Source organism: Malus domestica, chromosome 16, assembly GCF_042453785.1.
Source record: "Malus domestica chromosome 16, GDT2T_hap1".
Lineage (NCBI taxonomy): Eukaryota > Viridiplantae > Streptophyta > Magnoliopsida > Rosales > Rosaceae > Malus > Malus domestica.
In genome coordinates, this window is record NC_091676.1 from 8,489,172 (window position 1) to 8,558,452 (window position 69,281).

Sequence of the window (69,281 nt, forward strand, 5' to 3'; positions counted from 1 at the left end):
GAATGTACATTGGCGAGCCTCATCCCAAAGTGCATGTTTCTCTGCTAGAACGAAAGAGTTTACCAGAGTTAGATCTTCTTTCATGATCAATTTTTCAAATAGCAGGTGATCTGCTGGAAGTCATTTTTGGAAAGCTGCTCTAGCTATCGAGTTGTTGCATTCGACTATCCTTACCTTCTCTGCTTTGAACCTCTTCACATGGTCGCGAAGCGACTCCTTTGGGTTCTTCTTAACATTGAACAAATTGTCGGACTTCTTTTTTATTGAGTGATAGGATGAATATTTTTTGGTGAAAAAAACCACAAAAAGTTCATCGAAACTCCGGATGGATTGTGGTTGCAGGTCGTAGAACTAATCTTGCGCATCGCCTTGTAGAGTAGTGACAAATATCTTTCACATGAGATCATCGTTGTTTCGATAAAAGATTATTTCGCTTTGGTAGTGCTTTAAGTGTCTCTCCGGGTTTTCATCCCCTTTGAAAGATGTGAAATGTGGCATGCTGAACTCGCGTGAAGGCTCTGTTTGCTCGATCTCGTCCGTGAAGGGTGACCTGCTTATGTTGGTCATGTTCCATCGTAGTGCCTCGTCGGTGACCTTGTTGCGTTGGAAATTGCTCAATTGCTTGGTCAAAAGTTTCTATACTTCTTCCTAAATTTACCTTTGTTGAGGTAGCGGAGCTCTCGGCTACCCTCAGCCGTGACTTGCTAGTCTAGGTTGCTCTTCCATGTGTTTGGCTCGTCTATGCCGCTGATGCGGTGCGTGCGGTGTGTTCCTAGCAAGTGAGCGAGTTCTTCGCAGGCTACCTATTGAACTTGAGCCAGATTGAGTAACTGCTTCTCTTCGTCCGTCGTGATGCCTACTCCAATGCGAGGTGGAAAATGCTCCTTACGGGCTTAGCTGCGAATGAACACTTCGCCTGGAAGGTTGCTCATGTTGACTATCGAAATGTGACCCCAACCGTGAATGTATGCTCGTCCATGGGCCTAATTGAGGTTGCACGCTCCTCTGCGCGGTAAGACATGAGTATACGCTATCTCGGGGGCCTAATCGGGAGTGTACATTGTCCGAACGCTTGGTTCATGGCTAGTCGAGTGGCTGCTTGTCGGGACACTGCTGGAGAGGTTCTTAGTCTGCCCTTATCCTACTTCGGGACACCTCGTCTGGGGCACATTGCATCTCGGTGCGCTGCAATAGCTGGTTCACCAAGGTCGTCTGCTGTGTGATGGCGCTCGTCAACTCTATGACTTGTCGAGACAAGTGTTGTTCTCCATTTGGGTTGGAATAGCTTGGAAGAAATACATCTTCTTAAGCAGTGGAAGTGTGGTAGACCACGGGTGTGAGATTTGAGTTGGGAAATGTCAAATCCGCAGAAAAATGTGGTGAAAATGCTTCATGTTCGATCGTCGATCCAAAAATTTGGAGTCGGGACGGTTGAACTAATCTTGAATCAATTCGAGCTACTTGGAAGGCCACGGGAGCAGACTGGGCCACATGAGTATGTTGCTCGGCGGGAGCAGGCTGGGCCACGAGAGTGGGCTGCCCAATGTGTGATGCATGTGAGAGTGAGGCTTGGGTCGTGGCCTTAGTGACGTAAGCTGCCTTGGATCGCACGACTCGGGCAATGGTGAAGGCACCATGGACCTCGCCACGGGTGGTTACCGAGGTAGCCACCGTGGTGGTTCCCGTGGTGGAAGCTCGTGGTAGTGGTGCCATTCCACTTATTGTCGCATTTAGCCTCGTGGATTGCCGTGGTCGCATTCCTTGGATATCGGAATTTTCACTCGTGGAATTTTCTAAATTTCTAGCCATTGTATTCTTCTTTTACGTTTTATCAAAGAATCTTTGCAAATAAAAAATTCTAATAATAAGAACGTACAAAAAAATACAACTAGACTAGAAAATAGAGAAAAACCTTTTTTTTTTATGTGAGAGTCTTCTACGAGTGTGGATTTCTTCTCTCAATGAAAGCACCAATTTGTGGATGCAAATTTATTCCTCCTTGATCTTGGACAAAATTGCACCTACAAACAACTAACACCTTTGGTTAAGGCCAAAAGCCTCACGCGCCCACGATGAATGGGATGGCTTTGACCGAAAAACCTCCGATGTCAAAGTTAGAATTTAGAGAGAAAAGTGTTTAGAGAGCTTTTTTGGAGTTTTGCAAGAGTGTTGGAACTAACTTTTTAGAGAAAATTGAGTCCTATTTATAGAGCATGACCGGCCCTCTTTGGAAGAAAGAGTGGCCGGCCCTAGGGTATTTTTGGGGGTGTAATTATTGATTTAATTGGTGATTAATGGATTAATTAGGAATTAATCCATTAATTAGCCAATTAACCTCCACTTAAATGGAATGTTATGTAGGTTATAAAATGATTACCTAAGATGAGGATGGATGAGAATATCTTTGAATTTGTTACCTATTTTGGACACTTTTAACTTGATTGACGGATGATTGTCCACTGCTCGCGCGTAGGAATCCCAATATACCTCAAGGGTATTTTTGTCATCTTTTACCCAAAAATTCACGTGTCGCCTTGTGATTATTTTTGGCTCTACAAGAATCCTCTCTAGATCCTCTTTGTGAGGATTCTGGGGATCCATAAACCATGTATGTTTATCGTATATCGTGCGGTCAAAAATCATTTTAAATTTTTTATTTAAAATTGAATACAAATAGTATTTGACAAAAACTGATTGCACATTGCATGATGTACGATGAACGAACGTAATTTATGAATTATCAAAATCCTCACAAAAAGGATCCATAAAGGATCCTCGTTCATGTATATGTAACCAAAATCTCCTCCCCTTTCAGCTGAAAGTTGTACAAGGTACTTAATCATCCACTTGGATGCCAAGTTGCCAACCAACATCACATGGCTCTCAGCCTCAACATAATTTAATCAGGACGGTGAGCTACAGATGGAGTGGACGCACTCACATATTTAACCATCACATCATGCATATTATATTCAAAATCTAATTCATCAATCATTCCCCTCAAGTTGAAAACAAAAGGACAATTATTTGTTTTGAAGCATTCAACTTTTATGAAGCGAAGGCTCATGGAAGCCAAATTCATGTTAGATGGTTTGGTTTGGAGATAAAAATAAGTGATTTTTGCATATTTTTTTCGTTACGACACATTTCTGAAGAATTAAGAGACCAAATAAACACTAGAGTACTAAAAAAGAGACGTGTACGGAAATCATTTCTCGAAGATAAACTGTTTGGACCTAAGTCCTGAAACCTCAACACCAGATTAGTTAGTTAACTAAACACATGGATTGGACAGTAAGATTTCTGTTCACTCATTAAATTGCCAAACTCTGGTTCTTGCTTTGTAGTTTGCACAAAAGCCCAAGTTACATCTATGAAAATAAACCAAAAAAAATGAATAAACACAAACCTTGCGGCCACAAGCAATAAATTAAGCAGCAAATACTAAAATTCTAATTAAACTTGAGTAAACTAAATTGTGAAATTCAGTGGAACCCAATACAAATTACACTTAAAGGTAACAAATTTGTCAATTAAGCAGACAAATTTAGTTATAAAAATATATTAATTTGAAGGAAAGTCACCTCATTACAGCCTAATGATGAACTCTCACCTCCTCTCCTTCCCTCAAAATATCATTAACTTACTATAATACAAGATTTAATTTTTTTTTTGGAAAAAAAATTGAGAGGAAAGAGAGAAATTCTATAACTTTCTAATAAGAAGCAGAACTGAACCAGCTAAGACGGAGGGTTGGGACGCTGTACGGAGATCTGAACCGGAAGTGGCCGACCCGTACCCGACCCACCACAGCTGCTACATAACGTACGACCCGACCCGGCACAGCTCCGACACCCGACATCGCCATCGGACCAGCGGGAGCAGAAGCACGAGACCCGACCCGTTCCGTTACACCTGGGACACCGCGGGAACGGGCCGGCCATGGTGTTCCGGTCCATGATCGTTTTGACGAAGACCGCGCCCGCCAAGACGCCGAGACCGGTGGCCAGCTGAGTTAGCACGATCGGACCTCCCATTGTTGCTGATGTGGCAGATAACGAGGAGAGAGAGCAGAGAGAGGGGGAAAATAAGCGAAGGGTGTAGAGAGAACAAATGAAGATTTTTATTATTTAATTTTTGGGGGTTTATTGCCAAAAATTGAAAAATTAAAGTGGTGAAGGGAATGAACACGTAGACGCCGCTGGGTCGGATTTTTAAGCAGGCGGGGGATTTGGAATTTTGCGGACGTGTTTTGTATTTTATTGATTTTTCTTCCTTCTACGCTACAGGTAGGATTGTACCACTTGATTTTCTTTTCTTTTTCTTCTACACCGCTGGAAATTTTTCAGGTGTGATGGGCCTGAAAAACAGATTGTATTTGTCATTTTTGTGGTGTTTTTATATTATCTTAACGAGATGTGTCGTGTTAAACTTATTATCTTAACAAATTTTTAGTAGGCGATTAAATTGATTAATGGGTTGTGTGTTTCATCTCGGACTAATAGATTTTTAATAGGTTATTTTAGCGTCCTTTCGCGTTGTGTTAGTAGGTCGGTTAAAAAATTGTCAAACTTAGGCATTAGTTTTGAAATTTTTATGAGTGTCTGTAAAAAATATTTGAAAGTGGATAATGGGTGTCATTATTGGGAATATTTTGATAATTTCCTATTCCAAAAATTGCTAAACTCGTTAAATTAATTACCGATGAAATATCTCTCGTCTCTCTGGATCCATATGCCGATGAAATACAACGGTTACCCAAAGATGAGTAGGAACTCCTACTCAAAACTCTTTGTGTTCAACTCACAGAGTTTTGTGCTTACGATCAGAACCGTTCATATTATAAATCACATTGTAAAGATCATCTCTATAAAAAATGAATTAAAATTAAGGTCGTTTAGTTAATCTATTCTAGCAAATACATAGACGGTTCATAATGTTTTTACCAATTCCATTCATTTGTTTTTATATAGTTCGATGACTAAACGACCTTAGTTTTAATTGATTTTTTACAGAGGGGATCTTTATAGAGTGATTTATAAGATGAATAATTCTAATTATAAAAACAGAGTTCTATAAATTGACAACGAATCATTTTGAGTAGGAAGCAAGTATTGTTTTGGTATTGTAGTAAAAGCCAGCTACATTCACGGAGGGAGTTACAACTTACAAGTACACCTTGGTCTCCACTAAAGTCTTCAATTGCTTCGACCATATCATAATTGTGTATAATGTCTTCGGTTGTCAATTCATTCCAATCGGGAGACAAAGTCCTAATATAATTCTCAGACTTATCCTTCCCGTGGATGAGAGCACTTATATAGATCATTTTAATCATTATTGTGACATTCAGATCCAATAATACAATGTCACGTATAGAAAAACCTAAATATGACAACATTGTATTGTTGAGTAATTTTCCCGCTTCGTAGTTTCCTACTTGGAAATTCACACATCTTTACGTCCTTTTTTTTTTACATTTTATGGATTAGTTGGCTAAACTCTAAAAGTAAATGGTGAACTGAATCCTTCTGAAATAGGTTCACTATTTGCTTTAGAGTTTAGCCAACCAATCCACGGTGTGAAAGGAAAGGACCCAAAAAATTCACCTTACGAACTATAACATAATACCTAGAGATTCCCATCATTGCCATCATATGCCGCTCACACCTCAAAATTTCCAAACCACCTTTCTGTTCGATCCGGAACAAAAGTAAAAGAAATGAAAATTTATCATAAATCTATTAAATGCCGATGTAAGAAAAATACCGAATATGAAGATAAACAAAGAAAATTAAAAAAAAAATATGAAGTTAAATTGTGAAAAAACCATAAGAAAAGTTTAAGTATCAAAATAAAACATCATTAAAATATTGAATTTAATAACAATACTTCTGAAGAAAAATGAAAATATCAAAAAAGTCTCGGTGATATTCTTAAACATTTAAACCATGTTCATAACTTAGCTTCAAACAAGTATGTGGATTTAGAAAGTGATTAGAATTAAGCTTCAAACAATGAAATTTCAGCTTGAACAATCTTGATCCTTGAACTTAATATTTGGAAGTCATAAATGAATATACAGAATGAGCAATTTTGATCAAATCTAAAATGAGTATTAGTATATTGAAAAATTCAAATCGAGATATGAGTAATTACTTTGTTATACAAGCTATGTTGGTTGAGGAACTTCAAGCACAAAGAGCTATCTTGGGCAGACCTTTGTCTCTAATTTTCATCCCCAAAACTAGATTGTTTCTTAGAAAAATTCTCACAATCATGTCGTCAAATACTGATTTTGACAGTCTTATCGAGGAATGAAGATAAGAACATATCAACAAACATCAACAAAAAAATCTCAAATGGGATACCTTACAAAAAATGGGGATATCGAGTAAATTTCAAACAACCTCACAACTTGAACAATAGCACACCAACATCAAATCTTTCTTAGCCCAACATTTAATTATATAAAATACTGATTTTGACTATTTTAAAAAAAAATTCTCACAACCAAGCAGTTAAATAATGACTTTTACGGTCTTATCGAAGAACTTTCCTCAAAAAAGTGTTCACAACCACGCTGTTAAATACTAATTTTGACGGTCTTATCAAGAAATAAAGATAAGAACATATCAACATAAGCATCTACAAAAAATCTCAGTTGTGATACGATAACAAAAATGGAGATATGGAGAAAATTTTGCAAAACTTAGACATGCTTACAACTTGGAAAATACCACAAGAACGTTAAAGTCTTTTCTAACCCAACATTTAATTATATAAAATAAAATATTTCACACCTAATTCAAGAAAAGAAGAATGCAATGTAGGACGAGGGGTGAGGCCAAGCATCACGCTGGGCAAAGTATTGCCCATCTGTGGGACTAGTGCCTGAAAGGCAAAATGGATGTCATGATATGTTATGGGCATGTCAAGCCTTGTAAAATGTCGGCATAATGTATGTCATGACATGTTAAGCCTCTTAAAATGTAAATAATTATCTTGACGTGAATCGTTGATGTACTAACTCGAGTAGTTTAAGGCGTGGTAAGTGACCCCACACATATAAGAAGATGGTGACCAAAATTAAAACACTTTTACTCACTTCCATCATACATCAATCACATTATTGTTTTGCTTAGTTACAAGTTTACACTACCAAATTCCTTTGCTTAGTTACAAGTTCACACTACCAGGCTTGGTGATATCAAATCTAAGTGTAAATCTTTATGAATATTTTGCTCCAATCAATGTTTCCTGAAGTGCAAAAACTTATTTTGTGATCGGCGCAGTGTATTCTATTACCTTATTTAATTAAAAATAGCAAATTGTAACAACCAGTTGATATGGCCGAGTTGGTCTAAGGCGCCAGATTAAGGTTCTGGTCCGAAAGGGCGTGGGTTCAAATCCCACTGTCAACATTTCTTTTTCTTTCTAGTTTCATGATTTTAATTTTAAATTTTAATTTTTTTTGGGGGGTAAGGTTAGTTTGAATTTTAATTTGCATTTAAAACGGAGAATATTGAGCATAAACAAAACAATTAGCATCCATTAGCTTCAAATTTTTTCCAAAGATGGTACAAATTTTTTCTTAGGCCCCAGAACAACCTACAAAATCGAGTTCTGGAAAAACTACAATTTTGCACTGCGGAAGCATACAGTAATAGTACTATGAATTAAGCCCAGTTTGATATTGCTTTTTTGTTTTTTCATTAAAAACTTCTTCAATTTAAAGTTAAGCAGTAAAAAAATGTTTGGCAAAAGTAAAATATCATGCTTATTTTAAAAGTAACGGGCTCCAGACGACAGCTTTTAAAAGTAGCTTGTAGGTTACTTTTAAAAGCTGATTTAATAAAAAGCAGAGTTAGTTCTTTAATAAATATTTTCAATTGTTGTATACCTTGATTAATTTTTTTAAGTGACATTTAGCTTTCCACACACATTTTATTCTTTAGAGAAAAAAAGTAAACACTACCATTGTCACCCATTACCTCCACCGCCACAATCACTACCACCACCACTGCCACCATTGTTACCACCATCGATGTCGCCATCGCCACCACCACCACCATGCATCATTACCACAACCGTCATCACTGCCACCACAACCACAACTACCACTACCACCATCATTGTTGCAACCACCACCACTGCTATCTTCACCCCAACTCCTACTATTATGAACATTTGTTATTGTATATAGTTATACCACTTTTACATTAAATTTTACCAAACGCTTTTACGCTGCTTTTTATACTAACAACACTTTTAAAATTCAGTTAGCCAAACGCTCATCAGCTTTATTTTACATCTGATAATTCTTAAAACACAGTAGAAACAATGTGTAAGACCACCTCCTACAATCCTGTATCGCCAAAAATTCTTTCCGAAACCGAAAATTCAATGAAAAGGAATTTAAGAAACTCAAAATACTGGTCTGATGTTGATGTTGATTCTTGAAGTTGGGATGTACTCTAAAACACAAAACATCTTCCTCGTCAGAGAACTGCTTTTCAAGAGGCACAATTTCAGCATTTTCTCCGTCAGTGAATACCCGAGGCACGCCAGCAACACAAGAAAGCAAAGCCCTTATCATATGACTGTAAAAACAGTACTCTAGGAAATCACAACCACACCAAGTGTTGTGGCAAATGGTAAGCTGCACTTTTTATCACAAGAAATCACAGAAGAGAGGAAAAGATGAAGATTCGCATTTACCATGAAAGCATTCCCTCGCTTCCTGGCCATAAGTACAACATCACCGCTTCGAAGGAACATTGCTGTTGGAGGATCCTCCCTATGCTTTCCGCCCAAAAGGAAAATCGCTTTGCAGCCTAAACTGAGGAAGGTGAGACATTTCTTCATGAACAACCAGGATCGAAAAACAAAAATGAAATGGCATGGAAAGATATCTCATGCTTACAATAGGCTTACTCCAATCAGCTTCCATGTCACTTGGACAGAAAACCAGAAGACACAACAGATGTAAATTCCATGTCATCAAGGTGGTCAAAGTAATTTACTATTGCACCTTCAGGCTGGAACTCTTCACCCAGAGGCATTGCAGGTTTTGCCAGTCTTTTAGCCGGTTGACAAAGCGTATCAGGGATTTTGTCATATGGGAGAGAGACATCATAGTTCCCTTACACCGTGAACATAAATTTAGTTAGATATGTGTTGTGTGGCAACTCGAATGCATCAAACATAGCCTCAAGGTGAACTAGTTTACCAATAAATATTAGAAACTATTCATTTCTTACAAAGGGTAACGATTATTTTTAGCATGAAAGCATAGTTTCTGTTTATTCTCGCCTAAACCGGGGTAGCGTCCAAGTGGTGTGCAACTTTTGTTTAGTGAAAATGCATAACCAACGCCTACCTTGGACCATTCAGATTGCAGGCCAAGGGTGTTCCAACGCAGTTTCCACGATAAAACTGAAGCCGAAACTGATTTTCCTTGAGTTTCCTTTTGACGACACTTGATGTTCTTCAAAGAACTTCCACCCTTGGCAGTTGGCACCCCTTTGCTGACAGCAGAATTACATTCAGAATCTGAACTCCCTTCTGCAGCCAAAACTTTTCCCTCCTTCGCCATTGGCATTTTTATTCGACGCTCAGTGCTCCAGGAATGAAATAAAATCCTGTAAGGTTTCCAAAAGGAAGGCTGTATAGTATATGTTACAACATTGGTGACTCATATACCAACACTTCACATTGCAGCATTAACTAATTTACGAACTCAAATCTCTGAAACTATTTATTTGTTGTTCAAGCGATACTCAAATTAATTTAATTTTAAAATACAGAACAACGAATTAAAATAAACGCCAGCTTGGCTAAGCCCACATGCATTCTCAAATCCGTCAATTCAAATTCCTGTAACTAGTTGAGTTCATAAAAAATAAAAAATAAAAAGTATCAAAAAGACTTTTATACCCTCGTCAGCGGTAAACAGACTGGTGGGAGCCAAGCCATCACAATCACACGAAATGACTTTTATACCCTTTATGATCCCCCTCACCAACGCCAATTTGGAAGGATAACTTCGTCTTTCTAAATCTCAAAGAATGTCCTTTATTTATCTTTTGGGACAGAGAAATAAAAAAAAACACGCACGCACGCACACACACGAAACAATCTGTTCTCGGAATCCAAAAAGGACCAGAAATGGCGTGCAGGACCGCGCTCCGCTCCTCTCTGCTAATAGAAGCGTGGCGACCCGTTCATCTCGCTCGGAGCTCCGCCTCCGCCTCGTTCAGGACCCGCGGATTCTCCTCCCCCAGGCTGAGCCGCCACTTCAGGACCCGAGACATCCACTTCGCGCGACGGACTCACCTCAACAGCTCCCACAACGAAAACTCGCCGGTTTTGTCGGAGGACGACCAGGGCCCGCCTCAAGAGGCCATCTTGAAAGCAATTTCAGGTTTCGCTCGCCTCCTAGCCTGTGAAATTTATTTTATTTTACCTTAATTTTTTCAATTTATGTGTGTTTTTGACTCGTTGTTGGTGTTGGAATTGGATGCAGAGGTGTCGAAAACAGAAGGGAGGGTTGGGCAGACGACGAATGTGGTTATCGGAGGCACGGTGGCTGATGATTCTACGAATGAATGGGTCGACTTGGATCAAAAGGTATTGGGAAAGCCATTGTCTTAATTTTGACTTAAAAAGCTCATTGATTAAGTTTTTAAGATTTTTTATGAGCTTGTGTATATAAATGGTATGATTTTGTGCGCGCGCGTTTGTGTTTTAAGGTAAATTCGTACCCGACTGTTAGAGGGTTCACAGCAATTGGAACTGGAGGGGATGATTTTGTGCAAGCTATGGTTGTTGCTGTCGAGTCCGTAATTCAGCAACCTGTTCCAGAGGTACGCATACTTACGATATATGTGTATGCATCCCTTGTTGTGGATGGCTGTCATTTCAATTCGTAGATAGATATATTTATGAATTGGTTGTCGAATGCATGTATTTGCAAGCATTATGCGTACCAGTACCTTCCTGAAAGCAAGCCATTAAGTGGGCATACACTTCTGGGGGAAGTTGTTTCCCTTTTGGGTGCAATTTTTGTAAATAGTATTTCATTGGGTGTATCAATGTTCATGAATACGTAGGAACTCGGGTGCATGAGTAAATGCTTTTAACCACATGAGCTACAATCCCCGTTCTTTATTACTTGTGTACTGAGTGGTTCAATAAAATTGGCAACTAGCAGTTAAATCGGAGTTGACTTCTCAAGTGTGTAAATTTATGGACTGATACAAGTGAATCATGATAGCCAAAGAGGTGCTTGTTGTCCTAAAAGCATGCAAGGACATATTGTTGCAATGTTTAGTATGTGCCAAACCATACGCAAAGATGTGGTGCATTTGAGTTGTTTCTTAGACTTCTGTGTAAATCCTTGAAATTACTATCAGTAGGCTTAAGGTAATTTTATTATTCATTGGGGTCAAAGGGAGACCTTATAGCGATGTATATTACCATGCCCCTCGTGCGCTCTATTTTTGTACAGAACTTTATGATTCCAACCAAAGTAAGTGTCACTGTAGCTCAGGGACTATAAGATGTACTGATGGACAGCCTGAGGAATATGGCATATGAAGCAGTTATGAGAAACAAGGAGCCGCTTTGACCAGTGATCATGATGGAAAACTACTCATGGTTTATGCAGTTATCCACTGAGAAATATCTTATTGCAAGCTCAAAGCTCCTGAAGAGGAGTGAGAAATGCGCTCAAAAATGATGTTGAGCATTATTAGGTTTGAATTGAAAATGCTGTGCAAAGAGTTCAGCAAGGCTGCTATGTGGTAAAAGGAACTATTCAACTCCTCTATTGAGTGTAGTAGGTACTTTGCCAACATCTCTTAAGAAAGAGGGAACTGTTGGGTAGAAAAATGTGGTATACATCCTGCCCTTAGTGCTCGTAACTGAAAAAGGCTCTTGATGTGAACTTATTGAGGGTTACATGGAACCAATCATAGGGATATCGACCAATAGTTGAATTGACCATAGGGCTATCGGAATGCGCTTTGAAGTTTAGATTGTTGAGTATAAAATGAAGTTATCAACATGGCAAATTAAGATCAATGGATGCCAAATTATTATCTTTTTTGTGAGTTCCATCATATGGGTATTTTTTACCGATAAGATAATTGTCAATGGAAGGAACATTATACTAAAAGTACTGGGAGTCTTTGTCTTCTCGGCTTTGTCACAATTCATGCACTAATCATGAGTTGGTATTGGTTTTAATTTAAACCTACTATACGATAAAATTCATTTCATCCAAAAGGATCATGTGGCGAGTGGTAGGATGGTGTAACATGTAACCACAATCTTTGCGCTTCAATCCTTTTTTTTGCCCCTTTTGAATTAAGAATCACTATTGAAAATGTGATTGTTGATACGTTTACTGATGTCTAATCAATCAAGTGCACGAGTTCAATCCACTCTCAAATAATGAATGCAAAAGTTTGATGGACAATTTTACGTGGTGTTGTGTTTTATGTCAGGGTCGTGTGAGGCAGAAGGTATCATCAAGGGGAAAATATGTATCTGTAAACATTGGACCTGTTCAAGTAATTTCTAGCGAACAGGTTTTCCCCCCTCTCCCCTGCACAACCGCCACGAATTTGCTAACGTTATTTCTCTATATCCATGATGTAAACAAATTTTCATGTAGTAAAATGGTAAAATTTATAATTCAATGACATGGAATGTTACTGTGATTTCCAGGTCCAAGCTGTGTACAATGCCATGAGAAGAGATGATCGGATGAAATACTTTTTGTAGCGGGGATAATCCTTTTTTACCGTACTTTTGTACAGAGTGCCAATTTCTAGCGGCCTTCCCAGTGCCCTCCTCTTGTCTGGTTCAGATTTGGGCTAATTCATGATACCAGTGAGCAGAGCAGTCGTGGCTCAGAATCTATCCATATACTCGCTCGGTATGTAATTAGGTATAACTCAGAAAGTAGGCAATCATCGACCTGTATTATTCAGTGGTGAATTTTATGCTTTGTTTACTGATTTTATGAAGGGCCAGATTAGTTTCCTACTATTTTAGAATCATCTGTCCAAAGATCGTATCTAATACAATTAGGGCTCCTTGAAGTGCTTTTAAGATGACTGAAGGCGCTTTGGAGGAGTGTTTTTGGGGCATATTTTTCTTTAATGTTGGTTTTGAAGTCTGCAAAATGAGTCGATTTTAGTCGTAATTTTCTTGGGGGTAATTTGTTTGAGGTCACAAAATACTTTCAGCATACTTCAATAATGCAAACCAATTATGATCATCATACTAATCGAGTCCGTCCAATTTGATATTCGTGAAGAAATAATGTGTTTGGTTGGAGATGAGATGCTGCCGACATACCAAATTAGCAAAATTCCAATCATGTAATGCAAACATATGAAGCGTTTTGCTTCAAAGCTTTGGCTCAAAGAAGCAACCAAATTGCTGCCATGCGGCGTCTCCTACGCAATAAGACCTTTTGTGCATCAACTAATGTTTGGAACTTGGAAGGGGGGTTACACTAAAGGGATCAAACCAATCCATATCATTTTTAAAAGACCGATAGCGTAACTAATATTAGTTTTGTCTGATGGCACTTACTTTCACTTTGTTAAACGAGGCTCCGAATTCAAATTTTCTGATCGACAATTGCAGACAATTGAGCTAAAACGATGCAGAACTTGCAAGATGAACCAATAGTGTTTGGATTCCAAGTGGCATGCGTGTAATAGTTCATGGATGTAAATGTTTAGGACCACATCTATTTTGAATTGTGGTTGGGACTAAATTAAAACATTTTATATTGATAATCTTAAGCCCACATCATTAAGCATATAAACTAATCCCTGTTTTGGGAAAACATATTTTACTTTAAAAATACATCTAAACTACAAATAGTAACATTCAAACTCGAATGCAAAGAAAAAAGCACGTTACTTTGAATAAACTGACACATAATTCCCTATCTCGCCTTCCCAACAAATAGAAAATAAACCCTAGAAGGCTAGACCAATTGGTTGTACGTGAATATTCAAAGGCAATCGCATAATTTTATTTCACAAATCAAATCCCACCTAAAATTATTATTAACTTTGGTTCAAATCTACTAATTTATCTTGTCGTAGGCTGAGTTCATCAAAATTACGAGTCCCTGTCGTTTTTCTAAAGATTCCTGAATGCATATGCTCTCCTCAACGAGTCGCCATCTCTCCCAATAATTTAATCAATCTATGATGACCAAATACTTGGCATCTTTATTAAAAAACTTTGCTAGTTGTTGACATTTCGTCGTCTCCAACTTTTTGTAATCTTTTATTTTTTGTAAGTTAGATTGATCAACGGTGTCACGTAAGCATTTCGATGTAAAAAATATCAACTTACGGGTGACACAAGTTAAAAATCCAAAAATTGAACCATCAACTAGATGCCCTACTTAGTTTTGGTTTAGAGTTGAGGAAAGGCTACGGGATCAACTACTTCCGTAATCAACGCAATTGATTCTTGACTTTTCAAGTATTGGATTACATGTTGTAATGTTGGACTGACATGCTTTTAAGTTTTGTACGTGTTAGTAAAAACTAAGAAAGTCACTCATTTCCAGTAAGTAAACATGTCACGAACGTTTGAGAATAAAGATTTGAAGTTGTAGACATAATGTGTACACTTGGGTTAATTAACCCGAATAATTATAGTTTGCTGAGCTAATCAAGGGGATTATATAATTGAATAAACTCTGATTAACGTCCTAAATGCTGTGTGTGGGTGTTGCTTTCATCACTTGCTGGCATTGCTCTCTTTGTCTTGAAGATATATGGTTTTACTTTAATATTTCAATTTGATCCCCCAACCCCAACCCTGCACCTGCAGCATATAATCTTCATATAACACAGACTAGTCTCAGCTTCCTGTTCAACACTTCTATTTCCTCTCCCAATTTTCTATGTTCTCCTGCTTCTGAATGAGGGAGCAGCAGCATGGGAAGAAACATACAAGAAAAAGACATCATGAATGGCAAACTCAAGGTACATATACGTATGTCCATAAACTTTCCTCTCTGACTTAATTACTTCAAAATTGCTCCTAATTGGTACAAGGAAATAATTTCCGTCCATTCATTCTCTCCATCTGCACACCCCAGTTGATTTTAGTCCCTTGGTTCTCCTTAGTTATTCAACTCAATGATTAGGAATAAACAGGGTGTGCATCGAGAGAAAATGAGTGTTTGGAAATCACTTCTCATTGACATATTTTGGCATAGTGAAGTTGGTTAGGGCACTATGCTCTCCCTCGGTACCCAGGTTCTGATTTTTTTACTCGTAGTTGAGATAACTGGAACAAGAAAAAATATTGTTGCTAAGTTTCAGCTGTAAATTTCCAATTCTCTGCTCTTTAGGATATGGTAAAAGGGGAACTCCAAGAACTGGCTTCGGGTTCTTCACCAAACTCACCAACTCAAGATGGAAGTCCAAGAAAAGATGGGAGACCAAGCAGCATGATAATTAAGGTCAGTGAATTCTGTTCTTGGACTAATTAGTCCAAATAGTTTTCCCCCTTTTTTTACAAGTGTGACGGTCGCACCACCTTGTGGTATTACTAATTCACGCGTTAATTGAATTCCGCTATACTTGTTTGAATTACAGAAGGCAAACACCATGTTTCCTGCTCACTTGATAGCAGAAGCCATATCCTCACTCAGAGGCCTTGATCTGAGATGGTCAGGTCCAATCACACCAAGTGAGATGCAATATGTTCAACAATACATCTTCGCAAAGTACCCAGAATACTGCAATGGATTAGTGGAAGATGTTGAAAAACTAGACATCGATAATCTTTCGATCAACAAAAAATCATCAGGAACTGCACCCCATGACAATAAGCTCAAGTCGCCCAAGAGTGTGGCACCAAAAGAGTTGTCCCCATTCAGCAGCACTCACTCAGACCTGGACAGGACTCAGATGGAACCCTCAAGACTTTTAGATATCCTGACCAAGAAATCTTCGTTCCAAGGGAACTTTGTATCCATTCCTGAGGTCCAAGCAAGGAATAGGGCATTGAGGCACTGTGGGTTGCAGGAGGAGGATTATTTAGTCATTTTCATGGCAAATTACAAAGATGCTATGGTGATGATTGGTGAGAGCTACCCTTTCTTCAGAGGAAATTACTATATGACCATTGTGGGTGAGGAGACTGATTCCATAAAGGAATTTGCAAGTACCAAAGAATCTAGGGTTATTTCAGCACCAGAAACTTGGTTGGATTTGAGGATAAAAGGGTCACAACTTAGCCAGTACTTTAGGAGAAAGTGCAAGTATAGTCCCAAGGGACTGTTTTCCTATCCGACCACTATCAATGGGACTAAATACTCCATGCATTGGATCTCAGAGGCACACAGGAACTCATGGCATGTCCTGCTTGACGCGACCGGCTTGGTTTTGGGGGACGACCGGTTAGCACTGGCGCTGTACCGGCCAGATTTTCTGTTGTGCACCCTCAACAATACACACACTCAGACCCAGCCATCCAACATCACTTGCCTCTTGGTCAGGAGAAAAACATTTGATACTATGACTAATCCAGCCTAGGGTTTCATCATGATATTGCTTTTAGTAACAATAAACATGTGTAATTTCATGGACCTGATTGTACTTGTTCCTGTTATAAATGGAGCATAGTAAGTCTTTCTATTTCCTAATCCTATTTTTCAAAACCTAGTAGTCTTGACATAAGGCATGCTTTACTTTCTTGGTCAATAAGCATTAAGCAAAGAATTTGTGGTTAGAGCTTTTAATTTGGAGTATTTCGCTAATATTTTCTTGGAACTTGTAGCAACTGCTGATTTTTCCGTTGAACTTCATTTGGGCCATTATTCCCTCCTCTCAAACCCCAAGTCATTGTAAACAGTTAAATTTCAACTTACTGGTCATGTTTACACACATTTCATTCATCTTCATTAGATGTTATTTGCTATTCTTTTAGGAGAAACTAGTTAAAATAAAAGTTTAGAGGGAAATCAGGAATGCAGTACAAGTTATGGTGAGAAGTCATAGAAATATTCTTACCATTAATTACACCGAAGTTTTATGTTCCAAAAGTGTACGAAAGACAATACACATTGGCCATTGGCGTGTTCACTGTCTCTTGACCTTCACAAAGAAGATTATGGAGTCGAAGATTAAGGCCTTATCCACATGCAGAGACCAAGAGGATCAAACAATCAGAAGCATCAATAGTTTAAATTTGAACAAGGGTAAGTAGCAATTCATAACCTCTAAACAGTAACAAATGAAGGATAATAATGTATGCCTTGCAACCCTAACCTAACGTTACTAAAGAAATAAAAGGAAGTGGCCCCTTACGAATGAGGATCCTTTTCGGATCCTCAAATCATGTCAGTTCATCATACATCGTGCGGTTAGAAATCATTTTAAATATTTTTTTTAAAATTAAATATGAATAATACCTAACGAAAACTGACTGCATGATATACGATGAACAGACACGATTTGAGGGTCCTCATGATCCTCACAAAGAAGATCCATAGAGGATCCTCCTGGGCCTTTTACCGCATTGGTGGAAAGAAGTTGAGCCCTTCCATGAAGGTGTGGATTCGAACCTGTCGGTGGCTAATCGAACATCTAATCTGACAAAATCTATCGTTTGACCAAAAAAAAAAAAAAAAAAAAAACCTAACCTAACCTGAAACGTAGCTGGGCTAAACCTTATTGGATATACATACTATATGCCAAGTCAGCATGCCACCTAGGCAAAATCATAAGTCATTGTAATTGAGATATAGTATAAAAGTAGGTATCTCTATGATATTTTGGTTAAGTCGGTCATTGTAAGAAAAACAGTTATCGAAATACATAAAGTCTCTTTCTTTCTTCTTCTTCAAGCTTTCACCTATAAGCATTCTAATCTTTCATGGATTTCTTCTGCATCATTCAATTCATTGTGTTAAGATGGTATCAAGAGCCAGTCTCGCCTGCGCGTTGATGCTGGGATAGATTTTATGGTGCTTCGCTTTGCTGATGAGGTGATTTTGTTCTTGAATTTTTCTTCGATTAGAGGTTACGATTGAATTTTTTTTTTAGAAATTGAGATTACGTTGAAGGCCGATGCCATATTAGACTGTTATATGAAGAATATATGATGATTTGTATGAAGGCCGATGCCAGAATTTGTAATTTTATGAAGATTGTGTTGATTCTTGAAGGCCGATGCCGATGTTGATGATTTTCTTTGATTCTTGCCCATTTTCTTCGTTCTGTGTTAGTCGTTGATCTTGTTCGTTGATTGCGTGCTTGATTTGGGTGATTCTTGTTTGGGATTTCTCTTGCCGCCTCAATTCGAATCTGGGTTTTTCTTGCTGACTTGTATTTGAGTTGATTGTTGTGCTCATCATGACTTCTGTAAAAATTGAGAGTCTACTGGGTATGCTTACTATCAAATTGAATGATGATAATTTCATCAAATGGAGTTATCAATTTTGTTCTGTTCTTCGTGGATATGATCTTCTTGATCATTTTACTGGAGACTCTGTCTGTCCTCTTAAATTCGTTCTCACCCCTGAGTTAGGTGTTACCAAGGAGATTAATGATTCATATAAAGAGTGGATTAAGACTGATATGGCTTTGTTAAGTCTTCTCATTGCTACATTAAGTGATGACGCAATTAAACATGTTGTGGGATGTAAAACTGCCTGTGAAGCCTGGACTGCATTACAAGACAAATATATGTTGGTTTCTAAAGCTAGTGTAAACCATTTGAAGGTTGAATTACATACTATGCAAAAAGGGGGTGATACTATTGATAAATATCTTCTGAGGTTAAAAGCTCTGAAGGATCAGTTACAAGCTGCTGGGGAAAAAGTGACTGATAATGATCTCATTATTGCTGCTTTAACAGGATTACCATCTGATTATGATATGATCCGTACTGTCATATTAGCTCGAGATTCACCAATCACTCTTAAAGAGTTCAGGGCACAGTTAATTGGGGCTGAGAAGACTATTGAGACTCGGGTGCATTCTTTAGTTCAGAATATGGCTGCCATGTATGTTAATGCTCCTCCTCCGCATGGTACTTCTGTGCATTCTGGTATGTCTAGTTCTTCAAGTAGTACCTCTTAACCCTCTTCTATTGGAAGTGCTCAGATCTATAATAGTGGCTATCAGTCTAGTGCTAATAATTTTCAGTCCACGAATCAGTTTGGTGGTGGTTCTCATGGTCATAGGCCTTTCCAATTTAACAATTACAGACCAAGAGGTAATGGTGGTTATAAACCAAGGTTTAATGGTCCGCGAAATGGTAATTCTTGGCAGTCTTGGTTTGGTAATTCTTCCAACAGATTTGACCCGATTCCAGAATGTCAAATTTGCCCCAGAAAGGGATATGTTGCAGTGACTTGTCTTTATCGAAATGAGGGTAATAATCCTCAATATCCTCAGGAATGTCAAATCTGTGGAAAACGTGGTCACATTGCTCTTAATTGTAGACATCGAGGCAATTATGCGTATCAGGGCAATCAACCTCCTCCTTCCTTGTCTGCCAATTATGCATATCAAGGCTTTCCTTCTATTTCTTCGTCTGATATGCCACTGTTTCATTCACCTCAGTTTCATGTGCATGTGAATTCCAATTCCTATGGTGCTTCCCTTGGTTCTTCTTCTCTAGTGGGGTTTCAAGCTATGAGTACACAGAATTCTGGTGAGGTTGCATTTACAGATTCATGGGTTGTTGACACTGGGGCTTTTCATCACATGACTCCGAATGTCACAGTCCTTAATCGAGCTACACCTTATGAGGGTACTAAGAAGATCATTGTTGGAAATGGTGAAGGTTTGGAAGTTACACATATTGGCAATGGAATTTTACAAACTCGGTCTCATGCTTTACATCTTAAACAGATTTTACATGTTCCTATGTTAACTGTTAATCTTCTTTCAGTCAAGAAGTTGTGTAAAGATAATCACAGTTGGTTTATTTGTGATGATGTTCAATTCTTTGTGCAGGACAAGGCAACATGGGCAATCCTCCACCATGGAAAGAGTAGCAAGAATGAGTTGTTCAAAATTCCTGTGCACATATTTCCTACACTACTTAATAAAGGGGTCCGACCTTCTGCATTTTTGGGACATGCTGTCAAAAGTTCTCTCTAGCATCAAAGACTTGGTCATCCTTCTAATGACATTTTAGTTGCTATGCTTAGAGATTCTGCTATATCTTGTCCTTCGGATGAAGTTGCAACCGTTTGTTTTCATTGTCTCAGTGGTTAAATGAGTAGATTGCCATTCTCCGATAGGATAGATAGGGTTGACATTCCTTTTTGTAAGATCCATAGTGATGTTTGGGGGCCTTCTCCAGTAGTATCACTTGAAGGTTACCGATATTATGTTTCCTTTATAGATGAAGCTACTAGGTTTGTATGGATCTATCCCTTAATCAATAAATCAGAAGTCTTTGGTGCATTTGTCAAGTTTTGTGCTTATGTTGAGAATCAATTTCATACAAAAGTTAAAGTATTCCAATCTGATGGAGGTGGAGAGTTTCTTAGCAATGCCTTTAAGAATTTCCTGGATACCAATGGCATTTTACATTTTGTTTCATGTCCATACACTCCTCAACAGAATGGATTGGCTGAGATGAAGCATCGACATCTTATTGAAACGGCTATTACTTTGTTATCAGTTGCCAACCTTCCTCACAAATTATGGTTTTATGCAATTTCTCATGCAGTGTTCTTGATCAATAGAATGCCCTGTAAAGTGTTACACATGTCTTCACCATTCAAACAATTGTTTCACAAGCCACCAGATTTATCTAGCCTGAAAGTTTTTGGTTCAGCCATATACCCTTATTTCGACCTTTAAATACGAATAAGTTGCAATCTCGATCTTCACAGTGTGTATTTTTTTGATACTCTCCAGGATATAAGGGTGCCATTTGTTATAACATTGCGACTCGGAAGATACTCATTTCTAGGCATGTCATATATGATGAAACTCTTTTTCCATTTCGTGTTTTGTCCGGATCTTCTAATAAGGGCTCAGGTCAGCAATGCCACCTAGGCACTAATAATCGACTTATAATTGTTCAGTTGCCTTCTCTTCAGTCTTCTGCACCGGTGGTTGAGAATGTTGTTGGAATGTCATATGGGCCATCCCTTAGTGAGTCCAGAGGTACACCATGGTCATCGCTCTGGATTTTCTCACGGTGCTGCTGCAAGTTCATTCAGTAGTGCACATGAATCAAGCTCAAATGCTACTCTTTCCAGTTCTCCTGCCTTGTTGCCTGTCCTTCAGCCTCCTCAGCTTGAAGATGTTCAACCATGTCTCAGTTCCTCTCCTTCCGGCATTCAAACAAGATTACGAACTGGAACCATCACTAGAAAAGATTATTCAGCTCTTAGTGCTCTTTTTCCAGAAGTTCACTCCTTAACTCTTGATGATGATCATCATTTTTCAGGAGGATTCACTTTCATTGCAGATATTACTGATGCCTCGGAACCATCAACCTTTAGACAAGCATCTCAAATTCCTCAATGGCAGAGAGCAATGCAGGAAGAATTTGATGCTCTGCAAACTCAAGGTACATGGGTTCTTGTTCCCAATTCTGGTGATAAGCATGTTATAGGCAGCAAATGGGTATATAACATTAAGCGGAATAGTGATGGTTCAGTTTTAAGATATAAAGCACGGTTGGTGGCACAAGGCTTTAGTCAAGAAAAAGGGCTTGACTATACAGAAACCTTTAGTCCAGTTGTTAGACATACCACTGTGCGATTGGTTCTAGCATTAGCTGCAACACATAAGTGGGATCTTCGGCAATTAGATGTCAAAAATGCTTTCTTGCATGGTGAATTACAGGAGGAGGTTTACATGAAGCAACCTCAAGGATTTGTCAATTCCCAGTTTCCCACTCACGTGTGTAAGCTAGTAAAGTCCTTATATGGTTTGAAGCAAGCTCCTCGAGCTTGGAATGCTAAATTTACCACTTATCTGCAAGCAATTGGCTTTGAAGCTTTGGTTTCTGATTCTAGTCTCTTTGTAAAGGTTGTTGATACTCATGTGGTTATCCTTCTTCTATATGTGGATGACATTATCATCACAGGGTCTAATACTCAATTAATACAATCTGTGATTCATACTCTTGGTGAAGTGTTTGACATTAAAGATATAGGGAAGTTGGCTTATTTTCTTGGTATTCAAATTACATATAAGTCTAATGGTGATTTGTTTCTCAATCAGGCTAAATATGTGAAGGATCTTATTCATAAGGCGGGCATGGATGATTGTAAGCCATGTTCCACACCATGTAAGCCTCACAATCAGGTCTTAACATTTGAAGGTGTCTTATTACCTGATCCTACTCTATATCGGAGTCTTGTCGGAGATCTTCAATATTTAACCTTCACACGTCCTGATATAGCCTTTGCTGTGAATACTGTGTGCCAATATATGAATGCTCCAACAGACATTCATTTAGGGATGGTTAAGAGGATTCTGCGATTCTTACAAGGTACTATACAGTGTGGTTTAACCTATATCTCAGGAGGGTCGTTACACCTACATGTATACAGTGATTCTGATTGGGATGCTGATTTGAATACTAGGAGATCCATTACTGGTTATGTTGTGTTTTTGGGAGACAATCCAATTTCTTGGCAGTTGAAAAAACAATCCTCAGTTTCTCGCAGTTCTACCGAAGCTGAGTATCGTGCGTTAGCTCATACTACTGCAGATATTGCTTGGATCAGACTTCTTCTTAAAGATCTGAATGAATGTTTGTCCTCTCCTCCTGTGTTATTTTGTGATAACCAATCTGCGATTGCTCTTAGTTTGAATCCAGTTCAACATTCTCGGATCAAACATTTGGAAACTGATTTTCACTTTGTTCGTGAACGTGTACAAAGTGGGGATTTATCAGTTCAATATCTCTGCACCAAGGATCAAATTGCAGATGTCTTAACCAAAGGACTTCACGGACCTGATTTTCTTCGGCATTGTTTCAATCTTAAGCTAGGATACCCTAGCTAAGATTGAGGGGGGGTATTGGATATACATACTATATGCAAAGTCATCATGCCACCTAGGCAAAATCATAAGTCATTGTAATTGAGATATAGTATAAAAGTAGGTCTCTCTGTGATATTTTGGTTAAGTCGGTCATTGTAAGAAAAACAGTTATCGAAATACACAAAATCTTTTTCTTTCTTCTTCTTCAAGCTTTTACCCTTAAGCATTCTAATCTTTCATGGATTTCTTCTGCATCATTCAATTCATTGTGTTAAGAAACCTGACCAAGTTCAATTACGGGGGCAGGCCACTTTTGGGCCGAAGCTCAAGTTACAATTAGCCAAGCCTATTAGCTTGGGTGTATAAATTCTTTTTTTTTCTTAAAACAAGCGGGATTTGAAGAGAATATTGCAAGATTTTAAGTGCATAAATGAATATTTTTAAGAAAATTTTAATGAAAAACTTTCGATATTATTCATTTTAATGAAAAATTATAATTTAACATTAAAAAATCAATTATGGTACTATTCATTTTACTATTTATTTTGTCATTATCGTTAAAACTCAAAGTTTTCCTTATTTTTAATCAATTAAACTAATAAATAAACATGCAATTCAAGAATTAAATTAAATTAATGATGATATGATCGGTCAAGCATATGCCCTAAGTCCTCGGATTATTCCGCGGTGTAACCCACACATTGCGACATTCCAGTTGACAAGGTCTTTACAATTAATTCACAAGCCTAAACATGAATCAAGGACCATACAATCTTCAAAAAATTAAAGTCGGAAAGTACCTAAAAAATTCGAACTCGCCATTATTGTTCTGTTGAGAGGTCAATTACTTTCGAATTTGGATTTTTTTTGTGAGGATTTTGAGGATCTGTAAATTGTGTTTGCTCATCGTATATCGTGCAGTTATAAATTATTTTAAATATTTTTATTTAAAATTAAATACAAACAGTACTTAATAAAAACTGATTGCACGATATACAATGAAATGACATGATTTACGAATTCTCACTATCCTCATCAAAATAATCCAAAGAGAATCCTGTAGGATTACTTTCCACCATTATCATTAATTAATTTAAATTATCTTTCTTTTCACCGATTATTCCAGGCCCACTAATCATTCCGTCAACTTATTAATATTTAAAAAAGAACAACCAAAAAACTAATAGAAATGTGTTTTAGGTAGATCGTGCAGTAAAAAATTATTATAATTTTTTTTATTAAAAATAAAATATAAACAATATCTAATAAAAATTAACTATACAATTTACGATTAACAGACGTAATTAGAAGATATTCGAGATCCTTACAAAGAGAATTCTCATTCAACTAATAATGAACTATCACATTTTATACATTATCATATTGTAAAAGCACTTCATGTTATTAATAAAATCTAATAGTGGAGATGGATGGGGGATTTTAAAATTTTCTAAGTGCAACGGTTTTTTTTTTTTTAACTTGACGAAGAACTAATTTCAACTAATCGGTCTATAATAATTAAAAAAATACATAAAAATACTGTAAAAACAGTTAAATTAAATAAAATTAAAATAATTCCTCAATAAAAAAAGAGAGAGAAAGCAGCGAGTAGTAACGAGTAACGCTTCTCCACCAATCCAAGCTCGCCGTTACGACCGCCGCGGGATTTAGCAAAAACGCGAGCCGTCACCGTGCGTCACGTTTGCGGCGGAGGGGATCTCGAAGTGCCACAGCCTCCCAACCGCCTTAACCAAAAACTTCCTGCACAGGAACTCATTCGCGAACGCCTTCTCCACCTTCCGATCCACATCGTGCAGGAACACGTGTGTCGCACCGGATCCCCGCCTCCTCCTCGCCATGACAGCTGCAGAGAAAATAGCCGCCATCCGCCCCGGCGCCTCCGGGAAATACCCGCGCGGCGCGTCGATCATGATCAGGTCCCACTCTTTGTCGTACACCTCGTCCGGCAGGTTGTGCAGTGCCAGCCTGCACTCGGTATTTCCGCGCAGGACCGCCTCGGACGGGGAGCACGACCGTTTGGAGCGGTACGAGGAAAGTAGTTTGTCCGCCTCCTTGAGCTGCGTGCGGTAGCGCACCGTCTGGGCCCGCAGCTGGGGGGCGTCCTTGAGGACGCTTTGGACCCACTTGGGATCCTCCTCCAGGAACAGCGTCGTGCCGCGTGGATTCAGGGAGGCCCACATGAGGGAGTCGAAGCCGAGGCCGAACACCAGGAAGTTGCAGGGGGCGCGGGACTTGAGGACCTGGAAGGACACGCCGATCTCTTTTCGCGACTGCTGCGGGGTCTGGCGCGACGTGGCGTAGTGGAGGATGGCCTGGATCTGGATCGCCACAGGCGAGTAGTTATCGTCAACGGCGCGTAGAAATGTTGGGCCGGCGATGGAGTAGAGGACGGAGGTGCCACCCTGGCAGAAGCTGGAGATGGCCAGCGCCGCGCCGATCAATAGAACCAGAGTCACGGCGAGAAACCCAGGTCTCTCGGAAAATGGACTCCGATTCTTCATGTTAAACTTTATAATAATATTACCAACAATAAAGATCCAAAACAAAAAAGTGAAATGGAAAAAGGTAAATCTGCAGTTGAGATTCTAGGTTCCGGTGTGCGGTGGTTTATATAAAGGTGGAGAGATTGGAAGGGGAGGGGAGGGGAGAAGGGGAGGGGGGAGTTTCGATGGGGACATTAATAAGATTATTAGTGCAGCAAAAACCAGAAACCTGTCTGCGGTTGCCTGGTCTGGTTTTTGTGGGTGCGCAAATCCCGTCGCGGGGTGGACGAGATGGGAACCTTCACATTTTTTAAATCTCCACATTTTTTTAAATGGCGCTCACTCTACTGACGACACGTGGAATTACTTACTGTTGGGGAACTTTTCTAATTGCCGGGTACTCAGGTACCGAATCTGTACTCATTTTTTTCATTTGGCTTTAAAAAAAATCAAAAATTCTTTGTTTTTTAAGTTTAAGGAAAATTAAATAACATGTCTATTATTATTTAAACAATAAAAAATTATAATAGTATCATTGGACAAAGCGTTTTTCCTTCTTGTTCCCCTCTTGCTTGCTCTTGTTTTGTTGCAAAGTGTTTTTCCTTTGTTGTGTGTGGATTTGGCGATGTCTTGATAAAAGTGGACCACGAGTGGCCAGAGAGTTCGTCCCTAGCCTCGAGTACATTGTGTCGTTGATTTCATACGTAACTTGAGGTTATTCTCCTTTTAACACGTTGTTGGAAACAGGTGATTGATCCAGGACGATTATGTCATTTTGAGTTCCTGGAACACCCAAGAAGGCATACCAAACCCATGTATCAAATGATGCCACCCCCTCTAAAATAACACTTTTTGTTGCTTTTCGATTTCTGAAATCTCCTTGCCATGAACTTGGGTTTTGCCATGGTCAATGCATGTAATCAATACTTCCAATCATGCCAGGAAAACCTCAAACTCAGCTTTCTAAGGTCCACCGGTGTGGGTCCACGAAGGTACTATGTGGTTTATAGTTGTTCAACTGTGTTGCATAACCTATTCAGGGACTTAAGAACAGTGGATTCTCACATCCTCGATATCTCATCAATCGCATCTACAAATGCCTCATACACAAGCATTCGCAAGGCAGCCATGACCTTTTATCAGGAAGAAAACCTGAATTATTCGCATTATTCTTCTTTTGAACAAAGTAATTAGCATGGTTGCAAATAACAACTATGATTTTGTTGAACAAATGTGGTTGCATCCTAAATATTCTAAGAAAATAATATGTTAGGTACAAACAATTTGGAATAAAGTAATCTTGCAATAGATTCTCACCTCGGGTTCCTCTGCCTTAGTTAAGGTTGGGTGCATAACCGATGCCTGAGCTACCTACTTCTTCGTTTTGGTGATTGATTGTTGTGACCACTTGCACCACTTGAAGCGTTGCTTCTCTACGCCTTCAGTGTTAGGCATGTCTCCTTTTTCGTTGTTCATCTTCTCATTTTTCTTTCTCATGCAACCTCCTCAAGTTATCCATTGTTGGAAGAACTTTGTTTTGTAAAAATGTACGAATTAAGATGAGTAAGGAGGATGGAGGAGGCTTGGTGTGAGTATATTTGGTGGTTTGAAGGGTTTTTATGGAGAAAAATGAGGAAATCATAAGATTGGATAATGACACGCAGCACGACAAGAATGGTCGAGAATGTTACCAAAAATCAGAGCAGATATTACGAATGGATAATGACACGTGGCACTATATGAAGGGTTGCGAATCTTAGCAAAAGTCTATGACGATAATGACACGTGGAGGATAAGACGAAATAAGCATTAAAAAATTAAGAAAAAATGTATTTGTTAATAGTAATCGCGTTTGTCCTTGCCTTTTCTCCTTCCAAAATGGTGGACTTGCACAAAGGCAATTATTATTTGGAATGAATAGTAAGAGCAATTTTGTTGCCCTTACCCTCCAATTGTCATTGCCCTCTACCAACTGGTAAAGATGCTCTTAGTCTACAAAATTTACACTAATATAGACTAAAATTTTAAGAGTAATACTAGGGAGACTACATTTGTAAACAAAATTTTATAAACTAAATGACATGAAAGTTAATGACTAAAGTATTACTCAAGCGTTGATAAACGTGCTCAATTCTATTGGGGACACAACATTTAGTTTGCAAACTTAGTCTACAAATTTAGTATCCCAAGCATTACCCAAATTTTAAACCAAATTTGCAAACAAAATGATATGTCACCAATAAGAAATAAGCATGTTAATCAACATTTAAGTAATAATTAAATCATTAACAACCACATCATTTGGTTTACAAATTTAGTTTAAAAAAAATTGGTCTCTCTAGCATTATTCTTAACTTAAATGAAACAGGAAATTGCATTGCCAAACTCTGTCTTACGTAAAGTTGCTAGAGTACCCTTAACCTCCGAATTTGAAATCACTGCTTATATACTTGGTATTGACCATAATTTACAAGACTATTCTTTAATTTTAATAAGAGCGGTTTGATTAGATCCAATTAAATGAAACTGTTGGTTTTTTTTTTTTGGTCAATAGAACTTTCATTACAATAAAAACTAGTACAAGGCTTAAAAGGAACCTGATAAACAACAACAAATAAAATAAAAGGCCTAAGCAAAGTGAGAGCAGCAACCTAAGATACAACAGGAAGCCCTCACAAACTTAGGCCCATAGGCTGTGATAACAAACAACAAAAAAATCCTAGTCTCAAATAGCATAAACCAGACCGTTGCCGCCACATTCTCGGAGCCAAACTCCGAACCAAGAGAATAGACTTAAAAATTTGGCCTAATCGGATAAATGGTTCCCGTGGTCATAAGGTATTCGGAAGATAACCTTTGTGGTAAAAAAATTTGGATTTAAACCCTTGTGATCTAAGTCTGTTATGATTTATGCCCTTCTGTCATTCATCCGTTAAGCTTGATAGAGAAAATACCACATTGAGGGACGACAAAGTCATCGGTCTTGACCCGCAACACCTCATCCGGTGACGCGCCGTCGACCATGGAAAGTAGGCAGGAGCAGAAACCCCTGGTGATCTCGAAATCGATGTCAGCCGTGAATCTCATGTTGCCCTCCTCGTCCATTTCGGCTCGCAGCCACACCCGGGCGATGTAACCCATGACCCAGTTCGAATCAACCCAACCTGAGTCATCAAACAGCGAGAATGTAAGCTTGGGAGAGTGAGAAATGTGTACAAACTCGTTGGTTGAATTGGGTGAGTCTATTGGGAGGTTCCAGTCTGAGCTTCTTCAGCAGATGCCTCTACATCGTCTGTGTACTGTGTGAGTTCTAGAGTGAGAGAGAGTGAGAGAGAGGAAGAAAAAATTAGGGTGAGAGAGGGGTGGTGGTCCACTGGTAGAGGGGATGGGCGGAGTAACGGCGAAGGTTTTGGCAGAGCAAATAGATGGTTGAGAGGGGAGAACATGAGTGATTTAATGGGTTGGGATTCAAAGACGGCGGCGTTTGGATGCGTTTGAGGGATTTGAAGGGTGTGGGCTAGAGAGGTGGTCGGAAAGTGCTGAAGTTGAAAGGGGGTGACTTGTCAAGCTTAACGGATGAATGACAGAAGGGTATAAATCCTAACAGACTTAGACCACATGGTTTTAAATCTAATTTTTTTTACCACAATGGCTATCTTCCGAATACCTTATGACCACGAGGACCATTTATTCGATTAGGCCTAAAAATTTTATAAACCCATCTGCTCGGTTTGCATACCCCAGTGTCTACTTAAAAGAAGCTTCTAGCCTTCTACAGTGCAGGACTTTTTGTTTTGCTTTTTTTTTTTTTTGAAGGTTTTGGTATTTAGACGGATGAAACATCAAAATAAAGGTACAGTCGAAGTGATCAGCACAGTATGCAAATTCAAATAACATGAACAACAAATATTAGTACATAATATTTTTGTTATACTAAAATAACGAGAAAATACAAATTTCATATAAAGAATGAATACTCGTATTTTCTCAAAACTAAACAATGAAATCCAACTAGCCTCGTTCGGGTATGAAAAAGGTGGTTAACCGTAATTCGCTACCAATTGTTCTTTAAAAAAAAATAGTGAGTTAGAAATTGGAATACTCTTGGCCACGGGGGTGGAGACTTTTTAGCCGCGGATGCAGTCTGGCTGATTGTCCCAACCAGTCCTGAAATTATAACTGCAATTATTGTTGGTGCATGATTGGTAGGCAAAAAGTTAGAAAGAAAATGAGATATCAAAAGGCAACAAACATGCAATGTGGGGGTAGTGGTTGGTATGTTATATCACAAACTTTTGTAGTAAAAAAAAAAGATGTGGAGTATTGCCTTGGAAGAGTCCGGTAGTCCATGAATAGTAGTGTCTTATGAGAATCTAAACATAATAGCAATTTTCTTTTACGGTTTCTACCAACCAATATATATATGAGGTACTTAAGGGAAAGGATTTTGTTTTTTGTTTTTTTAAATGGGACAAGTTGTGGGTCTATATTACATCGAACTTCAACGATCCGAATCATTTATTTTTTCAAGTTGCACCCTTTAGATCATCCTTGCAAAATATTAGTCAAATCAAAAATATTTGAGACATCTAACTGAGTTCAAAGAAATCAACGAACTCTTTGTTGTATGGGAAACAATGAAATTTCATTCTAATAATTAAATAGATAAATGATTTTCGATCGAATTTAATTTTTGCAATGATGATTTATGAATTGAGCAAAATAGACAATTCAGATAGTTACAATTCGATGTGAAGTGGATCTTACAACTAATTCCCATTTATTGAACAAAAATGGAGATCTCTTTGCATAAAATTTAGGGATGTGCTATCCACACATTCTTTTTTATTTCTCACACATTTTTCTAATTTTCAATCGCCGGATCAAATGAATTAAAGAAAATAAAATGACATAAATTAACAAAAAATATGTGATAAATAAAAAGAGAGGTGTGGATAGCACACTCTAAAATTTAATTCCTACCCTCCAACATGCAAAAAATAAAATATGTAAACCTGGATCGGTATAGTTCAATCACATACTAATTTTTTATGAATAAAATGAACGAACCGATCGATTTTCAATTTCAGAGGAAAGCAGACATAATTATGGCCATGACTGACTGTGAAAGGGCCGTACAGATGACTTTGCCAAAGCTCTTGGCTCCACGGTAAGACATGTTCCGACTTTCATGTGAACATGGGCTTAGCTTAGGCCCTACCAAAAACCAAACATTTCTTGGGCCTTTAGGGGCCCATCATCAATCATTGTTGTTGTCGTATTTTAGTCTGAGCCGTTGGATCATTGAACGACTCCCGAGAAGGAAATCATTTAAACCCTCCGAATCTCGCACATCGCGGAGCTTCCACGTGGCCAAAGGCTACAGCTCACTTCACCAAAAGCAAAACCTCATCTCATCAAGTGCACATTCCTACAGCTCACTTCATTAGAAGCTATTAAATGCGGCCCAACTACCCCAATGCGCCTCCGTTCATAACGTCTTAAAGTCGGTCAGAAAAACAAGAGAGATCTAACTTGGTATGATAGGAGGAAATAGTAAAAAATATATAAAAAGTTCAAATAATTGTGTAAAAATTGTCTCCCTATAGGTCTTTAATTGTCTTCTTTGCATGCAAATCTCCTTTATCAGAAAGGAGTAATACTAGAAATATTACATTTACGTACCATATGATGTTGTAAATAATGTACATAACTAATATTTTATTATTATCAGATAAATTCATTAATCCACCTAACGCGTATACAATATTTATTATTTTAAGTGATGTGCAAATGTGATATCAAAATATGACCTCTTTAACATTTTTTCTCGTAAAACAAAATTGCCATTGGATAAACATCACGATGGTCGATGCCACCCGAAGCTGACGTGGACGGTCCAGATTGAACGTACTCAACACCCAGCTCACATTCATTAAATGAGCTACTTATACAAGACCTGCTTCAATGAGCTACTTATACAAGACCTACTCTGAGATTTCCAGAGTATCAAATCTCACACGCAAAGAAGAAAATACAAGATTCTTGAAATATAGCTCGTTGAGAAGATGATGAGGAAAATGATTGCGGTGTTGTTCTCCGTTTTCGTCGCCTGCGCTTCTGTTGGCGACGTCAGAGCGGCAGCGCCAACGGTGGCGGAGAAGTGCAGTGACAAGTTCCAGAAGGTGGCGGTGTGCTTGAGCTACGCGACAGGGAAGGCGGAGACGCCCACGAAGGAGTGCTGTGATTCGGTGAAGGGGATAAGGGATACTCAGCCGGAGTGCCTGTGTTACGTCATGCAGCAGGCGAACAGCGGGAGCGAGGAGATTAAGAAGATGGGGGTTCAGGTGGCCAAGTTGCTTAAGCTCCCCACTGCATGCAGCTTGAAAAACGCCACTGCCTCCGATTGCCCTAGTAAGTTTTAAAACGGTATCATTTTAGGTTTACATGCCTGCCTGTCTTGATATATTACTTTTCTTTAATACAAATCTTGGAGAAAATTTTAATTGTGACTGTAACACGGTATTTTTATGTAACTGGTAGGAAATTTTATTTTTTAATTTATTAATTTTTTTAACACACATATCCTATCATTTGTATAGTAACACGTGATGTACTACCTCGTATGCTGGTTACACTGAAAAATATCTCTAAATCTTGAGTTGGATTTGGACCAAGTTAAATCACAAATAGTTATAATTATTTATCGAACTCAAAACCATGTGAGTGAACTAAACATGAGATCAGTACAAGTATTGTAACTAGGTATTAAACTTGTCAACGAGTCAAATTTAGGACATTTCACTTGTAATTGGGAGGGATACTCATAGACTTCGTTAAATAAGGTGCATGCAGTGCTTGGAAGGACCAAATACTAGTAAGTGTAGATTTTTGTTTAGTTAATGATGGTGGGATATTGCATATTACCTCTTAACGTCTTAAATGAACATAACAACAAAAATTGCAAACGGAAAGGCGGAAAAAGAAAAAGGAAAACAAACAACCCCGTCAGTGATCATTTGATCTATGACATTCAGTTTTTTTCTTCTCTTAAATAATCAAACTAAGTCGGTTCATTTGTTAAAAGCGATGCAATTTAGTTTTACGTATCAAAATAATATGATTGATGAAGTAGGTGATGCTAGAACATAAACCGTGTTTTGTCAATTTTTTTTATTCCAAGTCTCTGACATGAGTCCCATATTCTGAGAAACAGGATGATACACCACGTGTCACTATGTAAATAATAGAATATGTGTTTTAAAAAATAAAAATTGTCATTACTTATATAAAAATAAGTAGTGTACCATTTATGTTCCCATCATAATAAAAAATTTCTTTCCAATATGAACTCATTTCGTAATACGTGACATAGGGGAAAAAAGTTGAGTGGATCCCACCACTTGAGGGTGTGAATAAAAAAAATGGGAAATTTGAAGTTTGGATTTAAAAAAAAAAAATCCTTTTCGGGTAACATTAAAGAGATTATCTTTACAAAACATGTTTTATAGATCACGTGATTGTTGATTGTAGTTTTTTTTTTTCTCTCTAAATCATTGTGTTATTTTGTTTCCACATTATATAATTTACAAAATATAATTATTCCTTGTATTTTTCTCTTTCATTTATGGGCTGCTGCATGGGTTAGGCAATTGACATGTTGACGCCTCAAGGCTCAAAACACCTTATGCCCTACTATACCTGTCGCATATGGGGCACGAGGATTAATAAGGAATATGATTATATTCGGATTTTTTTTGAGAAGATTTTAAGGATCAATTTATCTTATCCGTTCATCAGTCATCTTGTGGTGAAAAATTATTTTGAATTTTTTTATTTAAAATTGAATACAAACAGAACTTAACGAAAGCTAACCGCATGATGTACGATGAATGATTAAAGATGAATTGATTCCTAGTATTATCAGCAGGAGCATCCTCATCCGATTAATAAGCCATTGCTCCAGCCCACTAGTGGAGGCAGTTAAGGACTGCACTAGTCCTAGGCCTACCTTGACTTAAAAAATAAGATTAGTATTACACCTATTTCAATTTCTATTGCTTTGCAACCCTTCTCAACAATTACAACAAATTCAATCATTATTTATTTTTCATCCAACATATCTCATCCCAAAATTCAGTATATATTTTAAATGGTTATTTATCACAAAGGGTATTGCTATCCATATGTCATTTTTTATCTTCTACACACCTATGTTAATTTATGTCACTTGAACTTCTTCAATTCATTCAACTGTCAAAGATTGAGAGGTGTGTGTGAAGGTAAAGAGATGTGTGATAGCACCACCCTATCACAAATCAATAACATTTAAAATAAAATTCATCATTCCCTTTTAATTAAAAAAAATTCGTCTTTCACATATGCACTGGCAGATTTATTCCCTATTTTTCTTGAATTTCATATATTTAACCATTCCAAATCCCAAATTTATTGAAGAAAGAGCAAGAAGGTATGTAATACTTTATTATTCTCTATAAAACATTTGTTTCTATTCTATCCCACCTTGTACTTGAGTTTTAAGGTTTCCAAAATTTTTATTAGTTCTCTATATTGAGTTTAATAATTCTTTCAATAGTAGTATTGATGATATCATGCAACAGTTTCAAAATATGAAATTCGTCAAGAATAATTATAATTACTATGAATAGATAAAATTATTTAAGAAAAATTAATGAAAATGATTTTAAAATTTTGAGTTTTAACAATAAGGACAAAATAAAGGGTAAATGAATAGTACCATGATTGATTTTTTTAGTGTAATAATATGATTTTTTGTTAAAGTGAATAGTACTGAAAGTTTTTTTGTTAAAATTTCCAATTATCTATGCATATGTTAATTTTGACAACTTAATTATTTGGATATATATTTTTTGATGTTTTGCATTATTAATTTTATTTATGATGTTTTGTATTAGTAATTTTATAACCACTATTCAATTAATCTTATTTGTGAGAGGTCTATTCTCACAAGAAATCCTGACTCCACCACTCTAGCCTCCAACTACTGACCAGAAATATGGCTCACATATGTACGGTCACTGTCAGCGGTAGATAGCCATTAATTAGGTTGAAAAGTTGATTGGCTCTTTATTAGATTGAAAAAGTACAATGATTGTCTGCCCTCTTTGTTCTCATGCCCTCCTGTAACTTCCTATTTTGTGTGATCACGGTTAAGTCACGTCAACATTTTATATTATTTTTTTATAGAGATAATAAGATAAAAATGAATAGTAATATAAAATGTTGACGTGACTTAACTGTGACCACACAAATAGGAGGGCATGGGAGGGCCGGGAACAAGGAGGGTAGACAATCCTTGTCCGTTGAGAAATGCTCAAAAGTGGAACTCTTCATGGACTCTTTGTCACAAGAAATTTTTAATTGTGATGGAAACACAAGTGGTACACTACGTGTTTTAATATGAGTGGTGGGAAGTTTTATTTTTTAAGTTATTAACTTTTAAACACACATATCTCATCATTTGTACAGTGACACGTGTTGTATCACTCCGTATACTGGTCACACTGGAAAATCTCTGCTCTGCCACTTCACAGTTTAACTTTAAATTCCGTGCTAACATTATAAAACATTACGCTAAAAACATGAAGTAACTGAGAGTCCGAGAGTCTCGCTTTTGAGAAAGTTTTCTTAGCATTTCTCTATTATATTAGGGTCTCCTAATTAACCTTACTTAATGTGCGACACAAATATCTTAATGCTACCTCATTAATGACTTTGCAATATTGTGGTTTGAATGGCCAGAGCTTTTAGGCATACCTGCGGGCTCACCTGAGGCTGCTGTCTTCACCAATAATGCATCATCAACAGCAACTCCCACTACTGGATCCGGCGGACAACAATCGGCACCGGAAAAGGCCGACAATTCCAACGGAGTTATAAAGCTTGGACCCCAGCATGCTGGTCTGAAGGCAATGGCTGTGGCCATCGTTTTCTTTGCATTCCCTGCTCTCTATGTTTAGCTAGCATCTGATCAGAAGATGAAGGTTCTCTAGTGAGGAGTATTTTACGTCCTTTTTGTTGGTCGTTTCTGTGTGATCTTTTTAGGGTTGTTAACATTTGATTGCCTATGCGGTAATTTGTTGTTTCCTTGGACTCGGTATCTACGTTTTGTGAACTGCATGGTGTAGTTGCCCACTTTGGCAGACTTCTAATGGTATTGAGTTTAATGTTCATTTGTTGTGGTGGGAGCAGATTAGTATTTATCTGAATCATCAAACATTTGAAGCAGTAAATATTTGAATCGTCAAACAAGTTTCCTTATCTAAATTGCGGAAAGAAAATACAACGAACTCAGGTGCACAGGAGAGCATCTTCTTTCTCTAATTTTGGCTATGCTCACATGTACATAGAAAATGACAGGAGGAGAAAACTGTGTGCAGAAACAACTTTTGAAAACGCCAATAGGAGTCGTGCTGTATATTCAGGGAACAATGAACTTTTAAATAAATTTGTGCCTTGGAATTCAAATTCTATGAGTAAATGGTCCTCTAGTGGCTCAACTGCTCAAGCCAAAGAGAAAGTAAAGGCACCAAAATATACTGTTTCTCACACCGCGGCAGCTGACAAAGAACAAAAGTATCAAGGGGTGTTTGGCACTTCACAATAATTTTCACAGCCAAGAGTTAATCTTTACCTCTGTAAATTGAGTTTCTCTACTGTTTAACTAGCTTGCGGTCATTATTTTGTACTGATGGGAAGTGGGGAGCATGTACGTCATTTGGCTGGGAACGGCGCCACCGGTAATTGCCATTAGTCCAAACTCCCTGCAGTCAAAAGTCAATAGGACTGCATGTGATACCATGTCAGCCTGAGAGGCAGATTGTCTGCTCTTCTGTTTAGATGTTTTTCACATCTCCTTTTATTTTATGCGGTCACGGTTAAATCACGTCAATATTTTATATTAATTTTTTATAAAGATAATAAGATAAAAAATAATAAGAATATAAAATGTTGACGTGACTTAACTGTGACCGCACAAATAGGAAAGGATGGGAAGGGCAAACAAGAGGACAGACAATCTGCCTCCGTCAGCCTGTCCAAGGAGCAGAACTGAGCACTAGCATTAACCTCTGTCCAATTGTAACGTTGCAAAGACAGAAAATGCATGTACTTCTCTTGTATAAACTCGATAAAAACACTTCAAACTCAATATTCCGAAAAATGTTTGGTTTACTATATGTTCATTGATGTCACCTAACCTATGCGGATTTTGACAGATCGTGCTCCACTCGATGAGCTAATGCAGTTCCAACGTGCCCAAATGCCAGAGGTGAATCCGTTCACGATATGTAAGACCAACACCATTCGAAGGTTGGTGTCCTTTCTTGCTTAGAACAATCATGTTCGACTTTAAACGCATTTACTCACTCACTAATCAATTATAGTTTCGCTTGCTATTCTTAATAATGAAGAGCGGCTCTCTTCAAATCATTACAATGTTGCAAGACCTTTCTTACAATGTGTCTCGTGTAGACATATTGTGGAGGACGTGAAAGCTATACGTTGCGTATGAGAACCACTATCACCATGTGCGTCGCCAAGCCAACAGTGTTGCTGTTCGCGTCACGCACACTAGGTCAAGGTCTTTAAAAGTGTCCATGAATAAAGTGAACATATACGCTTAAGAAAAAGAAAAAGAAACCTAATAGTCTTCGATTCGGTTCCATCTGGACCGTCCATCCTAACGGAACTTGCAATCTGAGAGGGGAAACACGAAACGCTGCGCTGCGATCGACCCGCCACTCAAATCCACATAATCGTATGGAAAAACCCTCACAATATCTTCGTCGAGTCCTCCAGCCAGACAGCCAGCGCTACCGTTGTTTCTGTTAGGGAAATTGCGTTCCTCTCTGATATTCGAACCAGAATCTGATATCTCGCCGTTGATATGTCTCAGGTAATCGCCTCCCACTTCATTCAATTTCAATTTATGCCTTTGGATTTTTCCAAATCACCGGGACGAAGCCAAAACTAGGGATTTTGGCGCGCCGGACGAAAGTTACAATTTTTTTTAGCGCGAATAAATTTGATATCTTTGTGTTCAGGTTGATAACAGAAATTCTTCAGCAGCCAAGCGTGCTAGAACCGATGGTATGCCTTTTTTCAATTTTTCATTTTTTAATTGAGGTCCTTTGATTCGTCTTTTGTATGTTATTATATATATATTTTTTTTAACAAACGATATTATTTGCAATAAGGGAGAGGGGTGGGCTTTAGCCTCAAAATAGACTAGCAATAATGCGGTTAAAACTCGCATTTGGCGAGATTCGAATCTAATACCTCTAATACCACTACACCGAAGTACTAAGTGTCGTTTTTTTGTATGTTATTAGCTACAGATTATTTTATTTTTTTGTTTTATTTTAGTATTTTTATTTGGAAAATTTAATTTCAGTAATTGTATATAATGTGCATGTATTGATTCATAAAGTTTTGATTGTGGATTTTAGGGTTTAATGAATTTGTATGATGTGTTATGATTTCGGAGTTCATTATACGTATATATGGTGTTTGTAGGTAGTCGAAGGGAAGATGATTGGACCTGCCCTAGCTGTGGGAATGATAATTTTTCATTTAGAACGACTTGCAATATGCGTAATTGCACTCAGCCAAGGCCTGCGGATCATAACTCAGTAAGACACCGACCACAATTACACTAAATACTTATGTTAATTGGATGAGTGTGATGCTTATAATGCATATTTGAAATTTTGAAGTTGCTTGCTCAATCCCGTTTGCTATTTTTGTTGTTGAAACTTTGCATGATTTGTCCGTTGCTTTTCACATTTTTGTTTAAAAGACAAAAGAGAGATGGAGGTCAAGCGGCAAAGGGGATTTATGTTGCCAAACTTCGCATTTTATAATGAACACTTGTATATTTGGGCTGATTATATTTTTGATAATTGCGTTTGACATGGAATCTTTGTTGGGTTAATTATGTTAGATATAGATATTAAGATCCGAGTTTTGTACATTTCAGAAACCCGCTGCTAAGCCTTTCCCTGCCCCACAAGGTTATCTGGGCTCTGCTGCTCCTTATCTGGGCTCTGCTGCACCCTCCTCAATGTATCTTGGTGTGCCACCCTATGGTTCTTCTATCTTCAATGGATCATCCGTTCCTCCCTATGATGTTCCATTTTCAGGGGGATCAGCATATCATTACAACTATGGCAGCCGCCTATCTACAGGCAGCCCCTACAGACCTCTGCATTTGTCTGGACCAACACCATATTCTAGTGGATCCATGATTGGAAATGGTACGCTTTCTTGATTTATCCTGTGATGATTCTTGATTGGGTAATGGATTAGTTAAGTACATTGATTTTTATATGCTGTTTAAGCAAGTTTTTCTTTTCCCGTATACAATGTTGTGGTTTTCCCATGTTGCTGTAACCTTTGCTTATGGAAGTTCCATGTGAGACTGTTATTGCTTGATGATTTAGTGTCTTATGGTTTCTCTTTTGATTTTCTAATTTTGCAGGTGGAATGTATGGTATGCCCCCTCCTATGATGGATCGGTTTGGCCTGGGTCTGCCCATGGGCCCTGGCCCTATGGTATGTGCAAAAGCTACTGTTATTGTTGCATTCTTCACATTTAGTCATCTTCGTTCCCTAGAACAATCTGCTTGATATATGTTTTCTATTGCTATTTACTAATTTAATCCAATTTTTGCTCAGTCATTTAATTACATTTGATGCTATTTGGGCTCTCAAATTTTCCTATATATTTCTTTCCAAAGTTCAGAGAAAAAATTTCTTTTCTTTTGTTGAACTTGCAACAGAATTCCTTGATCTTGGATGTGGTAAAATTTATGTATTATTTTCTTGTGCAGGGACCAAGGCCAGGATTCCTTCCAGATGATAAAGCTCAAAAGAAGAGCACAGGTCAGTCATCTAGTCTCCTTTTGAATCGCTAGTTGTTGTTGTTGGACATCATGTAAACAATATTTATAGAAATGATCATTGAGTTTTCAACTTTATTGCACATTTAGATGCTACACGTGACAATGACTGGGCATGCCCAAAATGTGGAAATGTCAACTTCTCGTTTAGAACTGTTTGTAACATGAGGAAGTGCAATACGCCAAAGCCTGGATCTCAGGTCTCTCTCTCTCTCTCTCTCTCTCTCTCTCTCTCTCTCTCACACACACACATGCATTTATGCATCTCTTTTCTCTGAATATTTTACATATAAGTTTCTCTTGGGGATCAATTTTTTTTGACATGCAATGTTCTTTTTGAATAGCAGCCTGCAAAGAGTGACAAAACTTCTAGTAAGTCATCCCAGGCCTTGTTCTCACCGAATTAATTCCTTTCTCCTTTCATTGTTCTTGACTCTATTAACTTTGTTGTCCTCTTTTTTAACGTCAATAACTATTTTTGTTTACAGAACAAAAAATGCCAGAAGGTAGCTGGAAGTGTGAGAAATGTAATAATATAAACTATCCATTTAGAACCAAGTGTAACAGACAGAACTGTGGAGCGGACAAACCAGCTGAGTCAAAGAAGTCCCCTTCACCTGCTCCGAATGAAAATAATCAGGTTTGTTGCATTAGATATTTTCTCTGGATTTCTATTGGTTGCTTGGAATCCTTGTTTTTGGTGATGTATATACACATTTCAAACATGATATGCATCTTATGCTGTGAACTATTAATGGATCAATTTAAAAGCTTTTCTTTTGCACTTGATTTTTGTTTCTAAACTGTAGTGGATTTTGATTCTAGCTGTTTAATTTTCCTTGTGTATTTTCCAAGTGCATCGGTTAATTTATAATTGTCTACTGTTCCAGTGAGTACTAGACATAATTGAGGGTTGAGAAGGTCCAGAGTTGTCATCCAGCATTGCTCAATATGGGTGTCTGAAAGTCAGTCTTGTCGTCGTGTTGCAGCGGTTATCGAGTTACTCTACTTTATCATGATCTGTGTCAAGTTGTTGTATTAACTGCTATGGTATTTATGGTCTTTGTGGATTGTACAATGCATCTTGTGTCCGCCAGAACCATCTGGCATGCGTTTTACAGGTTGGTTCTGGTTTCTATTAGCTAGACCCTTTGCTTTTGGAATCAGTTCATCTTTTCTAGTGAGTACGTTACCGCGTATGATATGGTACCAGTTGGCTATAAAGGTTACTGTAGTCCTTATGTTTCTGGTTTTCATTTGATCTCAAATTGTCCGTCTTTTTAAGTATCTATGGTTTGACCTGTATTTCTGTTAGAAGCGTGTGAACCCCCCAAGTTTGATTGTCTTACTGTTAAAGAGTTGGGGACAGAAAGGTTTCTTTTTTAGTCAGTTGCTTATAGTTCAATTTCGAGTTGCCCATTTCCCTTGTTTCCACGTTGTGGCCGTTGAAATTCTGTCAGGACTTTGGCTCTGGTATATGGTGGTTCCACGTCTTATGGCCGCCGATAATCCTGTGGCCTTTTTTTAAAATTATGTTTGCTGTTTGACAGGCCGTTCAGTGTCATGATATACATCTTTCCCCGTGTTTGTTGTCTAGAGTGACATAAAACACCTCATATGCAGCAAAGAATTGGGGGTTCATATGATAGGTCTCGGGATCTATGTTTGAGATTTTGTGCTAGCTCAGTACTGAGTTTAATAAATGCGAAATTGATAAAAAGTGGCCCTTGAGTTATTTTTATTTTATTTCAATAGAATTTAAGGTCTGGTTTTCTTCTTCATTTAGTCAAATTTGTAGAGTGAGTATTCTCGCCGGATCCTTCAATCACATTCGTTCATCGTACATCGTACGGTCAGTTTTGTCAAGTACTGTTTATATTTAATTTTAAATAAAAAAATTTATAATGATTTCTAACCGCACGATGTACGATGAACGGATGTGATTGGAAGATCCTCGTCGGATCCTCTCCTGAAAATTTGTAGAGGTAATAGAATTGTTGGTAAAAGCTGTGGTTGGTCAAAACAATCTTTTGCGTCAATATGTACAATCCTTCTGGCTCCCCATTGGTGTATAGGGAGCAACGAGCCCATTTTTCAGGTTTACAATATCCCACAACCAGTTGAAGGCGGCCTTTCAAAGGCGAACGTTGCTGGCCTGGCCTTACGAACGGTGCAGGCGGCCTGGCTGCATGGAGGTATGAGTTGCGGCCAAGGCATTGTTATTGCGGTTGGGCGCTAAGAATCGGCAGGCGGAAATCGGTTTCGTTTTTCCATTTGTTAAAGAGTTTTTATTAAGAGAGAAGAATAGATAGTGTTGTCAAATGTATATATGCGAAATTTAAATGATGACGGCAGCTCATGAAATATATACAGGTGCGAATGGTATTCTCGGTAAGGGATCTATCTCTTAAGTTTCGTGACCACCGGAAAATTAAAAGTCCGGCGGATTCCTTCAAGGTTCACAGCACCCTGTTAAAGTTGCAAGAAATCTGAGCTTTGGGAGGGGCATGTGTGATATCCCCTTTCAATTTGACGTACAAGTCGCAACAAATAAAAGAAAATGCATGTGTAAAGCAATGTAACAGTGAACCAATTTGCTACAAATTGTCAAATTATACATGCCATAACAAAGGAGATATGATAGCACCAGATTAAACACATACACAGCTCCTGCATTCGCAACCGATAATATAATGCCTAATCCCCGGAATTTCGTCCGTAAAAAACCAAAGCAGTGCCGAGTTTCTGAAAGACAATGACAGATTTTTATCAGCAGCCTCTACCAAAAGGTACTCAAAACACAACTCGGATCTCACAATTTTTACAACACAAAACTTCATTAGGATCAAATGTAGCAGTAAGATCAGAAAGGCAATGCGGAAAAAAAAACTCCGCTAAGGGAACCAACCTTAACATGATAAGTTATGCGGGTGAAAGAACAGTACTCCAGGTGGAGTCAACTGAATTGGTTTGGATTATAGCCAAACGCATACGGCGCTTTGAACTGATGAAGATACTGAAATTGGTTGCCAACATTACTGTGTGAGTGGGAGACGTGTGCTTGGGTATCTAGGGGTGGATGCTGAGTTTGCCAGTACTCTGAAGAGGCCGGCACACCTTGAGTCATCGCATGCATCCCCTGTTGAGGTGAGTTGTTATGATAACTTTGATTGGTATCAAGTGGAACAGATTTCCCCTCGCCTGAGACCCAAGGACTCGTTGACAGAAGAGAGAGAGCACGATGAATATCCGGCGTTGCATCCAGGTTGAAAGAGATCATAGATTCTTCAGCACCTGCAAACATCACCAATTAAAACTTACACACCACCTACAATGATGTGACACTATCCAAATCGGGATTAGCAAGATCTTTTTTTCTGTGAGGTTCAACAAATATCAAACAGTGAATCATAACAAAAATTGATTGTTGGTCATGAATCATAAGGCAGTCTGCATTTTGAAGTAAAACAGACCTCGGTTAAGAACCTCAGCCGCAGTGGCCTTAGATGGTGACAGCCTACTGGAATCCTGATAAAGCACATTTATCGAGCCTGGACTTCCACTGTTGGGAAAATTTAGCTCTCTGGCAGTACCTCCTGCTTTTGCAGGATTTGGAAAATACTCTTTCGTTTGTGCAAACTTGAGGTTGCACGAGCCATCCCATGTTAAATTTGAAGCATGCTTTGTGTAATCATAGGGACCTTGGTCCAAAGAAAGGCTCATGCCATCTGCATCGGAACAGAAACCCAGGCTACCCAGCTCAACTTTAATGGATAACCAACGGGGCGGTACAAATATGATTTCAAGTATTTAACATTAGCTTTAATCTAAAAGCATGCCTGATGACCAATATTGCAGTTGGCTTATTTCTCAGTAAAATTCATAACTTGAATCGTATTAGATGGGTGAATGACGAAGAACACCCGCAAGATTAAATTATTAGATGGGTGAATTAAACCCTGGTTGGTTTATTTGCATTCTTGACAACTCTAAAAAAGAAACAGAAACATACTGTTTAAACTAAGATTTCAACAAAATGGTCTACATCACGATTTGACGTATGTCGGTAAATAGCAAGAATTTAAGTGAGTCCAGTACCTGTGCTGAACAGTGATGAAGACAGCCTTGATGGGTGTCTCACTACTTCTGTCTGTGGCTTGCGGCGCCTTGCATTGTGATCAGAAAGTCGCTTGCGACAGCTTCGCTTGTTTTCATCAAAATCAGAAAGGCCATGGAACCTGGTAGGATTTATGCATATCAAGATCTATGTTAGAAAAGAACTAAAGCTCATTCTGATTTAACTGCTAAAGAAACAAAACATCATTGTAATTCAGAAAACAAGTAATTGTGGGGTTGCTGCATCACCCAAAGAATCTCTACCAAGCTTTACCTGCTACACTGTTGACAAAACCGAAGTTCCACACCATCTACAACAACCTTCGGAGATTTGGAATGATTTGAGCAAATTCTATGTTTGCGATGGTAATCTTTGGCTGATGAAAGATCAAGATTGCAGCCTTCAACTTGACAGTGTGATGCAAATGCACTCTGAGCAGCAGACTTAAACCTCTTTGTCTTTGTCGCCATAGATGTGGAAATAACAGAAAGAGAAGAGGTCTCATGATTATTTCCAGCACAAACGTCTTCGAAGTACATCCGCTTACCAAGCTTTAGACTGAGCAATGGCTCGCCGGAGCCAGCCGAAACCTCATGAGTTGGAGAAGATCCAAGGGCCTCAGCTTCAGCTGAATCCTTTTTATCAAAGAAATCCTTCGGGAAACCTTCAAAAGCCTCAAAGTTGAAATTGGATTTCTTACCTTCCTCGACTGAAGAATTGACAGAAGCTGATTTCGAACTCTTTGATGAACCATCTCCCAAATCAGAGCCAGAAACCCCACTACCCCCATCACCCCCAATCGAATAGAAAGATTCAGAATTCATTCCTCGTTCCCCTTCAATTCCCCAGTCTGCTGGTTGCAACTTCTTAGGATTTTCAGTAACTTTTGCACCATACATGAAAAGGTTCTCCAAATCCCACAGTGAAGGAGGTTTTTCATTCCACTCCATCATCAGCACCGAATTCATAAAACTACTCCAAAATCGTGTCTTCAAATAATGCAAAAGCACCCAGTCACCAGATGCTGCAAACATATATACCAGATAAAATTATATATAAGCACATATGTAGCAAAGTACATGGGAGGATCAATACAGTACAATGTCAACTAACTAATCAATAAACACTATAAAAACAAGAAAGCAAACATAGTAAATCTTTGCAGACTGAAGAACAATGTGGAACTACTTGAGCTCAGATCTGCACAACCACAAAGTTCAAAAAATGCAGATAAAACAATTCAATACATAAGCAAAAGAAGTATCTCGCAGCAGATAAACAGCTTTCCACCCCCTGTAAATATTTTCGCAGCTATAACTAGTACCTATAAATCACCATCCTTCTAAAGCTAATAAATTTTGCCAGATTTTTAAGGCACACAGCCACACACAGCTGCAATAATCCCCATTTACTCCATTCGACCGAAGACAAAAGACATGGAATACATAAATCCAGAACTCTACCTATTGTATTCCACACATCCAAGTCATCTCTTCTCAGTCAAGTACTTTTAACAAGCCCCACCAATTCACAAACTTACTACAAAACCTGAACCTCCAGTAAGTTTGTCAACTGTTCCCCATTCCCCTGCAAATATTTTGAGGTGAATTTTATGCTAACCTGGATTTTTATCCTCTGACCACATATAAAATTTCCCACCTTTATAAAAGATTATACATGGACATCACCTCTGCATCTCTCCCACTCTCTTCAATTATTTCCAATAATTGTTTTCTTTCTTCAATTGTAACTTGTTACCGTCACCTATACATGCATACCTCGTACTTTCCAGACCTTTAGCTCAATCATTCATATATACAATACGGTCACAATCTCATAAAGTTGGCCATTAAATAAGCCCCACCTACTACACCCTATCAACTATCAACCAACATTTCACAATTCAACCTCCATTGCTCTGCAATTCACACATTCCTCCAACAAACCTCAAAGCCTCTCGCAGAGGCCTCGTAGCTCAGTTGCTTAAGAGCATTGTCCATTGCACCCGAGGTCTCGAAACTTGAATTCTCCTACCCTAATGTCAATAGTATCAAAAATATAAAAAGTAAAAGCTCAAAGCCTCTTCCTTTCTGGTCACCAAGAAATTGGCACCAGTCAACAACCATGATCACCCATCAAACTAAGCAGCTCAATATCTTAATCAAATGGGGTTTTAATCCCAAAAAGAAAGATTAATTCTTTTTGTTTTTCCTAAAATCTTGTTTACTAAATACCCAATATTTTTTTTATATTTTAATTATAAAAAATCTGGAACCAGACCCCCCCAAAGAAATTGCTTTTAGGCATATTACCAAAGAAGCTCAATAATTTTCCAGTACAATACATATGAGAAATTACAAAATAAAATTTCAGTTCCCAATAAAGTTGCACCTCTTATTATTGGAAACAGATTAATACAGGGAGAAAGAAAGAAATAAAAATCTAAAACTGATAATTCCAAAATTAGAAATTCCAGCAGCTTCGATCCTCATAATTGCTCTCTTGTTTCCCCAAAAATACATACCAATCTAAAATCCGCACAACCACAACCGCAGCTACTGATCGTTTCCCAAAACTTCCAAAATATAACATACAACATACATATTGATTCCATTCAGCACAAAAAAAAAACAAAAAAACCCAACTTTTATACCATGAAATGCTGCAAGTGCAGAGGGAAAAAGGAGAAAAGTGGAAAAATGGAAAATGATTGCGAGCTGAGGTTGTAATCAGTAAAACTTACATGGTGATTTGGGGAGGTTGCAGAGGAGATTGCTTTTGGGGTATTAAAGAAGGAAAAGCTTTTGCTGGCATTAATCGTCCGTTCCCTTTCCAAAGTTTCAATCTTTGGTCCTAAAAATTGACCAGAGAAAGAGAGAGGATGGAGAGAGAGAGAGAGATAGGAAGTACCGCCACTTGCTACCTCACTCGGTCGCACACTTATATTGTGTGATTTTTTTTTTTTTTGTGCGTGAGATCAAAAATATTATTTCTACCGTTTAATTGTATAATGGGCTACATATAAAAAAGATGATACAAATAAATAGTAATGTAAATGTAATATTATTTGTGTAAGATGTTAAACTTTTTGGCACAGTCTCACACTCGTCCCCCTACTCATGTTTGTCACTTCATGTTTTTTCATAATATTTTATAATATTAACATATAAATTAACGTGAAATTGTAAAATAATAAAGAAATTATAAAAATTTTACTTTAAGCAAGTCTCTTTAACATTTCTCTTATTTTATTATTCTCTTTTTCGTTTTGGGATTTAGCGAGACTCTTTATTATTGATTCATGACTGAAAAAGCAGCTCAAATTGATGACCTTTAGTGCGAGTAGCATTCTTAACTTATAACTTATAGACTTTTTTAGCTTAAAAAAAATCTATGAGATTATCATAACTCTTTATTTTGATTATTGAGAGTTCAGATTGATAGAAGTAGTCAATGAGATTGTTCATTGTCAATTATTTTAGTTATTCTATAAAAAAAGTCTCTGTTAGATTGAAAAAACTACCCATTCAAATGAATTGGTTGATTTGACAAAAATACCCTTAATTTAACAGAGATTTCTCACAAAATGATTGACAATAGACAATCTCATTGATTGCTTTTATCGATTTTAAATCTCACAGACAAAAATAAGAAATTATACCAATTTCAATGACCATTTAAAATTTTTTTTTTAAAAAAACCTAACTTTTATTGTGTCAACTTATGACTTCATGAAGTTGACTGTTATGGTCAATCTAAATCACACACTACATTATTTTACTTGTATTTTAGTATTGATAGTATTGAAATGGTGTATTTTACTAAAACTTACCACCCCATACATGGTTTTATGGTTGGAAACTTGGAGTGTGGTTATATAATAATCTACTACAAAAGACGTTACCAATGTCATGTGAAGCCTTCTTTTATTGGGAATTTTGGTTAGATTAAGGAAAGTAAACTTAGGAATGTGTCTTGTACTAACAACTTGGACTAATTTACAATATGACTGTTAATACTAAAAAAATATAGAGATCGCCCTAATGTTAGGGACTCGAGATCCACTCTAGATGTCAGTGTTCGAAGCATGCACATCAAAAGATCTGAACCACTCAATTTTAATCATACGCATTTTATTAGTATATTTTACTGGCCCACTTTACAAAGAATCAAAAACTTAAACGGCTCAGATCCCTTTCTCTCCCTTGAATGGTCTGGATCGCTTAATTTGCGTGTTTCGGACACAAAGAATCGAGTACATCTCCACCCCATGTTAGGACTTGGGCCTAATCATAATTTAACTTAAAATAATCATAATTAATAATTTAGTTTAAGATACATAAAATCAACATGGGATGGGATTGAAAGTAAGAATAATCTAATGGTTGGAGAGAGAGAGAGAGGGAGTGAGAGTTGGCTTTGTTTTTGTTTGCACAAGTATGTGTTTAATATTCAAGCGATATAATTAATTAATTTTGGCTAAACCTAGTTGTGTGTAATAAACAGTAAGTTCGTGTGGATTGAGGTTGGCAAATGGAAACAATTAGTTAACTAATCCGATAAATTAATTAAATCGAATTTCAAGATCTCATGCTGAGAAGGGCACACATGGGCACGTTCTCTGTTGTTCATTACTTACTGCCATTTGGTGTTCATTGTTTTCAAAATATCAAATCAACGGACGCCGCGTACACATTCGAATAATAAAAAGAGTGGCAATTAGTTCATTCAAATGGAACTAGTTACAGTGCGAGCGGTGAGGAATTTAGGATTTGAATTTTGTGAAAGGTTTAAGTTTTTTAGGTAGACACAGAATGTAAAGTGTACAAAAAAAATTTCAATTTATTCACTTAGGTATTTCGTCGAACACTTGATCGACTTGTTATCGTCAACCAAATCATGTTGTCCACAAGTCAACATATCAAATATTTGCTGGTTGCAAAAGAGTATGTATCAAACATTCGGAAGATCCTCAAAAGACCTTCATATGTATATTTTCTGAACTCTGAATGGTTCTAAAACCATCTTGGTCCCAGTGTACATCCGCCAGGAGTGAATAATCTTTGTACAAAATTTTCGAGTCTTCAAGAACTCATATTCAAGGACAAAATAAAAAATTATAACATTGTTGAAATATTTTCTCCATCTAATATGTATAGAGAAGTCAGGATTCTATGGGAGGGAGGGCAAAAAGGAGGTCTATAAATATAGATGATTAGGTTGCTTTAGAAATATTATTAAAATCTATTTTAAACCTCTGTTTACAAACTTATTGTTTCATTAAACTACAAAGATAAAACAACAAAACTGTTAAAATTTGAAGGCCACAACGTGATAAGGAACAATCCATCTCCTTTCTCATGTCTCATAGCAGCGCAAGCTTAAGGCCAACAAAAAATTTCTTACAACATAGTCAGAATGGGCCCGAAACCACTGAAATCCCTTAGTGACTTCGCTCCTGTGTGAGTGATTGACTAAATTTATCTTGTGAGTTATTCAGAGTGAATTATTTTTTGGTATGATTGGCCCTTATTCCACTGAGTGAGATGAACTTCATGCAAATAATACCGTTTATAATATAATTATTCATTTTTAATAAATTATTTTTACTTGTATATCATGCATAATATCATGCCGTCCAAAAGAAAGTTGCCAAGATGTGTTCATTTTTTCAGTAGGAACTTTTCTTTGGGGAGCAAATATGTGTGATCCTGCAACAAGGTACGTGTGCTGGTGCAGACCAAGTGTAACCTCATTTGCTTTATGCCCCCACTGTCCTCGACTTCCTTGTTCCATGGCCTGGTCGGTGGTCACCCTCCTCTCTCGTGTCTAGTCACTTGTGAAAAGAGACGTTTCATAACAAGAGTAAATTTGTGATATCATGTGACCGTATGATAACGCTTGACTTAATCGTTTTAAATTAGTTATATAATCTTTATAGTACTTGATTTGCTAATCACAGCTCAACAACAATTGACCTAATTAAATCATGATATGTGTAATTAATTATTAATTTGGACATGCAATTAAATTGTGGAATATTAGTTAAGGCAGTGGAGCTTGGATGCCTTGATTTTTCTATCATGCTTTCTTTGACAAGCCTTCTCATGACCTTCCCGGAGGGTGATTTTGGTACTGTGTCCACAAAGTGCACCACTCACTTTCTTGTATTGTGCAACGTTCGAGGCCACATAGTTGATTATTTCTTCCTCACTCTCTTTTGCACCTGCCGCTATCACAACACTTGTTGCTGGAATCTCCCCTGCCTCCTTATCATCCGGCAGCCTCAAAAAAGTGCCGATAATGTAAGTAGATAACGCAGTCCATAGCAAAGCATATCAATATGTTACTGACGCATTGTGGATACAAAGTCCATTGTTTGACGAAGGAAGACCGTCTTGCACAAAAAAATTCTACCAATGAATCTAAACAAGAACAACAAAACCTTTTGTTTTGATTCATCGAAATCAACTTACGGGACTACTGCTACATCTTCAACCGAGGGATGACATAGAAGAATGGCCTCAAGTTCAGCAGGAGCCACCTTCAGATGTTGCACACATAATTAGTCAAGCAATTACATTGCAATGTGGATTAGTGTAATTAATCTGGAGTAGTTAATAAGTATTCCATCTTACTTGGAAACCTTTGTACTTGATTAATTCCTTGATCCGTTCGATAATAAAGACGTTGTCGTCATCATCTATATAGCCAATGTCTCCAGTGTGAAGCCATCATGCATTTAATTTAAAACAATTAATCAGCACAAACACACTACTTTTTTTTTACAAATGAAGGGTTTTCTTGTGTCACCTCTTGGACTTGGACGCCGGGGAACTTGTTTTCGAAAGCGTTGGGGACTTCCGGAGCAAGAGGAGCTGCAGCAGTCATAATAGCTTGGGGTCTGAGCTTAGTAAGATAAAACTTATCAACAATTGGATTCTTAACCAAGTTCAAAATGATCGGTGGCACAATGGGTGCATGCGTGACCTCGTGTGAGATCAACGCGTTAAGAAATGTGCGCAGTTCAAATCTTCCCATCACTACCACTTTCCCCTTGTTTCGTAGCGTGGCACAACATATTCCAGTGATCCCATAGATGTGGAAGAATGGAATTTGGCCTAGCACGGTGACTTTACCAATCATGTCCGGCGTTACTCCAAAAAACGTGGAGCTGAGGTTCGCTACTAGGTTTTGGTGAGTCAGCATTACACCCTTAGACAATCCGTTGTGCCTGATGAGAAGGGAAGGGCACATAGATCAGTCTGCTGCAGCTCCTCATCAATTCTGTTATGGCACGGTCTGCGGCTTCAAGTAGGTTTTCCCAGTTCATGTTCAATAACTTCTTCTCCAAGCAAAATTACTGGCACCCCAAAAGCTTTTGCCTGATCATCTCAAATTCTCAACTTAAAAGGCTTAGAATTATGATCATAAATGCCTGCATTATTCAAAATAAAAGAATTAATGTGATTACAAGCGTTACCTTTTCATAAGTTGCACCATTTGTTACAATTATCTTGGCACCAGCAACCTCAACCTGCTTCTTTATTTCAGATGCGTGCCCCGACGGATTTGCACCCGAAAATACACCACCAGCAGCCATTATTCCCAAGGCAACAATGGCATACTCTGCCACATTTGGGAGAACAACCACCACCACTTGCCCCTTTTTAAGGCCAAGAGACCTTAAGGCCTTAGCAAACCTCCTTGTGTCTCTAACCATCTCCCCGTAGGTAATTTTCTTTCCGGTCACAGCCTCCACGAATGCAACATTTCCAGCGTATAATTCCGCATTTTGGAGCACAAATTCTGGCAACGTGATGTTATCAAGCACTCGGACATCAGGGGACCGGCTTCGGAAAATATGTTCATCCTCCTGGGCTGAGTTCTGCACAAAAGTTCCCATGATGGATATCTGCCGGGAGCTAGTGGAAGACAAAGTGGTAGTGAAATTAGTGAAGTTATGAGATTTGAAATTGGAATAGTGGGTTCAAAGGAAAATTAAGATGCGATTAGTGAGTTAAATAAGGAAATGTTGTTAGAAAACAAGTGAGGGTGAGATTTTCTGCAAGCTGTTCAACTTCAAGTGGCAAATTCTGTTGGCATGTGAAAAAAGAACTAAATTTTATGTTCGCGAAAATTGAATGGATCGGAATGCTCTTAGGGAAATTGTACATTACAATGATTAATGACTTCGGATTTGGTTTGAGCCGAATTTAATGACGTTTGGAGTTTACATTAACTTAATTAGGATACAGTTATTGTAGCCTTTGCTACAACACGGTTGTATCAGCCTTCCATTAGGCTTTTTGTGACATAGAGCAACATAACATAACTGTGGAGCAAAAAATATTCACAAGGCGACACGTGGATTTTGGGAAAAAGAAGACAAAAATACCCTTAAGGTATAATGAGGATCCTACGTGCGAGTAGCAAGCAATTCTCCTCAACCAAGTCAAAAATGCTCCAGAAAAGGTAACCAATTCCAAATTATCTCATCCATCCACATTTTAGGTAGTTATTTCATAACCTACCAATTATCCTACATAAATTGAGATAATTGACAAATTAATGGGATTATTACTCATTAATTTGTCAATTAAATTAGCCATAACACCAAAAAAACACCCTAAAGGCCGGTTATCTCTCTCCCAAAAGAGGGGCCGGCCATCTCCTTTATTTTCCCACTTTGACTTACCTTTTTCACATCTGATTAGCTAATCTTTTTTATTGATTAGTTGATCATGCCATAAAAATCATATATTCATTCCTTTTTGTAATGTTAATTAGCCAATTAATATATTTACCTAAATAATATATTAATTGTTAATTGAAAGTCATCCATTTAACCCCAAAACTCCCAAATGGCCGGCCATCCTAGCGGATCTCCCCATATTTGCCCATTTCATCCCACTAATTAGCTAATTAATTTGGCAATAATTCTATTTAGCCAAATTAATTAGTCAATTAACTACATAACTCCTAAAATTACCATCAATCATGAACAAAACCCAAAAAACCCTAGCCACCTCCTATCCTTAAAAATATACTCTCATTCTCACCAAAAAAGCCAATTCCAACACTTTGTAAAAAATCCCAAAATTCTCTAAACACTCTTTCTCTCTAAATTCTAACTTTGGCATCGGAGGTTCTTCGGCCAAAGCCCCCCCCATTCATCGTGGGCGTGTGAGGCTCTTGGCCTTAACCTAAGGTGTTAATTGTTTTGTAGGTGCAAAATTGTCCAAGATCAAGAAGGAAGAAATTTGCATCCACAATAACGTGTCTTCAGCTCCTTAGCAATGGAATCAGGTACGCTTTCGTGGTAATTCAATGTTTTTATGGTTGGTCTTTATTTTTTGAAGTTGGGATAGAGCAAAAATAAGGCAGCTGACTAGCTATTATATATATAACCAGCCTAGTAGCTATTTTTCTATATTTTTTGTGCTCATTTATCATCTAAATTTTTTTATCTTTGGCTGATGGATTCTGCAGAAAGCATTGGAGTCTTTACATCTGCGGACTCGAAAGCATGCACCAATGATTTCACCAGAACAACTTGATTGGATTTACTCAGTTTTTAAAATTATATCGAAGACGGATTAAGCAAGGGTTACGGGAACAGATGAAGCTCGAGATGTAAAAATATGGGATGAAAAATCAGCAGGCTGCAGCAAACTCATGTATGATGAGATTTTGATGATTAAGGTAATTGTAAAAGTTAATTAACTTTTTGGGTTTTGGAGGTTTACCGAATTGATGATTTAGTTTGTGTTGCCGGAAGAAGAGTTTTTGACACATCCGACTGTGAATGGTCATCCAAACTTGAAGGTGTTGTCTATGACCTCAATCCATGGGACACTCTGCATAATTTGACAGTAAAAGGTAAATTCAGTTTGTGTTTTGAACATTCTATTTCGTGTGGGTTATATATATGCAGTTTGGTGAAAAGTTTTTGTTATTATTAAGGGCATGTTTGACTCCTTTTGGTAGGATCGAGCTGATATTTGGTAATCATAAGCGTTCATGACAGTATTTGACCGAAAAAGTTTAAGTTTTGTAGAGTATAAAACCGCTATTTTCTGAAGAAGGTTGAATTTTTAATGAAAGCGCCCTAGGAATATAAGCTTATATAGAAGTGTTTCCTGCATTAGCAATTCCGAACATATCATCTCAAGTGGGTTTGTGCAATAAGTTTGTTTAATCAGGTTTCTATCAACCCGTCTAAGGTTATTTTTTCATTGTCGACTGCTTTCGGGAATTATTTGCATGCTGTGTCAAATTTGGGTGTTGCTCGGCCAGTGTTGGGTTCTCGGGAGGCTGCTAGAGTCAGGTGGTGTCCTCCTTCTTCTCCTTTTGTTAAGATCAATGTGAACGCTAGCTGGTCTAAATATTCTCAGATGCGTTTTGCGGGGGTGGTGGCTAGACAGGAAGGTGGGCTTTTTCAGGCTGCGGTTAGGTCCTCTCTTTTGGCTCCTTCTTCTTTAGTGGCTGAGTCTATTGCGATTCTTCGCGGATGTGAATTGGGTGCCTCGTTGGGTTTCAGCTCTGTTATCATTGAATCTGACTCTCTTCAGGCTATTTCCTGTTTAAATGGTTCTCTTGAAAATGGCAGCTGGGAGGCTTTCCCCATTTTGGCTAGGGCTCAAAGGTTGGGTTCGGCTTTCCAGAACTGTCGCTGGTCTTGGGTGCCAAGATCAGCCAATATGGCAGCGGATGTTCTTGTGTCAGCTGGTCTTACGGAGATGTGTGATTTTGTGTGGGTTGACAGACCCCCATCTTCGTTAGTTCATGTTTTATGTAGTGATGATCTTCCTTGTCCTTATTAGCCGTTTGTGGTGGGTTTGGGGTGACACTTTTACTTAGTGCAAGTGTCTGTGGTTTGTATCCCCGCTCACTGCTTTGCTTTATGTTTAGCTTCGTTGTGTTTGCCTCGTCGTAGGCTCTCTTGCTTCTGTTTGGCTTCTCAGCCTTGGGTTGTTCAAAAAAAAAAAAAAATAAGCAGGCCTGGTTGAATTTCTACACAACAAGGGGAAAGCCATATTTGGTGTTGAATATGAATGCCCCTCACAAAATGCTGGATTGGGTTTGGACCTCATGCCTTTCATCTATTTGAAATCTACCCCTTAATCTTGTTATCTATTTGAAATCCTCATCGAATTTAATAAATCTTCACAATTTTTGTAGGATTGCAAGCTAAAATTATTTGACTTTGGACTCATTGGAGGAGGAATCATCGGTGAAATGACTACACTAAAAAAGCAGATACCAATTTCCCTTGGCTCTGTTGATCCATTTTTCGCTGCAAAAGGTTCTTTTCTCTAAAGCCAAATTCTACTATTGGTGTTTTGCACACTTTGAAGTTTCAAAATTATAGAAATTCTCGTAGATGACGCTTTACCATAGTGGAAAAAAGTAATAATACTTATGCACTCAAGGTGCAGATTTGATCACCACAAATTTACACTCTCCCTAACATTTAACAATTTAAGCAAGTGGCCTTTACCATAATGGTGGAAATGAGTTAAGCTCTTACAAGACAGCGTGAGTTCGAATCATGTCGGTGATTAATTTAACATCTAATCTAATAAAACCTATCGTTTGACAAAAAAAAAAACATTTAACAATTTAACACCTGATGTGTGTTCATTGGTTGTGATTCTTCTGGGCTATAGGGTGATGTGTTTTCATTAGTTGGTGATTCTTCTGGACTCGATGCATTTCGAGACTTGGGCCTCGTTTGGAGCCCAATCGTGCGATGGACCCCCAACTTATTTAGAGGCCCAAATGACCAAAATGACCCCAAAGTTGAGGAATGAGCTTAGCAGCTAATAGCTAAATACAAATTAGAAAATTGAAAGTGTTGAGTGAAGATTCAAAAAAAGAAAAAAGAAAAATCTGAGACGGGGAAAGGGAGGAATCTCCGGATCCTCTTTACGAATATCCTCTTTGTGAGGATTTCGGGGATCCTTTAATCATGTTCATTCATCGTACATCGTGTGGTTAGTTTTCTTCATGTACTGTTTGTATTTAATTTTAAATAAAAAATTTATAATGATTTCTAACCATTCAATTCACGATGAACGTACGTGATCAGAGAATCCTCAAAATTCTCACAAAAATAATAAAAAAAAAATACTCATTCGAAAGGGAGGTAAAAAGGAACGGAATTATGGAATGCACTAATTCAGTTGGCACACGTAAAAGAAGGGAATCCATCATGAATGTGATGATGACCAATTATACCATTTATACCCACCATTCACCCACGGAAATTACCAAACAACCCTCATCACCAAAAACTACCAAGTCTTCTTTCTTCCTTCCCTAGGAGGGAAGAAGTAGAGAAGAGCATGTGAAATGATTACCCACCGCATCCGCATCTCTCTCACTCATTCCCCTTGGTTTTGCCAAAACCTAATCATTATTTTTCAAAACCTTCCATCTTACCTTAACTTTATCCTCCCCATTTTAATCATCACTTCCTCCCTTGCCAAATTCTCCACCCCCTTCCCCCTTACATAATTACCTTCCATACCATTTTCCCACTTTTTCCTCCTTCTTTTGTTTAGTTGTGTACTTGAGGAAGAAATTACAATGGCGGATCTCTTTTTTCAGAAGTGAGACAGTCGGACGATTCACACTATCCTGTTTTATCTAGAATGTGAGACAATCAAACAAGTGGTTGTCCCATGTTTCGCAAAATGAAATCTTATATTGATGGTTATGATTGCCTCACATTTTGCAAAATGATATCTAATTTTTGAAGCTTCAAGAGAAAAAGGTGAGTGCTATATAGGAAGACAAGTTAATTAGGCAAGGTTCAAGTGCTCCATTGAAGCAACTTTCTAGCTTTAGCTAGCTATGATGTGATTTAAGCAATTGTTACTTATTCCATCAGTTGGCACCTTTGAGGTTGAGCTTGAGGGTGTCGGAAGTAAGCAGTGTTTAAAATATCAATATCGATAAAAAAAAACATTGATGTGAGGTACAAAAATATTGATATCGATTGTATTCGATGAAAATGATAGAAATTTGTTAAAAATTCAAACTTTAAATGAAGCTTTAAAAAATGTTAGATCAAACCATAATACATTTATTAATTTAAAAAGTGTTTAAATACTATGTAGTTGAAAATTTGGTCTACAACTTTGGAGAAATTTCTTAAACAAATTTCACAGTTTCGAAATTTTTAATTTGCTTTTTCGAAATTTTTGTAGAAAATCAGTAAATATTGTTGATATTCACAAATTTTCAGATATCTTGCAAATAAACAATGAAAATTTAGTCTGCATTTTACCATTCCCCCCTCTCCGTTTCCATATTGATTCTCATTTTTATTTTATTTTTTGACGAAAATATCGACAATTTCATCAATATATTAAACACTGGAAGTAAGTAATGGGGGGTGGTGGCAATCAAAGTGGCATATGACAGTCCATTTTGTAACAAATTTATTAAGTAAAAGGAAAGTGCCACACGTCTTAGGGGAAAGAAAAAGGAAAACACTAACACATGTGGTTGATACATATAAATCAATCTTTTTTAGCTAGATTTAGGTTAATCTAATTTAAACTTTATTATACGATTTTTAAGATGTGATTTGGCAAAAAAGAAAAAGGAAAACATCCCACTCACTTATTAGTCACTTGATGATGTGTGATTGAATGAGTATATTGGCCATTTGCTTAGGAAATGAATTGTATGATTACTTAAGACAAGCTTTGCTACCATCACTCATTTCATCAAATGTTGTGGGGGGAATGTATGCATTCTTTAACTTCTCTTTTTGTTCATGTTTTTTAGTGGTAGATATCATCAATTTCGCATAAAAAGGTTGAATCAATTCTAGAAAAAGTTTAAATTAGGTATCTAAGATAAAGAATAACTGGACGTAAAAAAGAAAAAAAAAAGTAACCTTCAAATGTATTTTTCGAAAAGCTAACCTTTTGACGAATTTCATGTCTCATTTAAGTCATAGTGTTTTAGTTTCTCGATTGTGGATTCGTGAACTCCCTTTACCGATGTTGGACGCCTTTTATTTCTATAATCTTCTTTTTCTCTAGTATAAAAAGGCAAAAAAAAAAAGAAAAAAAAAGATGAATAATGAAAGTACTTGAGGGGTACTTGGGGCAATTATGGCAAATGAGTAGAAGAAAGAAAGATTGAACGGCATCAAGTAGAAGTAGGTACTTCCGTAAGTTTAACAAAATTCATCATGAAATGGGATAAGTGTTGGGAGGGACAATCATGCCGTGTGCGTGGAATAAGACATATTTTCAATGTGATCGGAACACGGTACAGTACATTAAGGTCATAATATATGATATGTGTATTAAAAAATTAACAACTTAAAAAGTAAAATTTTCATCAACTCATATAAAAATAAGTGATGTTACTATCCATATTCCGGTCATAATATAAATTTATCGTGGAACAGGGACAAGAAAGAGAGAGCTTCCCAGATCTAATCGCAACCGTTGATTTTCTGAAAGCCAAGCTATTAATTGGTGCTTCAAAAGCTCTCTCTCCTCCGTTGTCTCCTTGACCATCATCAAGTTATAATCTTGCGTTCACACGCTTGGACTGCAAAATCCTCTAAATATTTAGACTTATGAATTTACTCGTATACCCATTACTTAAAATATATAATTTGAAATAATTACAAAACAAGTTTAAGATTTAAGATGAGATGATAAATTGATGATTTTAAAAAGCTTGTATGACAAATTGAAAAAGGGTGTACAAATTCACATGACATATAAAAAAAAAAAATCTGAAGATCATCTCAGAATTTATAACAGTTACAAAATATTTTTTTAGTTTAAGTTAACAATTTGAAAAAAAAGGAAAACAAATAAACTTACCTTAATACATTTTTAGTAATAAATTTTTAGTTTTTTTTTATCATCCGACAAAATTCACAAACATAAAGTTTTACCAATTCACTTGTGTTTACTTCTTTTTTTGGGGTCAAATTCACTTGTGTTATACAATGTGTTTATATTTTTACAATTCGTATAAGTACATGACATATCAATTAGATGTCTGCAAGTATTATAACAAGTGAATAGTAATTAGGGAATTATTATTGGCACTTCAAAAATCTCATTCTACACTCTAAACTTTCTATATTTGGAAGGAAAAATACATTTATAAGGAAGGTAGAATGAGATTTTTTGAGTGTCAATAACACTTTCCTAGTAATGATTACCCAAAAAAAATAAAACATTGGGGAAGGGTAAAGTTGGAAAAGGGGAAGACATTGTTATTCAAAACATGAAAGGGAGTAATAAGGAGTGGAAACAGTACAAGGTAAATGGTATGGGCGCGCTGGCGTGGTAAAGGAAGAGTGGGTCAGAGAGAGAGAGAGAGCAAAGAGGAGTGAAAGAAAAGGGGGAGAGAGAGAGTGGAGGTGGGGGTTGGGGATGGAGGAAGAAGAGAAGGGAAAGGGGCGGCTCTGGTTTTTCTGGGGTTCTCCTCTTATTTAATTAATTCTCCACAAATAAGTCAAATAAAATAAAAATAATAAGAAGAAGAATAAAAGCTCTGGTTTTTGTGTGTTTTGTTGGGATTTTGGGTCGTCAATCGCAGAGAGGAGAGAGAGAGAGAGAGAGAGAGAGAGAGAGAGAGAGAGAGAGCCTGTGAGGGGCATGGAAGGGCTGGCCATGCTGAGACAGCTCATCGGTCAGCTTCAGGAGCTCGTCGGCTCTCACCCGCCTCCTCCTCATTACCATCACCATCTTCAACTTCAGTTTCAACCTCCTCCTCTACTCCGCCATCATCACTCTCAGCAACCACCGCAGGACCACCACCACCACCTCAGGTTTCCCTCCCTCCCTCTTCTGGATCTCTCTCACCTTCTCAAATTCCATTTCTTTCCGAACCATGTCTTAATTTCTTCCCTTTCTTTCGTTTCATGGTTTGTTGGTGTCATTCTGATTTTTGTTCAACGTGCTTGCCTGCTTTGTTTGGTTTCTTTTCTTCCTCCGAAGAGTAAATTACATGGCTTTCTTTGATTTTCTTGCTGAATTTGGTTGCTTTCCTTTGTTTGCTTGTTGCCATTTACGATTGAGAAATTGGGTCTGATTGCTTTCAGAAATGGTTTTGCCATTGTGGAGTTGGGTCTTACATATTTGAGGAAATTGTTACTTAATCTCTGCCTTTTACTCTATGTGCTTTGCACATCTCTTCCTTTTGTGTTTAGCTTATTTCTTTGGCACAAATTTGATGAGCACTACCGAACTATTTAGTGATAGACAGTATTAATGATTCAAATGCTTGATATTTTTGTTTCTTTCTTCCCTCTCTGGTTTGTGTTCATGACTGTCCAGCCGGGGTTGGGTTTCTGGGTTGACGGTGTTCTTTGGGAGGTTCATGGCCAACTCTGAACCTTTTCACGGTTGCCCATTTCTGTTTTAGTACCATTTGATTGCGTGTACCATAGCAAACCAGAAAAGGGAAGGAGCAAAAGAACAGTTAGGCCCGGGAAGTTGAATAATCTGATAAACGTATGAAAAAAAGTTGGAAGAGGGGTTTTCAGAAACTTAGACCGCCGACTTCACCATCTTCCTTGAATTGCTTAGACCAAGCTGGGTTAATTGGTAGGCGACATTAATTACATTAGGTACCGAATAGACAATTAGTTTCTGGTTAGATATGACACATGAACTTCACCTTTGGTTTCTTGTACTGTATGCTAACGTATAATGCATTCACCCGTAGACCTCTTCATATTTATTATTTAGTGTTCAACAAACTTCCTACATTTTCTATATCTCTTTCTTATTCGGTGTAGGTTGTTGGTTAGCATTATATGTTCTGCTTGGTTGTCTTCACTTCTTGACTGGTAAACTGGCTAACTTGGATTCCAGCCTTCAACAATTTGTTGCTTAAAGTTGCATTATTTGGCGATATATTGCTTAATTTCCATGAAAACTACAAGCTAATTGTACAAGATAATCCTGCACACTGGGAGAAGCATTGTTTCATAAAATAATTCTAAGTACGAAATGTTATCTTAATTTGTTCACTTGTTCTCCGAGTTTGTTCACCTGATGTCTGTTGAATTGAACTTATCCTTGGTGTTTGATTTCAGTTTTTTTGGGGTGGAACCTTCAAAATTTAAGTGTCATTGGTCTTGCGTACTACTACATCCAGGACCCTTCCTTTCTCTTTAAGTTAGGACCATAATATTCAATATCTTTCATTTCTTGTCAATTCCATATTCTAGTATTAGCTTTCTTCTTTTGATAAGTTATTGCAAATTACTTAAACTAATATTTAAGGCTAAGTGAAGTTCTTTTCCAAGGAATCTAATAGAGTTTCGGTAAAGCTTGCAGCCTGTATGCACGGAGTTGGCTTGAATCAGTTCTTTAAGAAAAAAATCTAATGAAATCATAGATAAGACCTTGTGGTGGCCTCATAGATATTCCTACTTCATTTTTCTGATAAGAACCCCAGATTGGGTTTTGTTTTACATCTTTGTACTCAATAGTTCAGAACTTGTTATTGTTTCTCATGTCGTTATGTTAATGTACTTTGTTGACCTTTACATGGGTACATTTCATATTTTTTTTCCTGTTTAATTTCTAACTACAGTAAAGTTCCTCAATTAGGGAGCATATAATTAACTTCATCATTACTTGTATTTACACAGGTGGTGCCCAATTAACGTTGATGAAGGTTCTGCAGATGATTACTACAATCTTATGATGGCAGCTGGAAAATCTAGAAGTTTTAAGATGTTGGAACCGTGCAAGCCTCCTCCTACCAAGAGATCTCGTAAGGAGCAAACCCGGGGTAAATCATCTGGAACTACCAATACCACTGAGCCTATGGAACAGCATATTTGGAAAGATTTCCCAGAAGACCTTTATGAAGCCGTCATTGCTAGGCTTCCCGTTGCTACATTTTTTCGATTTCGTACTGTATGCAGGAAATGGAATTCCTTGCTGGATTCTGAAAGTTTTTCTCAACATTGTGCGGAGGTCCCACAAGCTACTCCATGGTTTTACACCATCACTCATGAAAACGTGAATTCTGGAGCCATGTATGACCCTTCCTTGAAGAAGTGGCACCATCCCACCATTTTTTCTCTGCCAACAAAGTTAATTGTTTTACCGGTGGCTTCAGCAGGGGGACTGGTGTGTTTTCTTGATATCGGTAATAGGAACTTCTATGTTTGCAACCCCCTGAATCAATCTTTTAAAGAGTTGCCAGCCAGGTCAGTTAAGGTCTGGTCTCGCATTGCTGTGGGGATGACTCTGAATAGGAGTTCAGCCAGTGGCGGCTACAAGATCCTTTGGGTGGTTTGTGATGGTGAGTATGAAGTTTATGATTCAGTGACGAATTCCTGGACCCGTCCAGGAATCATGCCATCAGGTGTTAAGCTGCCACTATCACTGAATTTCCGGTCGCAGGCAGTTTCAATCGATGGCACACTCTACTTCATGCGTTCAGAACCTGAAGGGATTGTGTCATATGATATGGCCACTGGGATTTGGAAGCAGTTTATAATTCCCACCCCGCTGCATCTGACTGACCACACACTTGCTGAATGTGGAGGCCGGATCATGCTCGTGGGATTGTTATCAAAGAATGCTGTCACATGCGTTTGCATTTGGGAGCTTCAGAAAATGACACTTCTATGGAAGGAGGTTGACAGAATGCCAAATGTATGGTGCTTGGAGTTTTACGGAAAGCACGTGAGGATGACTTGCCTGGGTAACAAAGGCTTGCTCATGCTGTCCTTGAGGTCGAGACAAATGACCCGATTGGTTACATATAACGTGTCGAGCAGGGAATGGCTGAAGGTCCCCGGTTGCGTGGTGCCACGTGGGAAGAAGCGGCAATGGATTGCATGTGGCACTGCATTTTATCCAAGCCTGACTGCTGTTGCTTGAATCAGGTTTCTGTTTCTGGTGGGCTTCAGCATGGCCAGAATGGGAGTGTTCCTTAACCATCGGTTCGTCATGGTCGGTTGCAAGCTTTCCCGGCCAATTTGTTTTCGACAATTTTCGTTACTTGTTTCATGAAGTGGACAATTCCATGGGTTGTATGACGGCCGGAGTTTTACTCTTTTGTGTACTCTCATATCCGTCTTGTACTCAAATAAACCGTCTGTCTACCATTAGGTGGTATTTCATGAGAATTTTTTCTTGCAACTGCTGTGTCTGGCTGCGGATTGTTTCGGTTAATTCTTGAAATAAATCACCTGGTTTCAGGAGTGAGTTACGCAAAATCAAAGGTGCACACGAATTTCTTCAAATTGGACAAGGTAGAAATGGTAATCAAACGAGCCCAAATTCACAAATCCAACCTCGTCCAATGGTCATCAAATGAGCCCCAAATTTAACCTCGAGGGTGAAAGACTGCCAAGGCAAGGGCAATATAGTTGCTTTCACAACCCTGAATTGTTGCACAATATCTTATGTCAGGCAAACTCAACCACAAGAGAGATGGTTGCCGGAGACACGATCATGTCTCAGACACACGAGATACAATCGTCGGAGACGAGTTAATCCAGCCATTGAAAATGAAGCATCGTATATGGAGAGAAAAAGAAAAGGTAGAATTCAAGCGAAGCAGTGGAGGGGGTCCTTTATTCAAACTTCTTTCACTTCACAAGATAGAAACACCGCTGTTTTAGTTCTTACTACATCACATTTGTATATCATCAGTTTCCTATTCGCTAACAAAACAGTAAAACGGCACGACAGGTTGACGCCATCTCTCATAACTTAGAAAGCAGCAGCTGCATCAGTAGGGTCAACTTGATCAGGCCATGCCTCCGCTCGTAGCAGTCCTGATTATCTGAAAGAGAGCTGTTCCACACAAAGTCAAAAAAATGTCAGATTCACAAAACCACCAAAAACCTTTCACGCAATGCAGTTCAATTATGCAAGGGACACAAAATGAACCGAAACTACAGACACCCGCTTGATCTTTTCGATCAAGGGCAATGCCACAAGTTCAAACACCGCTTTAGGCTACAACCCACATGAGCATTGCCAAATAGACGGTTTAGGTTTCAGTTTTGATCTTCAAATCAAGGCAATGAAACAAATCTCAAAACCCTTTTCGGCTTCAAGCCAGATGAGCATTGTGGAATTGGGTGCTTAAAGTTTCAATCTTTGTATAAATTTCTTAATCCCAATTAAAGTTTTACGATTTCCAGGGCATGCAGCCACAATACAATGCAGATCAACCAAATTAAGAATCACTATTCAAATTATAACAATTAAGCAAATTCTAGATTATGATATAACCACATCAGATTTGTGATTGGCAAAATTGAGTGAGATGGACATACATGATCCGATGACAACAAAGATGAAGAAGCCAAGGATAATAGGGCCCACTGGATAATCCTTGCCCTTCTTGGCGGTCGTCTCAGGCACCGCCCCTCTCTTCGTTATGTTCTTCTCGAACTTCTCCACCTTCCTGTCAGCCACACGCCTTGAAGTCGTCTGCAAAAAATCCCCAATTCAAATTTAAATACACACACATAAACACAATCCAATTCCACATGCAGCTACCGAAACAATTAATTCATCCAATTCAATTTTCATAGCTGAATCTAATCGTACAATTACAGATCTGGATCAAGGCATAAGATTTCAGAAAACCCAAATGATTTCATCTACATCTACAGATCGGAGCAATGATAGAGAATTACCATGGTTGTGGGTGTAGATCCGGTATCTGAGTGTGCGTCTCAGGTGATTAATTCTCCTCGTGCAGGCTTTTCCCCTTCCTCGTCGAATTCTCTCTCTTGCAGGCGAGTTCCGACTCTCGCCCTTATTTTCTCTTTCGCCAAAAACAGCCGTGTTTTCAGACGCTTTTATATTTAGCAAACGGATGATAGGGTCCCCGACCGCGGCGTTAGGGAGTCACCGCCTTCGCTGCGATTGGCCGAACTACGTAATTTGGGACACGCGTCGGGTGGGGATTGGGGGTAAGTACGTGCTTGAGACCGTGTGCGTTAGAATTAGAGTCTACGCGGAACAGGTGGACTTGAGAAGAGAGAGAAAGTAACGCGTAGAGGGACCGGGTCCCGTATCCGGAAATTCGACAATGGATCCATTACGTACGCGGTATATGCAAACACGATCCAATTGACCGCACAAATAGAAAGCGACCCCGGACGAAAAATTAGATTTTTTTTTTTTTTTTTTTTTACATTTTTTTGTCAAAGGTAAATTTTTATTACCGACACACTTTACATACAAAATTAGAGGCTCACACATACAGAAAATACAAAGCAACAGATGAGCCTCCAAAACTATAACAAAAGAAAAATTCAACTCGAAAGTTGAGCCCAATACAGAAAAACACACAAGAAAGCCCTAAACTTCTGGATCCTAGATTTTCCTTCTTTGGTTGTTGAATTTCAATATGTGTGTCGTTTCATACATTTCATATTCACATTTATTTCACTATCAATCATACATTTTCGTTTCTCCTTTTTGAAACATTCTCTTCCTATGATCTATAACACAAAAGTGACTTGTAAAACTGTTTGAGCCCAAAATATTTTTTTGGGCTGAGCTTGGGATTATTCTCGGCCTAATGATATTTATCTAGAATTTTTTTGTGGGCCATCCAGTTAAGGTCGGCTGAATCCTGTTGCGAAGAGGAGAAGTTTAGATAAAGGGTGAATTAGTCGATTCCTAATGGAACAAGAAGTTTTGAAGCCGAAGGTGCTGAGAATTATGGGATGAATCTGGTTTGTTAAAGAGTTTGGTTCAAAGTCATTTTGGAGTTAGAATTGGCCGAGACCTAATCAGATTAAGTTGATGAGTTCTAATCCGAGTATGATTTTAGCTCAGCCATGAAAGGGTTTGCTACTATAAACTCATTCAAACCCCCTCCAATTCAACACACAAATTGCCCTGTGCAAAGCTTCTCAACAACCTTTGAGATTGTATCCTCTCCCCCTTTCTTCTCGCAAACACATCTTCAGTTTGGATAAACAACATTGTGAAGGCAACCGGCGACATCTTCAGTTTGGATAAACAGCACTGGAGCTATAGAATCAGCCGATCAAGGAGCACCTTCAATTTGGATAAATAGTGATGCTTCGAGACCGACTGATTATTTATCCAAGTCTCGGTCGACAAGGATTTTCGAGTCCTTGTTGGTAGAGGTCATCTTATCCGCCTTTTCGACGAAGTGAGGTGTTACAGGTTACTAGGCTCGACACGTTGAACACCGAGTTGTTTTATGATTGGATATTCACAAGTATACTTTAGAGTTCGGCATTCCGACGCCCGAATCACATTTACCATTAAGACATACATCTCTTTTGAGTATTTGTGTCCATATAGTCTGGTGCTAGTTCGGCGTTCTTATACTCTCATGAATATAATCACCGTGAATGAACTCGGCGCCGACGATTTGTAAACTTCGCAAAACTAGCAGCCTTGTCTTCAGGCTTTAGAACCCAAAGGCTAAGACGTGTTTCTTCCTCGGCTGCAGTCGCAAGATCAAGAAGTCAGCATTGCGCTCAACGCGACATTAGCAAATTTTACTCCCCCGCCGAGCTTGGTTGTTGAGTTGGCACGTCCCACATACAACCAAATGACATAGTTAGCTTATTAATTACTCAGTCTGCGCGCCACATAGGCTTGTTAGTTTTCACGGTCAACAAAAACAAACAACAAAATGGTTATCAAATGACTATAAACTAACTTTGCAAAAGATATGGACGAAGGAGTAAATCTAAAATAAAAACTTGTGATCTGACCTAACTAAAGTGACATTTTCTTACCTAATCAAAGCCAACAGAGTTGGAACAAGTATAAGTAGAATTTTGAATTATTATTGACTTTATATCAAAGTCGAAGTAAAACGCGGTGATCAAAACTAAAACTCAAGCTCTTAATAGACAAAAATTTCATATTCTCTAAATATAAATTGAGCAGGTCACCAACTCATGCTTTTCATCTGTCCTATGTAAGTCCAAAGTCATATCCTAAACAAATGAATGGACAATGCATGCATGGGCTCTACGGACATGGACTGCTTGGCAATGTCGGTGTCGCGCGATCCATGGCGACATGCTGTGTCAATGATTTCAGTACAAGAAAAAGCAAAAGTAGAATATGACAAAACTTCTAATAAGTCTCCGTAGAAAGACAAATTAAGAGTGCTAGCTACATTTAGAAACTAAAACCTGCATTAAAATGTTAAATTAAGTGAGATATTGGTTTTAATTTAAATTTATATGGGTAGGGCTATTAGTATCAAATTATGAGTGGTGAATGAATGTAGTTGAACACAATTGAGAATATTAGGCAATATTATGTACTAAATTAAGCGGGATATTGGTTTTAATTTAGGATTTAATCTGATATACAGGTATTGGTGTGTGTGATTCATGCATTAAAAAATTGTGTCATGTTGTGAATATTGAATAAATGAATGGTGAATGAATCTAGTGGATCACAATTGAGAGTATTAGATAACATTGTTTATAAATTAAGCGGGATATTGGTTTTAATTTAGAATTTAGTGTGATACATGTATTGGTGTGTGTGGTTTATGCATCAACAAATTAGGAAGATCAAGTTAAGAGTACTGAATTAAACTCCTCTTGATGGTGGTGGAACCAACAGCTAGGTTCCTTGGGTTTTCAATGCATCAAAGTCCTCTTGCATTGCAAGCTACCATTCTGGTTTTGTTGAAGCTGTTTTAAATGTTTTAGGTTCTTCACCATCTGTGATATTAGCCAAGAATGAAAATCCCTCAGAAAAATTCTCACTAGTTGCACTAGATTGATCATCATTATATGACTCCTTAAGTTGTAAAGAAGACAACTGAGGTAATGAAGCAAGACAGACAGCCCACATAGCTCTTTTAAGGAATAGCACCAATTTGTAATCTGGTTTGAATACGATTGGAATCTGTTCCTGTGATAATTGAATTATGGCTTATAGAAGATGAGGTAAACGGGAGGATTACCTGTAATTGTGCAGGGTCCATGACATGAAGCAAAGGAGTAGTGTCTTGTGGAGAGGAAAGAGTATGTGATGGCCGAGATCCCTGAATTTTTGACTTAGTCGATCCACTATCTCCAAATTGTCTCTCAAATGAACTGTTGTGTACTCCAGTAGAATCAAATCCTATCAAATTCTCATTACTTGTTTCAAGTTGAGCCAATGAACTTTGTGAACATGCATGTGTTCCACCTTGCTGACTTATTGATATAGGTATAGATACAATAACAGGCACAGTTCTTGATTCCTGACGATTCTCATGTCTCTGTGGAAGTCCATTCCTAGTGTTATTAACCATTTTTGCAGGAACTAAACTTTCATCAAAATACACATGTCTAGAGATTATGATCTTCTTGGTTTGCATATGGTAACAGATATAGCCTTCATATCCTTGTGTATAACCCAAAAACACACATAACTCTGACCTTGGTTGTAATTTATTCATATTGTATGGTCTCAGCCATGGAAATACAGCTGAACCAAACACCTTAAGAGACAGTAGATCAGGTGCTTTCTTATACAAACTGAAGTAAGGAGAGCTAAAAGATAAACTTTTGCAAGGCATTCTGTTTATTAATAACACTACATGTGCACACGCAAAATACCACAGCTCAGAAGATAAACCCGCATCAGTGAGAAGAGTAATTGTAGTCTCTACAATATGTCTATGTTTCCTTTCTGCAACTCCATTCTATTGTGGAGTGTAAGGACATGAAATTAACTGCATAATACCTTCATCAACAAGAAAAAAAGTAAAATTTTTTCTTGTATATTCACCCCTTCCATCCGTTTGTAAAGACTTGATTGAAACACCAAACTGATTAAGAATAAACTTGTAGAACTTCACAAATATCATAAACATATCAGATTTATTACTCATCGGAAAAATCCATACAAATCTTGTATATTCATCAACAAATATTACATAGTACCTATAGCCCTCTAGAGATCTTATAGGATAAGGCTCCCAGATATCAATGTGCACTTTTTCAAAAGGAAAAGTACATATATCCGTTCTAAGTGGAAATGGAGTCCTAGACATCTTGCCTTTAATACAGGAAATACAAGTACTATGTGTATCATCTGTTTGAGTTGAAATATTTGGCTGTTTCAACATTATAGCTACTATATCATGAGTTGGATGCCCGAGCCTTTTATGCCAAATGATATTCTTTACTACTTTTCCCAAATAAGCTTATGGATTCTTGATAGTAAATTGAGAACCTCTTGAACTAGTAACCATAATCTAGAATAACTCCTCATGCGTACTATTTCCTTGATACACTATCTCCTTTGTCTTCTTGTCTTGCACAAAAAATTCAGATTCATCACATATAAACCAGCTTTTGTTGTCATCACATAGTTGTTTCACAGAAAGTAAGCTCCTAGTGATAGCAGGCACATGCAAAACTTTATTAAGAGTTAGAGAGTGTGTTGGTGTCTGAAGTATAGTTGAACCCATATGTTTAATTGGTAAACCTGTACCATTCCCAATAGTTATCCTCTCAGGCCCTTCAAATGGTGTTACTTAAGATAGGGCATTGATATAAGAGGTTATATGATGTGAAGCCCCTGAATCAACAACCCAATCATCTTAAGGAACAAATGTTGCAGTCTGTTGTGCATTTATTGCAGACAATGATGAAGGTGGAGGTTGACCTTGATAAGCATAATTTCCCCTTTGATAACAA

The 69,281-nt window shown here is 37.9% G+C and overlaps 10 protein-coding genes, 1 non-coding gene and 2 pseudogenes across 18 annotated transcripts; 7 read left to right on the top strand and 6 right to left on the bottom strand.

Annotated features, from left to right (window-relative positions):
* Nucleotides 1-3,430: 3,430 nt before the first annotated feature.
* Nucleotides 3,431-4,247, bottom strand: LOC103403169 (uncharacterized). Its single transcript, XM_008342000.3, has one exon. The coding sequence runs from the start codon at nt 4,035-4,037 to the stop codon at nt 3,741-3,743; it is 297 nt and encodes a 98-aa protein (XP_008340222.1). The 5' UTR covers nt 4,038-4,247; the 3' UTR covers nt 3,431-3,740.
* A 3,096-nt stretch (nt 4,248-7,343) lies between these two features.
* TRNAL-AAG (transfer RNA leucine (anticodon AAG)) lies at nt 7,344-7,424 on the top strand. The gene has a single exon. It is a non-coding gene; the product is annotated as a tRNA-Leu (tRNA).
* Nucleotides 7,425-8,427: 1,003 nt separating this feature from the next.
* LOC114822234 (DNA N(6)-methyladenine demethylase ALKBH1A-like) lies at nt 8,428-9,726 on the bottom strand (annotated as a pseudogene).
* A 352-nt stretch (nt 9,727-10,078) lies between these two features.
* LOC103403171 (uncharacterized) lies at nt 10,079-13,059 on the top strand. Its single transcript, XM_008342002.4, has 5 exons — nt 10,079-10,426; nt 10,529-10,632; nt 10,755-10,868; nt 12,513-12,596; nt 12,736-13,059. Exons 1-5 carry the CDS (start codon nt 10,171-10,173, stop codon nt 12,790-12,792), a joined length of 615 nt encoding a protein of 204 aa, XP_008340224.3. The 5' UTR covers nt 10,079-10,170; the 3' UTR covers nt 12,793-13,059.
* Nucleotides 13,060-14,768: 1,709 nt separating this feature from the next.
* LOC103416583 (uncharacterized) lies at nt 14,769-16,702 on the top strand. Of its 2 annotated transcripts, none has more exons than XM_017327162.3 (3): nt 14,769-15,042; nt 15,404-15,514; nt 15,651-16,702. In XM_017327162.3, exons 1-3 carry the CDS (start codon nt 15,019-15,021, stop codon nt 16,590-16,592), a joined length of 1,077 nt encoding a protein of 358 aa, XP_017182651.3. In that variant the 5' UTR covers nt 14,769-15,018; the 3' UTR covers nt 16,593-16,702. The 2 variants fall into 2 exon arrangements, with proteins under 2 accessions (XP_017182651.3, XP_008353047.3); XM_008354825.4 differs by having other exon boundaries at nt 14,769-15,032.
* A 7,646-nt stretch (nt 16,703-24,348) lies between these two features.
* On the bottom strand, nt 24,349-26,067 carry LOC103425535 (arabinogalactan O-methyltransferase 2). The gene has a single exon (XM_008363627.4). The coding sequence runs from the start codon at nt 25,547-25,549 to the stop codon at nt 24,695-24,697; it is 855 nt and encodes a 284-aa protein (XP_008361849.3). The 5' UTR covers nt 25,550-26,067; the 3' UTR covers nt 24,349-24,694.
* A 5,414-nt stretch (nt 26,068-31,481) lies between these two features.
* On the top strand, nt 31,482-35,805 carry LOC103403172 (non-specific lipid transfer protein GPI-anchored 1). Its single transcript, XM_008342003.4, has 2 exons — nt 31,482-31,945; nt 35,315-35,805. Exons 1-2 carry the CDS (start codon nt 31,600-31,602, stop codon nt 35,530-35,532), a joined length of 564 nt encoding a protein of 187 aa, XP_008340225.3. The 5' UTR covers nt 31,482-31,599; the 3' UTR covers nt 35,533-35,805.
* A 1,197-nt stretch (nt 35,806-37,002) lies between these two features.
* LOC103403175 (ranBP2-type zinc finger protein At1g67325) lies at nt 37,003-40,715 on the top strand. Of its 2 annotated transcripts, none has more exons than XM_008342007.4 (10): nt 37,003-37,469; nt 37,618-37,663; nt 38,090-38,205; nt 38,553-38,829; nt 39,054-39,127; nt 39,406-39,457; nt 39,565-39,674; nt 39,822-39,846; nt 39,963-40,114; nt 40,365-40,715. In XM_008342007.4, the coding sequence occupies exons 1-10, from the start codon at nt 37,461-37,463 to the stop codon at nt 40,365-40,367; spliced, it is 864 nt and encodes a 287-aa protein (XP_008340229.4). In that variant the 5' UTR covers nt 37,003-37,460; the 3' UTR covers nt 40,368-40,715. The 2 variants fall into 2 exon arrangements, with proteins under 2 accessions (XP_008340229.4, XP_028952299.2); XM_029096466.2 differs by having other exon boundaries at nt 37,160-37,469; nt 39,819-39,846.
* A 1,310-nt stretch (nt 40,716-42,025) lies between these two features.
* LOC103403173 (squamosa promoter-binding-like protein 2) lies at nt 42,026-46,518 on the bottom strand. 6 transcript variants are annotated; one of them, XM_008342004.4, is made up of 6 exons: nt 46,335-46,518; nt 43,865-44,615; nt 43,573-43,712; nt 42,948-43,202; nt 42,383-42,768; nt 42,026-42,219 (listed from the first exon to the last, which is right to left on the bottom strand). In XM_008342004.4, exons 2-5 carry the CDS (start codon nt 44,557-44,559, stop codon nt 42,431-42,433), a joined length of 1,428 nt encoding a protein of 475 aa, XP_008340226.3. In that variant the 5' UTR covers nt 44,560-44,615; nt 46,335-46,518; the 3' UTR covers nt 42,026-42,219; nt 42,383-42,430. The 6 variants fall into 6 exon arrangements, with proteins under 6 accessions (XP_008340226.3, XP_017179188.3, XP_070671483.1 ...); XM_017323699.3 differs by having other exon boundaries at nt 46,245-46,353; XM_070815382.1 differs by having other exon boundaries at nt 46,116-46,345.
* Nucleotides 46,519-49,632: 3,114 nt separating this feature from the next.
* LOC103416690 (4-coumarate--CoA ligase-like 1) lies at nt 49,633-51,505 on the bottom strand (annotated as a pseudogene).
* Nucleotides 51,506-53,269: 1,764 nt separating this feature from the next.
* Nucleotides 53,270-54,417, top strand: LOC139192985 (uncharacterized). The gene is made up of 2 exons (XM_070815930.1): nt 53,270-53,296; nt 53,797-54,417. The coding sequence occupies exons 1-2, from the start codon at nt 53,270-53,272 to the stop codon at nt 54,415-54,417; spliced, it is 648 nt and encodes a 215-aa protein (XP_070672031.1).
* Nucleotides 54,418-59,035: 4,618 nt separating this feature from the next.
* LOC103416584 (F-box only protein 6-like) lies at nt 59,036-62,749 on the top strand. The gene is given in 2 exon segments (NM_001328811.1): nt 59,036-59,414; nt 61,248-62,749. Coding segments are annotated over 2 exon segments (1,419 nt in total). The 5' UTR covers nt 59,036-59,241; the 3' UTR covers nt 62,494-62,749.
* A 415-nt stretch (nt 62,750-63,164) lies between these two features.
* Nucleotides 63,165-64,422, bottom strand: LOC103416585 (uncharacterized). The gene is made up of 3 exons (XM_008354827.4): nt 64,269-64,422; nt 63,903-64,059; nt 63,165-63,414 (listed from the first exon to the last, which is right to left on the bottom strand). Exons 1-3 carry the CDS (start codon nt 64,269-64,271, stop codon nt 63,368-63,370), a joined length of 207 nt encoding a protein of 68 aa, XP_008353049.3. The 5' UTR covers nt 64,272-64,422; the 3' UTR covers nt 63,165-63,367.
* Between the last annotated feature and the right edge of the window lie 4,859 nt (nt 64,423-69,281).

Excerpts from the sequence above, each read along its gene's own strand:
- LOC139192985 (XM_070815930.1), top strand. The coding sequence starts at position 53,270 with ATGTATGATGAGATTTTGATGATTAAG. Across the intron at positions 53,297-53,796 it reads ATGAGATTTTGATGATTAAG|GTTTCTATCAACCCGTCTAA; the intron begins GTAATTGTAAAA and ends TTGTTTAATCAG.
- LOC103425535 (XM_008363627.4), bottom strand. The coding sequence starts at position 25,549 with ATGAAGAATCGGAGTCCATTTTCCGAGAGACCTGGGTTTCTCGCCGTG.
- LOC103403175 (XM_029096466.2), top strand. Across the intron at positions 38,206-38,552 it reads GGCCTGCGGATCATAACTCA|AAACCCGCTGCTAAGCCTTT; the intron begins GTAAGACACCGA and ends TGTACATTTCAG. Across the intron at positions 39,458-39,564 it reads AGCTCAAAAGAAGAGCACAG|ATGCTACACGTGACAATGAC; the intron begins GTCAGTCATCTA and ends TTGCACATTTAG.
- LOC103403172 (XM_008342003.4), top strand. The coding sequence starts at position 31,600 with ATGATGAGGAAAATGATTGCGGTGTTGTTCTCCGTTTTCGTCGCCTGC. Across the intron at positions 31,946-35,314 it reads CACTGCCTCCGATTGCCCTA|AGCTTTTAGGCATACCTGCG; the intron begins GTAAGTTTTAAA and ends TTGAATGGCCAG.
- LOC103416585 (XM_008354827.4), bottom strand. Across the intron at positions 63,415-63,902 it reads CTTTGTTGTCATCGGATCAT|CTCTCTTTCAGATAATCAGG; the intron begins GTATGTCCATCT and ends TGTGTGGAACAG.
- LOC103403169 (XM_008342000.3), bottom strand. The coding sequence starts at position 4,037 with ATGGGAGGTCCGATCGTGCTAACTCAGCTGGCCACCGGTCTCGGCGTC.
- LOC103416583 (XM_008354825.4), top strand. The coding sequence starts at position 14,985 with ATGGGAAGAAACATACAAGAAAAAGACATCATGAATGGCAAACTCAAG. Across the intron at positions 15,033-15,403 it reads TCATGAATGGCAAACTCAAG|GATATGGTAAAAGGGGAACT; the intron begins GTACATATACGT and ends TCTGCTCTTTAG. Across the intron at positions 15,515-15,650 it reads CAAGCAGCATGATAATTAAG|AAGGCAAACACCATGTTTCC; the intron begins GTCAGTGAATTC and ends TTTGAATTACAG.
- LOC103403171 (XM_008342002.4), top strand. The coding sequence starts at position 10,171 with ATGGCGTGCAGGACCGCGCTCCGCTCCTCTCTGCTAATAGAAGCGTGG. Across the intron at positions 10,633-10,754 it reads GGGTCGACTTGGATCAAAAG|GTAAATTCGTACCCGACTGT; the intron begins GTATTGGGAAAG and ends TTGTGTTTTAAG. Across the intron at positions 10,869-12,512 it reads TTCAGCAACCTGTTCCAGAG|GGTCGTGTGAGGCAGAAGGT; the intron begins GTACGCATACTT and ends GTTTTATGTCAG.
- LOC103403173 (XM_070815381.1), bottom strand. The coding sequence starts at position 45,236 with ATGTGGTCAGAGGATAAAAATCCAG. Across the intron at positions 43,713-43,864 it reads TTTTGTCAACAGTGTAGCAG|GTTCCATGGCCTTTCTGATT; the intron begins GTAAAGCTTGGT and ends AAATCCTACCAG. Across the intron at positions 42,769-42,947 it reads GGCTGAGGTTCTTAACCGAG|GTGCTGAAGAATCTATGATC; the intron begins GTCTGTTTTACT and ends TGATGTTTGCAG.